General features: G+C 39.5%; 3 protein-coding genes and 1 pseudogene across 3 annotated transcripts in view; 3 read left to right on the top strand and 1 right to left on the bottom strand.

The window, feature by feature from the left end:
- Positions 1-2,878, top strand: part of LOC116112274 — a 4,108-nt gene extending 1,230 nt beyond the window's left edge. Inside the window, exons 3-8 of the mRNA XM_031398435.1 lie at positions 125-215; positions 359-420; positions 1,107-1,417; positions 1,491-1,524; positions 1,608-1,736; positions 2,430-2,878. Coding sequence (XP_031254295.1) covers positions 125-215; positions 359-420; positions 1,107-1,417; positions 1,491-1,524; positions 1,608-1,736; positions 2,430-2,620 — 818 coding nt within the window. The 3' untranslated portion in view covers positions 2,621-2,878. The remainder of the gene's footprint in view (positions 1-124; positions 216-358; positions 421-1,106; positions 1,418-1,490; positions 1,525-1,607; positions 1,737-2,429) is intronic.
- Positions 2,879-4,545: 1,667 nt separating this feature from the next.
- LOC116112250 lies at positions 4,546-7,091 on the top strand (annotated as a pseudogene).
- A 9,057-nt stretch (positions 7,092-16,148) lies between these two features.
- On the top strand, positions 16,149-17,500 carry LOC116112248 (eukaryotic translation initiation factor 3 subunit A-like). The gene is made up of 4 exons (XM_031398403.1): positions 16,149-16,197; positions 16,249-16,410; positions 16,476-16,882; positions 17,042-17,500. Exons 1-4 carry the CDS (start codon positions 16,149-16,151, stop codon positions 17,498-17,500), a joined length of 1,077 nt encoding a protein of 358 aa, XP_031254263.1.
- Positions 17,501-28,443: 10,943 nt separating this feature from the next.
- Positions 28,444-30,546, bottom strand: LOC116112247 (beta-amyrin 28-monooxygenase-like). The gene is made up of 3 exons (XM_031398402.1): positions 29,589-30,546; positions 29,136-29,323; positions 28,444-28,752 (listed from the first exon to the last, which is right to left on the bottom strand). The coding sequence occupies exons 1-3, from the start codon at positions 30,544-30,546 to the stop codon at positions 28,444-28,446; spliced, it is 1,455 nt and encodes a 484-aa protein (XP_031254262.1).
- Between the last annotated feature and the right edge of the window lie 41,543 nt (positions 30,547-72,089).

The raw sequence follows: 72,089 nt of genomic DNA, 5'->3' as shown, positions 1-72,089 counted from the left end.
GTGTTTTTCAAATGTAGTGGTTTTTCTTTTTTATATCTATTTTACCTTGTTCACTAGAATTATAGATCAAATTCAAAATTTAAAAATTCCTCAGTATTTTACTGTTTAATTCATTTCATTGCAGCTGCAGAAGAGTTGATAGAATACTTGAGAAATGATAATGACCAGTTACGTGCTCAAGTTAACAACTTGAGAACTGAAGTGGACACCATCAGGCATGGCTTCTAAAGCTTTCTTTTTTCTTAGTTCTATTTGTGCTGTTCCTTCTTCTTCATTTATTCTTCTCTCATATTGTTTTTCTGTTTTGATAAAGGGGCTTAAATAACAGAACTCTGCAACATATTTACTTTCATTGCAGGTGCACCAACAATGAACAAGTTGTTGAGTACCAAAAACTTTTAATGGAAGAGAACCAAAAGAGTAAGAAAAAATGAGTTAGTTTGATAGATTTCTTTGGTTAACTCTTCATTTAGTGGCAAAATTTTGCACCTTGAGTACCCTCGTCTCATTCCATCTGGACACATTATATTTATATGGAAAACATCTCATGCTTATGAATGAAATAGAATTGATTCTGTGTAAGAAGGTTTGTGTGATGCCCAAGGTTTTTGATAATCATTGTTATAAGATATTGCTTACTATGACATTTCAAGTTGATTAATTTCTGTAAAAGGTTCTGCTTTTAGGAACTTTTTATACTTGCATTTGTATGTGAATCATACAAAAGATGTAGCTGACAGATACCAGCTAGTTATGTTGGTTAAAACATTCAAATTAATAACTACTGAATGTGTTCACTTTTTTAAAGTATTGGATGGATTCTATGTGTACTTCAAATTGCTGCTACATGTTTGAGCTCTTTATTTGGTTTTGCCTTCGAGATTAAATTTTTAGAGACTCATATCTAAACGGCTTTCTTGATACCCAAGCCTTTTTTGATACTTCTATGGTTCATGTCTAAGTATTGTGACTGATTTGCACGAAAGTGATTGATCAAAGTATTCAAAAGCTTACTATTTGTAGTATATGTTTGAATATTATTTGGCAACTTTCTGGCCAAGTAGTCAAATCATGTTCACTGTTGAGGATCTCAAAATTTGTGGCAGATAAAGCTCTGTCTGAAGAAGTTGAGAGGCTCCAAAAGTTTTATCAAGAGAGAATTTCTTCATGCTCAAAGGATGACAAAAATGATAACATGCAGCTGAATACTCCTAAAGGTGCCCAAACTGTATCTGGAAAGTTGCCTACTGGCTCCTCCAAAAGAATGAAAAGAAAGCGTAGCAGTGAAATTAGGACTGAGAGAGAAGGTACAGTTATGCCTAGTTGCAGTGGCCAAGATGATGCCATTGCAGGAGAATCAATGAAGGATTTATCAAAAGAAACTGTGTCCAGTGGAGGTTTTGTATATGATCGGCTGGTATGCTTATAGCCCTATGCCTTTTGCGCTGAAATAATTAGTTCCCTCTCTGACTATTTTATTGTAATTCCAGCCAGAATGTTGCAAAAGAACTATTGACAGATCAGGTAGACTTTAGAAATTTTACTTACACATGAATACATGATGTTATTGCTTGAATTGTTTGTATTAACTTTTTGTCTTTTTTAAGGTGATGTAAATGACAGTGGTTGTCCTAACTGTCTGTTTCAAGCTCTCGTTGAGTACCTAGTCGGCATGAAAGTATCTGCACTTTCTCAAACTGATGGAATATGCATTTCAGCTCTGCATCAATCAAGTGGTAATTCTTAATTCTGGAATTCTTTCTATTTACTTGAGTCTGTTTTTTTTCTTTTCTTTTTTCTCCATTGCACTCCTGCTTGATTGTTTTTCCACCATGTCTAAATGTTATTTGATTTATGTATTTTTGTTTATTATCCAAATTGGTAAAAGATCTAATTGGATTAAAGGAAATATACACGAGTAGGAAGATAGAACTCACTAGAAAATCATGAAGAATTCCAGAAATGTTGAAATTTCACATCAAATCTAAAGTGAATGCTCTCTTACAGCTAATATTTGATCAGAAGGCTATATTTTGATGGTGTGTCGTACTAATTAATAGCATCCAATCCGAGAGATGGAATATGGGATGCATTCTATTTTGAATAAACCAAATCTGCTTTTAGGATACAGATGGAGGAAAAGGATTCTAGTTATTAGACAAAATATCGAGACATTTTCTTTCCTAATGAGAGACCAGCTTCATGCTTACATGGGTTGTCAGATCTTTGTAATTGTAGGTCATGGGATGCATGCACGTACAAATGTATGCTTAATTGATACTTCTGTATTTGACACTAAATCTCAGTCTTCTGCAGGTTTTCTGTGTAGTTGTGTTTCAGTCAAATTTTGACCCAAAAAAATCATGCACTCATTGAGATTACATTACAGGGGTTGAACTGACACTATTGTTTTGTCGTGTCCATAACAGGTTACTCATTCAGTCTAACATGGGTAGAAAATGCAGCCGGGAAGGAATCAGAGCTGCTCTACCGTGTAGTATCTCTCGGAACATTTGAGAGAGTAGCGCCCGAGTGGATGAGGGAGGTCCTAATGTTCAGTATGAGCATGTGTCCGATATTTTTCGAGAGGATAGCACGTGTGATCAAGCTACATAACTAAGAGTTCTCCCTTTCTGACTGTTGTGATCAAGCTAAGATTTCTTGCTGTTTTCTGATTTAAAATTTCTCTTCAAATTGACAACTGCTGAGTTGTGACGAGCTGCTTTTGATAGGCTCTTGTATATCTTGTTTTAGGCAGACATTGAAACCTTCCAATCAATGTCTACTTGCTCGATTAGCGTCTTCACTTGTGAATCTGAAAACACGGTATGTAATTAAATTGTTTAGGGTTTATTGGTATGGTGTTTGATACTTAAACTCCTACAAATTTTAGACTTTAAAATTCTAATTTTATTTTGTTTGTTTATGAATTTTTTGGATAATTTTTGTGGTAGAATTATTTAACTTTGAATATAAGTTTCATATTAGAAAATATTATTTTGATTAATCTATTCTAATAAATACTTTATATATAGTGTTTTACTTTTAATATATATATATATGTGTGTGTGTGTGTGTGACTGTGTATTAATCTAATGGAGTGATCCAAAGTTTTCTATTAAAAAAATAACCTAAATCTATGCCATCCCATTTTTTAGAGTGGATAATAGAGCGGATTTGGATATTCATTAAAAAGGTAGACATGAGCATAGGCATGAATATCTTGTTTCTTGTTTGTTTAACTTTTCAAACTCTACTCTAAAAAAGTGAAAAACGTGATTGTTTTAATATTGATTATTCAATTTAAAATTCAATCTTCTTCTATTCAACTTAAAACATTTAACAATTACTTTTTTTAATAAAAATTTATAAATTAACAAAAATAGTCTTATCTACCCAAGCAATATTTACCCGTTAGTAACCATCGACAGTCATCACCGTTGTCACTGTCGGCTGTTGACATTGGAACAACACACAATTGATCGGATCTAGTCGATCTGACTATTTTCGAACTCAATTTTTCGAGTACCCAAACCAATTTTGCCAGAAAAATCGGGTACTCAATAACTAAACCGCTTTTTAGGATCCTCGATTTTTTGGGTATCCGAATATTCAAGTCAGTTTTCACTTACCCGAATTTGCATAGCCTTCCTTGAATTTTTATTTTTCACATTGCAAATACAATTCCTTCCATATACTACATCAACTTTTAATTTAATACTTTAAATACTTAAGATTTCAAATCTGACTTATGGAAAAGTTAATTAGCATTCTCTTCTTGACATCTATATTATACACAACTTATTATAATTAAAAGTAAAACTGTATATTAGAAGAGGAAAAATCAAATATTAAATAAGCCAACATATATCAATCAACAAGATCTCAAAATTTAACACTATTAAAGAATAAAAATCAACTAAACAACTACGACAAAATTAGAAAATAAACAAAAATCCTCTCCAAGTTTAATCAACCGAACCCAATATATATATATATATATAAACTGGCTCAAATCTTTACATCATAACTAAAAACTTAAAACAACATAAGAATAGTAATGAACAAAACCAAAACTTGAATCAAAGACTGACGAATGAAGAAGCCAAGAAGTGAAGAAGATGTCTGACGTGATGGACAAAAGTGAGAGGCTCTGTTTTAAAAACCGGACCGGACCGGCCGGTCGGACCGGTTGGACCGTGAACCGGTAGCTTCTCCGGTCCGGTTTAGGTCTCAGGGGGGTTTTTGAAATATTTTAAAATTATGAGGGTTACTTTGTAATTTTATAGGGGTATTTTGAAGATATATCAAAAGTTTATGGATTAATTGGTAATTTTATTGGGGTATTTTTGGAATAAATAAAAATTTTAGGGACCAATTTAAACTTTTTTAGGGGAATTTTTGTAATATATTAAAATTTAAGGGGTTAATATGTAATTTTTTAAAAATAAAATATTGCTGACGTCATCGGTCCAACCGGTTGGACCGATTGAACCGTGACCCGGACAGCAAAACGGTTTGTCCTCCGTTTTGGGTTTTAAAACAATGGTGAGAGGAAGATTTGAAGATGAAATCAAGAAGATGCAAATTGCAATTGGAGTGGAGAATTGGAGAGAAATGTGCGGGTTATTGGGTTAGACTTTTACAGCAAATACAATTTGGGGCTTTTGCCTCTTGAAAGTTGAAAGGAATTAAAGGAAAATGAGTTTTTTTTTTTTTTTTTTTTTTAAATTGAATTGAATTATTAGTTATATAAGCTCGAGTCTAATTAAGCTGTAAAATCGATTACCGATCAAAAGGTTATATCACATCAATAATTCAACCCATTTTTAGTATTATTTTAAGAGTTAAAGACATAACTTCTCCCATATACAATACTATAACAAAAAAAAAATTGTTGTTAATGAATTATTAATAGTTGTTAGTATATATTATTAAATTATCCTTTCATCGTTTATTTTAATATTTAAAATTTGACAGCATGCGAGTTTTTATTATTTCCTATACTTTAATAGATTTTTTTTTATTTTATCCTACCTCATGAAAATTAATTCATTAACTCTTACAATCTTATCTTAAAAATAAGATCTCAAATCAGATTGCGAACAAATAAAATAACCATTTTTCCGATTGATAAATATTTTCAAATTCCATCCTATGTGGCAAAGGCGCTCTTTTTAATTTAAGTACCAAACTCAAGAAAGCAAGGTGCGCATGTTAGCGAAAGGCAGGCAACGTAAACATCCATGAAAACTAGCCGTTGCATTACCCAAAGAAAGCACGAATCTACGCCGTCCTTGCAACGTTCATATTATTTTAAAAAACTCCACAAAAACGACGGCGTTTAGCCTCTCCCTCATTGTTTTAAACCAAACCCACAAGCCTCCGCTCCTCACTCCTCTCTCTCTCTCTCTCTAAAAAAAACGTCCCCGTCAGACGAAGAAGAGAAGAAGTAAAAAAACTCCACTTCTTCTTTTCTCGTTTTTTCCCTCTCGAAAGAATAGTTCAAAGCTTTCTCTTGTTGTTTTTCTGGGTTCTTTAGATTTTGCTGTTTGGATAAAGAATTGATCAAACAAAAGAAGAAGGAAACGAAGTTATGGCTACTGTTATGGGTACCAAAGCAACACTCCGTGGCCTCTCCGACCGCCACAACGGCCACTAAGCAATCTGTTAATCGCGTCAAGACCGTTGATAGTCAATCTGTGCTTAAAAGGTTGTTTATTTATTACATTATTTTTTTTTTTTTAATTTTTTAGTGTTTGTTTTTGTGAATTTAATGTGGGTTTGTGAGGTGTTGTTTAATCTCTGTCGGTTTATTTTTTCTTGATTTATGGGGCTTTCTTTTTCTTTTTTACTTCCTTTTCAAAGGTGAATCTTGAGTTCTTGAATTGGGTTTTTAAGTTGATTTGATGCTTATTTCTAGAAGTTTTTTAGGATTTTTGGGATTTTCTAACTGTTCTTTTTCTTTATGTTTGATTGAACAGATTGCAGTCTGAACTGATGGCCTTAATGGTAAGAGACTGATCTATATGTTCTTTTCTTTTTACTTCCTAATTTTCTGTTTGGATGGGAAGAAAATTAAGAACCCAGAAAAGGAAAGTTACCGTTTTCACTAAGAAAAACAACTTTTTAAAATTTTAAGTTTCTTACAAGTGAATTTATGCCCGAATCTGTGATCTATTTCTTGTATTTTACCTAAATTTCTGTTTGCTTTCTGAGAAAATTTATAAACCAAGAAGAGGAAAGTTACTGTTTTCACCAAGAGTAATGATCCTATTTCAAGGCTTAAGGATAAGTTCGAAGTTTCCTATAAGTGAATTCAATATAATTTCAGATGAGTGGAGATTCTGGGATATCTGCATCCCTGAAGAGGGCAACATTTTCCTGGAAAGTACAACCATGGAAGAAAGACACAGTTTTGAAGGCACAGAGTACAGCTATCCCTTTATTTCCCAAACGATTATCCATTCAAGCCTCCCAAGGTGAAGTTTGAAACGGGTGCTTCCATCCAATGTTGATGTTATGGCAATATTTGCTTGGACATTCTCCAGGTAACCTTCCTCATTCTGCACAAGTTTCTCCTCTAAATGCATTATCTCTATATAGTTACATATCATCTGAACTCGGTTTCGTTGGTTTAAAATTTACAGGATAAATGGTCATCTGCTTATGATGTGAGAACAATTCTGATATCTATCCAGAGCTTGCTTGGAGGTATGCAAATAATTTTTCTGAATTTGGGGATTCTGACATCTTGTTTTGTGAATTATTCTTATGGTTTCTACTTTTTTTACGTTATCTTCAGAACCAACATCAGCTCTCCTCTAACACAGTCAAGCAGCTCAGCTATGGTGCAATCAAGAAAGTATGCATAGATCGATGAAAACTACTTAGTTGGGTCACTTTCTTGTTTATTCTGAGCGTTTAATGTTGATTCATCCTACAGGACGGTACACGAAATATTAAACCCATTTGGTTCATGTGAAGTTGGTCTGATTAATTTTCTTGCTGTGAATTTTGCAGAATATAGAAAGATGGTTGAGAAATTGTATAAGCCTCCAAGTGCAAGAATGAAGGAGTGTGAAGTTTGATTGTTACAAAAAAAAAATAAAACAAAAAAAAAAACTCCTTTTTGTTTTCTTGTATTAGGGAGAGAACCAAAAGTGTATCTTTGTTGAGTGTGCTTTGATTATTCTTTCTTTACTTCAGAAGTGTAGCTGTCTCTTTACAGATTAAAGGGATGTTTATCAATGAATGAATTCATTTTTTTTACTTGAAAATAAATTGAGGCTCTTTATTCTTTGCCTTTATATCTCAATTTTGTTGCTTGATTGAGTGGTTTGAAGTAGAGTTTCTCCACCTTTTAAAGACAAGTTTCCGGAACCCAGCAACACTTGTTTTGAGCATCACAAAGGAAATTCTCAAGCGATTTTAGGCCCTCCAGTATGTACAAAAGAAGCAACCTGTTTTGTGCTGTGATTTCCAATAAAGAAAGCACTTATTAACTTGTCAAAAATTTTTAGGAAATTTTTTAGCTCAAGAAATTGTTAAAGAATTTAAATGATGCATTCATAATCTAATATCATTATATTTAGGACCAGTAGAATTGGAATCCTAATGTTCCAAGATAATTCACAAATGTGGTGGCTGGCTCTAAGGTGATTCGAACCCAGAAAAACAGATTTTGGACTATAGTGTTAATTTTCAAACATTCACACTTGAAGGTAGTACCGATTTTGTGTACATAAGAAGCTTAGCGTGTAGTCAAAACGTAAAGTCTTCCCCATCGGAGACCAGAGGTAGCTAGCTCTCTTGTCTTCACTCTTTCTGATATCTATGGCCTCTCTGGTAGCATCCATGGACCGTAAGCTGCCAATAGAGATCATCCGTCTGCTCAAGAAGAAGAGGCTTCACCCTGAATTTTCTGTACTCGACCAGATTAATGAGCTTGATATCTTCAAGCTCGATCCATCTAAGTTGCCTGGTAAGTGGATTCAAGCTATCAATAATCAGTTGGTCAGATATCACAATCAGTTTTTTATGTGAATTTAATTTTCAAAAATTAACTCCGATGAACAAGCGTGGCCCTTTTTCTCTGAAACATATAAGAACGTGAAGGGTAAACAAGCCCACCTAACAAATGGAAGAGTTAACTGGGAAAAACCAGGTAACGATGGTGAAGTCAGGGATAAAAGTACTGGCAAGCGGATTGGTGGCAAAAAGAACTATGTTTACTACAAACGTGGTGCTTCTCCTAAGCAGAAGATCAAGACTGACTGGGTTATGCACGAGTACTATGTCGATGATGACGACTCTCGTTATAAGGTGTATTGCTTTCTGTTTTCATTTCTCGTTTTTTGGAGTTTACTGTACACGGTAAAATTTACTGTTGATTTAGAAAAGACAGATTTTGTAAAAAACGAGTCACTGATCTGATGTACCTACACAAAGAGAATAAAGGAAACATAAAGTCAATGAGGTTGAGGGTATTTAGTGAGGGATAAGAGAGGAAAGTGTTTATTATAATAATGTGGCCAGCTAAGGCTAGACTAATACAAAGTTAGCGGGAACAGCTTTTGCAGTGGCAGAAGGTGGTAAAGTTAGTCGAAACTAAGTTTTACGGCAGGAAAAATAGTGATTCTTGGGAGCAAGAATTTAGGAGTTAAAGCTATAGATGGTTTTTGAATGAATAACGAAAGGATTTGCCCCTATTTATATAGAGAACTAAGAAGGTTGGAATCCTAGTATGACTCCGAGTCCTATTTGATAGAGGAGTTCCAATTAGGAAAGAAGTTTGAGACTTGCTTTTATCAATTAGTATCTTCCAATTATAGTAAGATTCAGGATCCTGATTGAATTAGAAAGCAAATAGGATTCCAGTTTCTATTTATAGACTACTGTAGACTAATGGGTTGGAACCCGATTTAGTTTAATTTGTAGAATAATCCAACACATAAAATAGTTAATTCAGAAGGTGGGTTTAAACATGGGCTCTACCAAAATTGGACTAAGTCATCGGGCCGTAATGTATTTATTTCGGTATTGAACCTCGTGAGGCCCAAATATTTGATACTAAAGCATTCACTTCTATCATTTGTTTTTGCATAAGGATTTTGTTTTTCGCTACGTAGAAAAAAAATCCAATGGGCAAGAGTAATACTTCAACTCCCGTTGATGATCAACCGAGTCCCCGTTTGGCTTCTGATGCTGAAACATATGCTGAGAAAACTTCTACAGAGGTGAGATAGAGCATGCATCTCGGGAAACTTTTCAAAGATCAAGTAAATACATAATGCAGGAGGAAAGTATCAAGATCTAATACTTGTTTATCTATGATTCTTGCTTCAGGTAGAATCTTAGCAATCGTCAACTCACTGTTTGGGCAATGAGTCTTACAAATAGATATCTTCTGTTCACACAATTAATTCTTGTTTCTCTATAATTCTTATTTCAGGTGGAATCTGGGTTACAATAAGATGACAGCTTGGTTCCTGATACAGGAAATTATTTTGCAACAAATATTTCTACCATGGTAAGGAAGATGGTGCAAAATAATACTTCTTCTATGGTAAGGGTGCATGCATACTGTTAATGCTTGATTTTGGGCACCAACTAACTGATACGTGTGCAGCATTGATTGATCAAAAAGCACACGTGAAAGTGAATATAAAAAGCGAAATAAATGCTATGAGAGTTTTTAAAGTGGTTCGGATGCTCAGATAGCAAGTCCTACGTCCACTGATTTGTATTGATATTGATAGTGTGGGTTAGGTCGCGACAGCGGACTGACTTACAAAAGGTTGGGAAATAGATACAAAAGCGAGAGAGAGAGAGAGTTTTTTTGTAAAAATTGTCGAATCCCCTTAATGAAGGGGTCTTCCTCTTCTTATACCCAGTTGTATGTCTGTAATCATCACTAAATCCTTGGGTTGGTGTGATTGTCAGGACCTAATCTGATTTTACGTCCCACTACCCATTTTCCAAGCCGATTTCACGCGATTTAGAGCAGGCTAGCGGACACGTGGGAGCACCAGGGCGTTTGGCAGGCCTGACGTGCGCTTACCGTTCTGACGGGAGCAGGCCACGTTTCGTTACGCAACTCCATGTCAGCCTTTGATTTCTTAGTCATAACAGAAGCCCCCTAGTTTGTAAGGTTTGAGGGTCGAACCTTGGAAACTAAGTCATGCCGCGGTTGGAGGTTTTGGTTGTTCCGACCTGAATAGAAGAAGCTCGGGACATGACCTTCGGCGAACACGACCTCGCACAATTCTTGCCCAAGCGACCTGAGAATCGTCATTTTAACGACCTGGATTCGTCGGGCGTTCCTTTCTATGCTGTGGAGAGATTCAATGAACCTGCATCCGCGCTATCGGGCACTCTCGCGCTGTAATGTGTCTGGTGTATTAAATGTGTGGTGTGCTGACTCGACGTCGTATTGGCAGCTTTTGACTGCTCAACGCATTTGAAACGTCAGCCCTTATTATGGCATTTAATGCGACGTGGGGAGCATTAAATGCGGGGAGGAGAGAGAAGGCTGTCGCTTCGGTTCCGAGGGGCTGCAACCATCGGTTCGTTGCCCATATAAGAACTCACATTTTTCAGATGAGGTCACGAAAATCCCTTTTGCTTCAAGTGACAAGCCTTTGCAAACCAGAAACCATTCTTTTCCAATCGGCGCTTCTCAGGCTACTAAAACGAGTTTCGGCCTCGGTTACTCATCCCAGAAGGTAAGATTCTCTTCTTCCTCTCTTTTTCGCATTGGTTTGGTTGGTGGGCAACGGCATTGAGTCTCTCGGTGTTCCACCAGAGACGCGCCACTATTGTCGGACTCGAGCCGTGGGTGGCGGCTCAAGTTACTATTAGGGTTTTGGGAATTTATCCCCTGCCGCCGCACGAGACAAAACACGAAGGCCTAAATGACCGTGTCTGTCGATGTTGCAGACTCGAATGGATCCGTCAATGTCCAGACCCGAGGAAGGAACCAGCTCGTCCACGCGGGAAGTTCCCGCGGACGCGTCCCTTGAAGTCTTCTCGGTTCTCACCCGAGAAGAATTTGATAGGATTAAAAGACAGTATAACGTCCGAGCTGAGGTGTTCCTCGACCACACCAGGTCGTCGCGACATCCTGCCGACGGTCTTGCTGCGATCTCCTAAGAGATCTTCAAGGGTGGAGGGATGATTCCCTTCCATCCTTTCATCAGGTCGGTCCTGGATCACTTTGGGATCGCACCGATGCAGCTCACACCGAACGCGTATGTCATCACCGTCGCGATGTACATCGCATGCTGCGAGAGCGGCTTGGGCGAGCCAACGGCGGTGGAGCTCGGCGTCGCCTATTATCTCAAAAAGAGTAGGGACAAGGATTCGTATTACTTGTCCCGGTGACCTACCATTGCCGAGGGGATACATAGCTATCCCAGCAACGCGGGAGCCTACGAGACCAAATTCTTCTTTTTCTACTATGATGGCTACTGCCACTTTCAGACGCCAAGTAGGTTCTTCTTCGTTAGGTATATTATATGTTCGCATGCTTTATGATAACGACCTGTTTCTTCTTTTGCAGTCAATAGAACGACCAGCCAAGACTTGCTCGATGACCCGGACAGACTTGTATCTTTTGGAGTGCTGCCCGAGGAAAGCCGAGACGCGAGGAAGCTAGTGACTACCGCGAACCTGCGGAAGTACGGTTTTATCAATAGCAACGCGTCTTTAGAACCCCTTGAAGAAGGTAAGCTATATTAGTTCTTTCTGGTCGCCGAATAGTTTTGTTTACTAACGCACTTTCGTGCAGAAGTTATGCCTCCGAAGGAGTCCGGGCAGTCTCGCCGAACACCGTTCGTCTTCCCTCGATCGAGGAGTGAGAGGGCGACCGAAGCTGCTCTTCCTATCCCCGCACAACCGACGCGAACTGTCGCGCCCTTACGCCCCCAACTCGTGCAAGGAACGACCAGGGCGGAGCAGGTCGCTCAGGCACCACCGACTCGCCCAAAGCGAAAGGCTCCGGCTCAAAAGTCGAAGAAGAGGAAACAGGTTCAGGTCGACGAGTCTGAAACTGAATCTGAGGAGGAGCCCTTGAGGTCGCGACAGGACTCAAGGAGGTCGGGCAAGGAGCCCGTGGGCGAGGCGATCGCAAAGGACGCACCAGTGCTCGACTCACTGGGGAGCCTGCCCGAGTATCTACAACCGGTAGTCTATTCTCTGCTTGAGTGTGGACTATCAGAATCATATGATGAGTTCGCTGACACGGGCGACGACCTGATGACCACGTCGTTCCAGCATCTAAGCAAGGTAAGCGAGCAGCATCTAAGCAGGGTAAGCGAGCTGCTCTTAAAACTTCATCCTGGTTCATTTCTAATCACTTTCTTGCTCGCAGGCTTTGCTTGCGATGAGGATGTCTATGGAGAAGACCCGGCTGGGGGCCGCGAAGGAGTCCAGTGAGTAAGAGGAGATCGCGAAGCTTAAGAAAAGCCTGGAGTCCGCCGAAGCTGAAAGAACAGAGGCATTCGATGCGGCGAACAGGTACCTGGTCCAAAAGGATGCCGCTTTGCGAACTGTAGACTTCCAGAAGGCGGAGCTCGAGCGACGTGCGGAGGAAGTAAAGGAGCTTCAAAGGATAACCGCCAGGCTCTCCAAGGAGGTCGGGGAGAAGGACCAGGAGATCCAGACGACCTCCATATGGGCTCAGAAGGCTGAACAGGAAAGGGAGGCCTCCGAACAGGAGAAGCGAGCTCTTGAGGCCGAACTCCANATCAATAGCAACGCGTCTTTAGAACCCCTTGAAGAAGGTAAGCTACATTAGTTTTCTTTCTGGTCGCCGAATAGTTTTGTTTACTAACGCACTTTCGTGCAGAAGTTATGCCTCCGAAGGAGTCCGGGCAGTCTCGCTGAGCATCGTTCGTCTTCCCTCGATCGAGGAGTGAGAGGGCGGCCGAAGCTGCTCGTCCTATCCCGGCACAACCGGCGTGAACTGCCGCGCCCTCACGGCCCCAACCCGTGCAAGGAACGACCAAGGCGGAGCAGGTCGCTCAGGCACCACCGACTCGCCCAAAAGAAGAGGAAACAGGTTCAGGTCGACGAGTCTGAGACTGAATCCGAGGAGAAGCCCTTGAGGTCGCGACAGGACTCAAGGAGGTCGGGCAAGGAGCCCGTGGGCGAGGCGATCGCAAAGGACGCACTAGTGCTCGACTCACTGGGGAACCTGTCCGAGTATCTGCAACCGGTAGTCTATTCTCTGCTCGAGTGTGGACTATCGGAATCGTATGATGAGTTCGCTAACACGGGCGACGACCTGATGACCACGTCGTTCCAGCATCTAAGCAAGGTAAGCGAGCTGCATCTAAGCAGGGTAAACGAGCTGCTCTTAAAACTTCTGGTTCATTTCTAATCACTTTCTTGCTCGCAGGCTTTGCTTGCGATGAGGATGTTTATGGAAAAGACCCGGCTGGGGGCCGCGAAGGAGTCCAGCGAGCAAGAGGAGATCGCGAAGCTTAAGAAAAGCCTGGAGTCCGTCGAAGCTGGAAAGAACAGAGGCATTCGATGCGGCAAACAAGTACCTGGTCCAAAAGGATGTCGCTTTGCGAACTGTAGACTTCCAGAAGGCGGAGCTCGAGCGACGTGCGGAGAAAGTGAAGGAGCTTCAAAGGTCAACCGCCAGGCTCTCCAAGGAGGTCAGGGAGAAGGACCAGGAGATCCAGACGACCTCCATATGGGCTCAGAAGGCTGAACAGGAAAGAGAGGCCTCCGAACAGGAGAAGCGAGCTCTTGAGGCCGAACTCTAGGAGAGTCGAGAAAAGGTCGCTTCACTGACTGAGGAAATGCGGATTCAGTCAGAGGAGACGGAGGAAAAGGCCGCCGATTGGGCGATCGGGGCTATTTACACGCTGCGATCAAAGAACCCGGATCTCGACGTCTCCGTCCTCCCATCGGGTTGGCAAGAGACTTTGTGGCTCTTGGCAGAGGAAGACGACGAAGCAGCAGCAGCAGCAGCCGCTAGGGGGCCCGACCAGGCAGAGGGTTCGGGTGCTACTTCGAAGGATCCCCCTGACCAGCCGTAGTGTAACGAGCTTTGGCTCCATTGAAAGTGGGTCTAATTTTTACTTGTACATCAATGAAAATACATTTTTTTTTTAATTACAATTCGCTTTTTCATACATGCGTGCTTGTTCGCAATTTTAGTTCAATTACATAGGCAATGCTATTCATGAATTACAAGCGAACAGGATAAACTTGAACCATTAAGCGAACAGGATAATACTTTACATTAAAGAGGGAACTAACAAACAAACTAATTGAGAGCTGAGTTCGGGATTACTGATAATATGGTCGGAGGTGTTCGGCATTCCAAGCTCGGGGTACTTTGGAACCATTCAGCCTTTTGAGGTGGTAAGTCCCTGGTCTGATCACCTTATCGACCCGATATGGACCTTCCCAGTTAGGTCCTAATACCCCTGCACTTGGTTCCCTGGTTCCGAGAACTTCCTTCAACACAAGGTCACTGACCTGGAAGTCTCTTCGCTTGACCCTTGAATCGAAAAACCTCTTTGCTCGCTGCTGGTAGGCTGCTATCCTTAGCGAAGCCTTGCTGCGATGTTCTTCAACGAGGTCCAAACTTGCCCTCATAAGTGCTTCGTTTTCAACCTCATCGTACAAGTCCCTCCGAAGTGAACCGGTTCCCACCTCCACAGGAATCATCGCTTCGCAATCGCACCGCCGTGGGAGGACCAGGGCGTTTCGCAGGCCTGACGTGCGCTTACCGTTCTGACGGGAGCAGGCCACGTTTCGTCACGCAACTCCACGTCAGCCTTTGATTTCTTAGTCATAACAGAAGCCCCCTAGTTTGTAAGGTTTGAGGTTCGAACCTTGGAAACTAAGTTATGCCGCGGTTGGAGGTTTTGGTTGTTCCGACCTGAATAGAAGAAGCTCGGGACACGACCTTCGGCGAACACGACCTCGCACAATTCTCGCCCAAACGACCTGACAATCGTCATTTTAACGACCTGGATTCATCGGGTGCTCTTTTACGTGCCTTAGAGAGATTCAATGAACCCGCATCCACGCTGTCAAGTGCTCTGCACGCGTCGCAGTGTCTGCCAGAAGCATTAAATGCGCTGTGCTGACTCGGCGTCGTTTTGACAGCTTTAACTGCACGACGCATTTGAAACGACGACTCCTATCACGTCATTTAATGCGACGTGGGGCGCATTAAATGCGGGGAGAGAGAGAAGCCCGTCGTTTCAGTTCCGAGAGGTAGTAACCGCCGATTCACAGTCCGTATAAAAACTCACATTGTTCAGATGAGATCACGAAAACCTTTTTCGTTTCCAGTGACAAGCCTTAGCAAACCAGAAACTATTCTTTTCCGATCGGCGCTTCTCAGGCAACTGAAGCGAGTTTCGGCCTCGGTTACGCATCCCAGAAGGTAAGATTCTCTTCTTTTTCTTTTTCGCATTTGTTTGGTTGGTGGGCAACGGCGTTGGACCTCCTAGTGTTCCACCAGAGACGCGCCACTGTTGCCGGACTCGAGCCGTGGGTGGCGGCTCGAGTTACTGTTAGGGTTTTAGGAATTTGTCCCCTGTCGCCGCACAGGACAAAACACGAGGGCCTAAATGACCGTGTCTGTCGGTGTTGCAGACTCTGGAATGGATCCGTCAACGTCCAGACCCGAGGAAGCGGCCAGCTCGTCCTCGCGGGACGTTCCCGAGGACGCATCCTTTGATGTCTTCTCGGTTCTCACCCAAAAAGAGCTTAATAGGATAAAAAAGCAGTTTGACATCCGCACGGAGGTGTTCTTCGACCACACCAGGTCGTCACGGCGCCCTTCCGATGGCCTTGCCGCGATCTCCGAAGAGATCGTCAAGGGTGGAGGGATGATTCCCTTCCATCCTTTCATCAGGTCGGTCCTGGATCACTTCGGGATCGCACCGATGCAACTCACACCCAACGCGTATGTCATCGCCGTCGCGATGTACATCGTGTGCTGCGAAAGCGGCTTGGGCGAGCCAACGATGGTGGAGCTCGGCGTCGCCTATTGAAAAAGAGTAGGGACAAGGATTCATATTACTTGTCCCGGCGACCTACCATCGTCGAGGGGATACATAGCTATCCCAGCAACGCGGGGGCTTACGAGACGAAATTCTTCTTTTTCTGCTATGACGGCTACTGCCGCTTCCAGATACCAAGTAGGTTCTTCTTCGCTAGGTATATAACCTGCTCGCATGCTTTATGATAATGACCTGTATTCTTTTGCAGTTAACAGAACGACTAGCCAGGACTTACTTGACGACCCAGACAGGCTCGTATCTTTTGGAGTACTAGACGAGGAGAGCCGGGACGCAAGGAAGCTCGTGACAACCGTGAACTTGCGAAAGTACGGTTTTATCAGCAACAAAGCATCTTTAGAACCCTTGGAAGGTAAGTTACATTGATTTTCGTCCTGGTCGCGGAGCAGTTTTGTTTACTAACGCACTTGCATGCAGAAACTATACCCCCGAAGGAATCCGAGCAGCCCCGACGAGCACCGTTTGTCTTCCCTCGATCGAGGAGGGAGAGAGCGGCCGAAGCTGCTCGTCCCATTCCTGCACAACTAGTGCGAACTGCCGCACCTTCACAGCCCCCTGTGCATGAAGCGACCAGGGCAGAACAGGTCGTTCAGGCACCACCGGCATGCCCAAGGCATAAGGCTCCGGCCCAAAGGTCGAAGAAGAGGAAACAGGTTCAGGCCGAAGAGTCTGAGACCGAATCCGAGGAGGAGCCCTTGAGGTCGCGAAGGGACTCAAGGAGGTCGGGCAAGGAACCTGCAAGCGAGGCGATCACCTCCGACAAGGCGAAGGACATACCAGTGCTGGACTCGCTGGGGAGCCTGCCTGAGTACCTGCAGCCGATAGTCTATTCTCTGCTCGAGTGTGGACTATCGGAGTCTTACGACGAGTTCGCTGACACGGGCGACGACCTGATGACCACGTCGTTCCAGCATCTAAGCAAGGTAAACGAGCTGTTCTTAAAATTTTGTTCTGGTTCATTTCTAACCATTTTTTGCTCGCAGGCTCTACTTGCGATGAGGATGTCTATGGAGAAGACTCGGCTGGGAGCCGCGAAGGGGTCCAGCGACCTACAGGAGGAGGTCGCGAAGCTCAAGAAAAGCCTGGAGTCCGCCGAAGCTGAAAGAACACAAGCATTCGATGCGGCGAACAGGTATTTGAGCCAAAAGGATGCTGCTTTACGAACGATGGACCTCCAAAAGTCGAAGCTTGAGCGACGTGCGGAGGAAGTGAAGGAACTTCAAAGGACGACCGCCAGGCTCTCCAAGGAGGTCAGAGAGAAAGACCAGGAGATCCAGACGACCTCCATATGGGCCCAGCAAGCTGAACAGGAAATGGAGGCCTCCGAACAGGAGAAGCGAGCTCTTGAGGCTGAACTCCAGGAGAGTCGTGAAAGGATCGCTTTACTGACTGAAGAAATGCGGAATCAGTCAGAGGAGCTGGAGGAAAAGGCCGCCGACTAGGTGATCGGGTCCATTTATTCCCTCCGATTAAGGAACCCAGATATGGACATTTCCGACCTCCCGGAGGGGTGGCGAGAGACTTTGCGGATCATGGCTGAGGAAGACGATCAGGCAGCCGCGGCCACCCAACGACCCGACCAGGCAGGGGGTTCTGGTTCGAAGGATCCCCCCGACCAGCCGTAGTGTAATGAGTCGACTCCATTGTAATTGGGTCTAACTTTTGTTTGTACATAAATGAAGATACATTTTCTTTTCAATTGCAGTTCGCTTTTTCATACATAAGTTCAATTTACAATCCAGTTCACAAGCAATATTACATGCGAATTCTTACACGTGAACAGAACACATACGAACTGTTTCCAGCGAACAAAATTAAGCTTTACATTAGAAATGAAATTAACATAAACTGATTGAGAGCTGAGTTCGGAATTACTGATAGTATGGTCGGAGGTGTTCGGCATTCCAAGCTCGGGGTACTTTGGAACCGTTCAGTCTTTTGAGATGGTAAGTCCCCGGTCTGATCACCTTATCGATCCGATATGGACATTCCCAGTTAGGTCCTAATACCCCTGCACTTGGTTCCCTGGTTCCGAGTAGAACTTCCTTCAACACAGGTCACCGACCTGGAAATCTCTTCGCTTGACCTTTGAATCGAAAAACCTCTTTGCTCGCTGCTGTGAGGCTGTTATCCTTAGCGAAGCCTTGCTGCGATGTTCTTCAACGAGGTCCAAACTTGCCCTCATAGTGCTTCGTTTTCAACCTCATCGTACAAGTCCCTCCGAAGTGAACCGGTTCCCACCTCCAGGAATCACGCTTCGCAGCCATATGCTAGCGAAAAAGGGGTCTCTGAGTGGAAGTTCTTGGAGTTGTCCTGTATGCCTATAAGATCTCGGGGAGGTCGTCAGCTCATCCCCTTGGCTACCCCAAGTTTGGCCTTTAGAGTGTGCTTGATGGTCTTGTTGACTGCTTCAACTTGGCCATTTGCTTGCGGTCTCGCGACTGAAGCGAATTTTTTATGGATGCCCAGCTCGTCGCAACGTTTGAACTCCTCGTTGTCGAACTGCTTTCCTATTGTCTGAGATGAGGGTGTGGGGAATTCCGTAGCGGCACACTATGTTCTTGAAAACGAAGTCTTTAAGCTTTCTGGTCGTGATCGCGGCAGAGGTTCGGCTTCCACCCATTTTGTGAAATAATCGACCGTGACCACGGCATACTTGACCCCTCCCTTTCCAACTGGCATGGGACCGATAAGGTCGATCCCCCACATGGAAAACGGCCAGGGGCTAGACATTGTTGTCAGTTCGTGCGAGGGGGCTCGCGGAATGTTCGCGAACCACTGGCACTTGTCACATTTTTTAACGAAGTTGTGCGTATCTTCCTGGATCCGGGGCCAATAATATCCCTAACAAACAACCTTGTTCGCAAGAGATTGAGCGTTGTGTGGTTACCGCAGATCCCTTCATGGATTTCCCTCATGATGTAATCTGCTTCTTCACTGGTTACACTCGGAGGAGGGGCACTGAATCCTCTTCTGTACAGCTGGTCCCCGATGTTGAAACGAGCAGATCTTACTCGCAGGATCCTTGCCTCGACCTTGTCGCTTGGCAAGGTCCCATCCTTGAGGTACTGGGTAATGGGAGTCATCCAGGAATCCGATTGAGCCATATTTATGGCCTGTTCGGTCGAGCTGATTGTTGGAGCACCGACGAAACGAACAGGATATTGTCTGGAGCCTCTGAATCCATCAGGACTATCTTTGCCAAGGCGTCCGTTATAGAATTGCTCTCTCTGGGGATCTGAGCGATTTCAAATGCTTAAACGACCCCACGCGTTCTTAGCCTCTTCAGGTAGCGGACCATGTTCTCTTCCTTGGCTTATATTCCCTTAGAATTTGGTTGACGACCAGCATAGAGTCGCTGTAAATGCTGATCGTGGTCGCACCCATTTCTTTGGTAAGTCGCAACCCAGCGAGCAGAGCTTTGTACTCGGCCTCATTGTTGGTCGCTTTAAATCCGAACCGAAGAATACCATGAATTCGAGCCCCCTCGGGGCTCACAAGGAGAAGACCCGCACCGGCTCTTTTCCTGTTTGATGACCGTCCGCTAAGAGCCAGTCGACAGGTTTCTGAATACTTTCTTGCACGGCTTCGCTAGGCTGTTGCTCGCTTGGGATAAGAAAATTTCGAGATGAAGTCGGCGACAGCCTGCCCTTTAATGGTCGACCTGGGCTTGTACTTTAGGTCAAACTGGCTCAATTCTATGGCCCATTTGAGCAGTTTACCCGAGGCTTCTCGTTTCTGAAGGACCGCCTGATGGGGTAATTTGTCATCACATTGATTGTATGGGCATGGAAGTAAGGTCGTAGCTTTCTGGACGCGACCAGCAGAGCAAAAGCTAGTCGCTCCATTTCCGGATACCGCATCTCGGCATCCGATAGACGCTTACTTGCATAATATACTAGCCACTGAGTCTTTTCCTCTTCCCGTATTAAAGCTGCACTGACCACGAACTGGGAGACGGACAGGTAGATGAGCAGGATTTCCTGTGGAGAGGTTTAGAGAGGAGAGGTGGCTTCCCAAGTGTTCTTTTATACTGGAATGCCTGCTCGCATTCGGAATTCCATTCGAACTTCTTATTGGCCTTCAGAACATTGAAGAATGGTAACACGGTCTGTTAGCCTTGATATGAAGCGACTAAGTGCCGCTATCCGCCTGTTCAGACTCATGACCTGCTTTTTGCTGGTCGAGCTCTCCATATCGAGCAGAGCTTGAACTTTTTCGGGGTTCATTTCTATCCCCCGCTGATTGACCATATATCCTAGGAACTTTTCCTGATGATACCCCGAATGAACATTTAAGAGGGTTCAGCTTCATTCTGTAGAGTCGGAGTATGTCAAACATCTCTGCGAGATGCGCAATATGTTCTGAGGCGACCTGGGATTTGACCAGCATGTCGTCCACATAGACCTCCATTGTCCTCCCGATCTGTTCGGAGAACATTCGATTGACCAACCTCTGATAGGTCGCACCCGCATTCTTGAGGCCGAAGGGCATGACTTTGTAACAGTATAGCCCTCAGTCCGTAATGAAGGTCGTATGCTCCTCATCTGGTCTATATATCGGGATTTGATTGTATCCCGAGTACGCATCCATGAAGCTTAACAGCTCGTGCCCCGAGGTGGCATCAACGAGCTGGTCGATTCTCGGTAGGGGGAAGCTGTCTTTCGGGCAAGCTTTGTTGAGGTCGCTGAAGTCTACGTAGGTCCGCCACTTGCCATTCGGCTTCTTTACCAGGACCGGGTTGGCAACCCAGGTCGGGTAGAGAGCCTCACGAATGGATCCATTTCGGAGAAGGTTTTCCACTTCTGATTTTAGTGCGGTGTACCGCTCCGGATCCATCGCCCTTCTTTTTTGCCGAACTGGCTTAGCTTCACTACTGACATTCAATGAATGGCAAATAATGTCCAGGCTGATCCCGACCATATCTGCGTGCGACCAGGCAAACACGTCAATGTTCTCCTTTAAGAAGCTTACCAGCTCGGAAGCGAGCTGTGGGTTTAGACAGCTTCCAATCCTTAACACTCGGCTCGGCTCTTTCGGATCGACCGAAACCTCAGACAGATCCTCAACCGGGCCACTGGGGGGGATTTCTTGGATTCGCGGATCTAGGTTATCCTCCGCTGGACCAGGCTGTGGCTCGATCCGGGTGATCGCCATAGCCTGGCAAGGCACACATCGCGAAATGCCCTTATCTGCCATCTGTACCGCTTTTACATAGCATTCGCGAGATGCGCTTTGCGATCTGCTTACTTCTCCGATCCCCGTTGGAGTGGGGAACTTCATCTTGAGGTGATAAATGGAAGTGACTGCCTTGAAGGTTCTCAGCAGAGGTCGCCCCAAGATTCCATTAAAGGCTGACTGGCAGTCCACGACCAAAAATTCAGTAACCCTAGTTACCTGGTCGTAGTCGCCGAGCGTGACTGGTAGCTGGATCGTCCCTTTGGGGATCAGGTGATCCCCTGTAAAATCGTACAGAGGCATCGAGGCTGGCTTTAGGTCGGCCTCGACTAGGTTCATTCTATCGAAAGCGGACTTGAACAGGATGTTCACAGCGCTTCCATTGTCTACAAGCATTCTGCAGACATTATGACACCCTATCAGGGGCGTGATCACCAGAGCATCCTCATAAGGATGGTGCAAGCGAGTTGCCTCCTTCTCGCAGAAGGTGATTGGTTCCTCCTTTCTGGCTTTTTGAGGTCGCTGCGAAGTGTTCATTACCCTGATCGGGTCGTGATGTGCTTCGCGAGCATACCTTTCGTACGCTCCTTGCGTGTTTCCCGCAAGGTGTGGACCTCCGAAAATTATGTTCACATTGTTGTACCCGCTGTGATCACGACGCTTTTTCTTTTGCTCCCCTTGGTTTTCTTTTGGGGAGTCATCAATGTACTCCTTGAAGTGCCCTTTCTTGATGAGCTCTTCGATAGCCTGCTTTAGAGCTCGGCATTCGTCAGTGTGATGCCCGTTATCCCGATGGTAACGACAGTATTTTTTGCTGTTTCTAGCCGTAGCAGGAGTTTTCATTGGTTCGGGCTCACCGAGCAAGCTGGCCTCCTCAGATTTGTCGAGGATTGCAGATATGGACACGTTCAACGGAGTGTATTGAGTCTTGTCGCGGTCGCAACGAGGAACAGGAGCATAGGATTTTTTCTGCTCGTAGCGGGGTTTCTTCCCTTTTCGCTGATCGTCAATGTCTCCTTTGCGATCAGCTCTCCTATTATCTCCTCGACCAGACATACTGCTGGAAGTGCCGTGATCGCGACGGCGGAGTGCCGCCAATAAATTCTCTATTCGGAGAAACTTTTCTGCCATGTTGTAGAATCTGGTGAGGGAAATATCGTCCTCGGCCTGCAGTTCTTTCCACAGGTCGGTTTGCGGGCGAACTCCAGCTATTATAAGTATTTGGATGGATTCTTCTGGAGCGTGGGCCACCTTGTTGAGTTCCTTGTGGAATCGATCAATGTAAGATTGCAGGGATTCGTCTCTTTCTTGCCTTATGTTGCTGAGGTAGCTCAAAGGCATCGAAAACTTCCGATTGGCTTGGAAATGCCGCAGGAACGTCGTGCACATCTGAGGCCACGAACTGATCGATCCTGCCGGGAGTGACCTTAACCACCGCTTGGCGTGAGAAGTCAGTGTCACGGCCAAACAACGGCATTTTGCAAGGTCCGAAACCTGGTGGAGCTCCATCAGGTCGTTGAACTCATATAAGTGATCCTGAGGATCATAGTTCCCATCAAATGGCCGCATATCTGGCATTCTGAACCCTGGTGGAAGTGGAGCAGCTAGCACTTCGGGAGAAAAAAGGGATGCAGAGGCGACTTGCGCCTGTTCGTTTTGCCGCTCCCTCAACTTGTCCAGAGCTCGCTGTAGCTCCTCAATTTGTGGTAACGGAGCCAATTGGGGATTGCTTTCACCCGTGCGAGTCTAGCCTTCTCGATTGCGGTTCAGGAAGGTCCGGAGGTCGGATTCCTCCTCGCCTCGGCCGACATTTCCGACCGTACTCGACGCACGCTGACTAGAGGCGTGTGAAGGCGGTGGATTGTGCGGGGCATTTTCACGACCCTCGCGGTGGTATGAACCGCCCCGCGAGGTGTGGGGGCCACCTGCATGATAACAATCGGGGTCGTTCTGCTGGTGGTGATAGGAATCATCGCGCCCAGCATTTTCGCTTGGGTTTGCCTGCGACGTGGCATGGGACAGCTCGGGATTCACTCTTTCGTCGAGTCTCAGCTTTGCCGAAACCCTGCTTAGGGAACCTTTTGTGTTCGCTGGTCCTTGGGAGCTCGTAGGTTTACTTTTTGCCACTTGCGTACCCTTGCGCCTACGCGCTGCAGTGCTCGCGGCACGGGCTATTGCCTTTTGCCGCGCTTTCGCGCGACCTGCAGGCGTCTTTGACGGTTGTACCACCCTAGCTGTGGTAGATGACATGCCTTGGTCCAGACGGTCCAACCTTTGGTTGACCGTCTGGAAAGTATTGTCGAACCTCTCCAGGTAGTTTCTGATGGCAGGGTCAAGTCGTGGAGCTGTCGGGACATCCCCCGCAGCATTTTGTGAAACTGGAACTTCTTCAGTACGCTGATTAGCTCGTTCTGGCTCAGATTGGCGGGCCATTTGCTGTTGTAGGACCAGTAGGTCAAAGATTCTCCTGATGAAGGGTAGACACTAAATCAGCCCTCCTTCTAGCGCTAAACTGTTGATGCGGGATTTTGGGCACCAACTAACTGATATGTGTGCAACGTTGATTGATCAAAAAGCACACGTGAAAATGAATATATAAAGAGAAATAAATGCTATGAGAGTTTTTAAAGTGGTTCGGATGCTAAGGTAGCAAGTCCTACGTCCACTGATTTGTATTGATAGTGAGTGTGGGTCAGGTCGCAACAGCGGACTGACTTGCAAGAGATTTAGAAAAAGTAAATGTGTTGTTTACAGGAGAGAGAGAGACTGATTTTTGTAAAAATGGTCGAATCCCCTTAATGAAGGGGTCTTCCTCTTCTTATATCAAGCTGAAGCGTGTAATCATCATTAAATCCTTGGGTTGGTGTGATTGTCAGGATATAATCCGGCTTTATGTCCCATCACCTTCTTCCCAAGCTGACTTCGCACGGTTTACAGCAGGGAAATGGACGCGTGGGAGCTCCATATCGTTTGGCAGGCCTGACGTGTGTTTGTTGTTCTGACGGGAGCAGGTCATTCTCCACGTGACCCTCCCACGTCAGCCCTTACTTTCCCAGGCATAACAAAGTCGGGAAGTGGTAGTAACCAATTGAGTTGTGTTGTTCCTTCTATCATACGATATGAATATGAACAATACAAGAGAATCAAGACAAGGTACTGTGCATTATTTCATAGTCCTTTTGTGCACGAGACTGGATGATATTCCCAATGATGATTCTTTGACTTACTATGTGTCATGGGTCTGATTTTCGGAAGACAACTTATGGTGATATGGGAAGATATTCTAATGATGTTGGAGACTATCAATAACAACATGATTAATTTATGCGTCTAGTGAATGAAATAGCCGACGTGGTCTATATTCCTCTAGTATTTTGATGAGAGTGAATTTCAGGTTTTCACCAGAAATACATGATGTGACCATGATATTGTTTGAAAGATAATTGCTACCAACCAAGGGTTAAAGAATACTCTCACTCTTTGTGCCATAAAAAATAAAATATCAATTCAAGATAATTAAATCGACTAAGAGCTTATATGAAGTTAAATGTATTGACGAGTCATATAAATGGTGAGTTCGACCTCTCTCTTTGTGGCTGGATGACAAGCCCTTTAGTCATTGGGGTACACTAACTCAGGGGTTTTGTGTTCGAGTCACAGGAGAGATATCTATCCCATTTGTGCAATTACCTTGGTTTATTGAGCTTGTAGAATGCTTAAGGTTGAGTTTGTCCCATTAACTTGTTGGAGTGTGACTGTTTTGAGTTGTGACCTATGTTGGAAGAGTAGATGTACTCATGATTCCTACCAATAAATTCAGTGTTAAACAAATTCAAGTAATGGTATGAAGATACAGGATATTAATACTGTTATGTCTAAAAAATCAGGGCTGACGTAAGCTTACCTCAGCGAGCACCAATCAGAGTTTAGGAAGGCTTTGTACCGACCAGAATCTACCATGTTGCCCCAAAACAGACAAAATATGGCTGTCACCAACCCAACAGATTTAGGTTTTGTCTACAAGTGAATGGGGACTGCATACCTATCCAAACCCTAGATAATTTGAGGATATTTCCTAAGTTATCAGTCAATGGGAGGCAAGGAAGGACTTGCACAATATCTACCCACTTGCAGACTTATAATCGTCACCTTGAATTCAGTAGCTATAAATAGAGGACTCCCTCTCACAAATTCGAGATCTCTGATTTTCATAACAATCAATAGCAAAGACAACCCATGAGAAAGAGACTGGCTTAATGTTCTCTCTGAATACATAGTCCTTGTACCTCTGTTCGCTATTCGCTATACGTGACCTCTTGTAATACACTTATATAAAAGAAACAGTGGATGTAGGAATTGCTTTAAGCATCCGAACCACTATAAAATTCTCGTTGTCTTATTTATTATTAAGTCTTTGCTTTCTATTATAACCTTGTCCTAAATCACAAATTAATCATGTGTAATTTCTAAGACCTGCTTAGCACTTTGCACTTGCGAGGTCGTTGGTATCAAAATCATGCATCAACAGTTTGGCGCTAGAAGGAGAGCGACATTTCACATCAGCTCTTCATTCGATATTTCTAACTGATCAGTCAGTTGTACCTGTAAGCTCATGGCTCGAGGTCTTGAAATTGAGCGTGCCAACACCAGCAACGAGGAGACCACCCGCATTTAGGAGATTACTCCTCCCGAAGTAACTCCACCTCCTCAAAGTACTGTGGTGGGCAACCCCTCGACCTCTCAGCCCGATCTGGCTATATTGGATTATCTAGAAAGGTTTAACAACACCCTCTAAACGATGAGCCAAAGGTTAAATCATTTGGATCAAGTCGTGCCGCCCAATTCTGATAAGGTGGTGCTTTCTCCGAAAACGCCTGTAGGTCATGCTAAAGTGCGGAAACTAGCAAAAGCTCATGTTGCACGTATTACAATGCGTAAAGATAAGGGAAAACATATGGTTAAGCATGGGCCAAAAGGCTCGAAAGGGCTAGTGAATACTGGTTGCAAGACAGAAAGAATACCCGTAACTTTGCGACTCGGTGGTAGTATGTCGTATCATGAGCCACCTCATGCCACATCGCAAGGGCACTCCCACAAGAGTGTTCGACAGGGAGATTCCTACCATCGTCGAAATGATGGTTTCGACCATTACTGCAAGAGAAATACCCATTGTCCGTAGGTCGGTTCTGACCACCATAGAGGTAGGGAGAACTCCCTAAGCCATTTGGAACCTTTATAGGGCTCCAGCTAGCATGTGTCAAAGTATGCTGAAGGCTCCAACCAAGGTAGGGAAGATTCTGACCTGCGGTCCTTCCTTGATTGCAATCATAAGGAACATACCTATATTGCGGAATGCGATCCCAAGAGGGCTCAACTTTCTCAAATAGAGGAGTTACAGCGAGCTCTGGATTAACTTAGAGCTCAACAGAATGAGCGAGGGCAGGTCGTTGAGGCGTCTCTCTTTTCTCTAGCAGTTTTGACTGCTCCTCTCCTATCAAGATTTAGAATGCCCAACATGAGAGCATTTAATGGGAATTCTAATCCACATGATCACCTTTATGAGTTTAACGACCTCATGGAGCTTCACCAAGTTTCCAACTGGTTGCCCACGCCAAATGTTGGTTCAAATCGCTTCCACCAAGGTTTATCAACTCGTGGCAGCAGATATGTTCGTTATTTTTTAGACACTTCCAAGCCAATCGGAAGTTCTCAATGCCATTGAGCTACCTCAGCAACATAAGAAAGGAGACGAATGAATCTCTTCAGTCCTATATTGATAGGTTTCACACAGGAAGCTAAATAAGGTGGCTAATACACTCAAAGATTCAGTTCGGACTCTAATCATTACTGGAGTTCGCCTGCAAACTGACTTATGGAAGAAACTACAATGTGAGGATGATATTTCCCTCACTCACTTCCACAACCTCACAGAAAAATATCTAAGAATAGAGAATTCAGTGGCGGCTTTAAATCGTTATGACCGCGGGCCTTCGACTAGTGCTCCCAGTCGAAGGGAGGAAAACCAGGGAGAGAGTAGTAGAAAATTTGACCGCAAGTGGGTTAATGACGATCAGAGAAAGGGAAAGAAATAAAGATTTGAGTCCAAGAAATTCTATGTTCAAGTTCCTCATCGCGATCGTGATTGAGATCTGTTTACTCCAGTGTGCATTACTTCATAGTCCTTTTGTGATGTATGGGTCACGAGACTGGATGATATTCCCAATGATGATTCTTTGACTTACTATGATGATGATGTGTCATGGGTCTGATTTTCGGAAGACAACTTATGGTGATATGGGAAGTTATTCTAATGATGTTGGAGACTATCAATAACAACATGATTATATTATGCGTCTAGTGAATCAAATAGCCGACGTGGTCTATATTCCTCTAGTATTTTTGATGAGAGTGAATTTCAGGTTTTCACCAGAAATACATGATGTAAATGATGCTTCCTCTGAAATTAATGTACCAACCATGATATAGTTTGAAAGATAATTGCTACCAACCAAGAGTTAAAGAATACTCTCACTCTTTGTGCCATAAAAAATAAGTATCAATTCAAGATAATTAAATCGCCTAAGAGTTTATATGAAGTTAAATGTATTGACGAGTCATATAAATGGTGAGTTTGACCTCTCCCTTTGTAGCCGGATGACAAACCCTTTAGTCATTGAGGTTAGCTAATTCAAAAGTTTTGTATTCGAGTCACATGAGAGATATCTATTATATTTGTACAATTACCTTAGTTTATTGAGCTTGTAGAATGCTTATGGTTGAGTTTGTCCCATTAACTTGTTGGAGTGTGATTGTTTTGAGTTGTGTCGTATGTTGGAAGAGTTGATGTACTCATGATTCCTACCAAATAAATTCAGTGTTAAACAAATTCAAGTAATGGTACGAAGATACAGGATATTAATACAATTTAAAAATAATAATATTATACAAGTTTATTTGTATATTCTTATTCTTAGACTACTTGGTCAAGGGAACAATTAAAAAATAATAAGATGAGATCGAGTTATGTTAGTCTTATAAGGAAGGCACTTCTTGGATTAGAATTGTTTGTTTTGAGCTTCCTTAATTGTCTCCTCAAGCTCGCTTTACACTTCCCTTGCAGAAACGTATGGAGTTCTAACTCTAGTTTGTTTCAAACACACAAGTATTACTTCACCAACTAAACGTTCATCCATTTCTTAAAATAATATTATATCCATGCTTTGTGAGGACAAAGCCGAACTGGAAGCCCCTTTTCTGGTACCGGCATTGGAAAATCAATTATTATTTTTTCATGGGGAACAACTTTCTCCCACTTGAATCTTTTCACCAAATTGTGAATGAAAACAAGTATCTCCAAACGAGCATATTCTCTTCCAGGGCACATCCTAGGACCTCCACCAAAGGGAACAAATGTGAAAGGAGCGGGTCCTTCTCCTTCGAATCTACTCGGCTCAAATTTCTCCGGTTGGATGAAGTTTTCTGGATTTCTATGCGTTGAGTTAGCACTCCAATATATCTGTATACATGCATGCACAATCAAAACCAAAATTGAATTGACATTCACTCATAGGCTCGAAGCCAGGATTTTGTTTTGGTGGGGGCAAAGAAACAAATTTTAAATATAAAAAGTTATTCATAAAAATCTTCTTTTTAGAACATTAAAAGAAACAAAATTAAGAATATATTTGAGATTTGAGAACAAAATAAAATAAAAGTGGTGATAATAATAGGATTTTAGGTTACTTTAAAAAATAGAATAACCGGGTGAGCATATTTTAATTCGTTTTTCAAAGTTAGTGGGGGCATGACCCCCACTCACCCCTTAGTGGCTCTTTCCCTGTTCATCCATAAACTTAATTTGGAGAATTTGGATTTGAGATTTGAGATTATCTAACTTACTTTCCAGCCTTTGGGAATGGAGAAGCCATTGAAAATAAAGTCACTTATAGCTTCCCTGAATGCACCTTGGATTGGTGGCGCTAGTCTCATCACTTCACAGGCCACATTCCATGAATATTTCATCTTTTGGATGTCATCCCAGTTCAGCAATTCACCTTCACATTTTGACTTGGTAATCTCCATTTGTTCTATATATATATATTGAACATAACTAAGGTTAGCTTAATTTAATAACAATATTAGATTATTATATAGGGCGTCGGATTAAAGAGAAAAACTTATATGGGACAATATAAAGGTATGAATAGTTAATTTCAAAACCATCTCTCATGGTGGTGGTTTTTTATGAATGATAATGAATGGTTATTTATAAATCATGGTGTTGGACCTTATCAGCAAAGTGAGACAGTAAGGTAATCAAAGAGGAAAATAGAAATATTAATGCATATATACCCTCGAAAACTTTGTGATAAACATGAGGGAGCTCGGCGAGAAACTTGACAATGAAAGTACAAGTAGCACTAGCAGTATCATGTCCACCAACTAATAATCCTATAATCTTATCAGCAATATCCATTTCATTCATGAACTCTCCATTCTCATCACTTGTCAACAGCATTTGTGACAATATATCTTGCGTTGGTGATGCCTTTCCCTCTACAAGATCAAATTTTCTTTGTCTTATGATCTTTATCACCTCTGTCCTTATAAAATTCGCCGCCTTTATGGCGCGGTTGAACTTGGTTCCAGGCAAATCAATAGGCATAGAAATGATTCCAGAAGCCACACAATGAAAAGGCCCCAGTAATCTCGCAACATGGTAAGGGTCATCTATACTCAAAAACAGACGACAAGCTAACAAGAAAGTGTATTTTTTTGTAAGAGAGAAGACTAATATTTCAATTTTGTTTTCCCAATCATCGGTGAAGTGTCTTTGAGCCATATGATCCATGATACTAATATATCTCTGTAAGGCTTCGGGTTTTAAAAATTGTGGAAGGATTTTAAAGCGCATTTTTTTAGCTTCATCTTTGGAAGAGGTTTGAAAAGAAGATGGGAAGATTTTGTAAACGGAGTCTGGCCACCATGATATGACATTCTTATTTTCGTTAGAGAACAAGAATTTGTGTGATGCAGCGCCACAAAAGACGGCGATGGGTTCACCTAAAAGGTTGGTTTTGAATACATGCGAAGAGTATTTTGTGATGCGATCGAATATGAATTTTTCAGGGTGGCCTTTCCTTCCTGTGGAGAAGAAGTGGAGGGTTTCGCCGATGAATGGAAGACCAATCTTTCCTGGAGGAAGATTTGGGAGAGAGTATTTGGAGCTGTGGAGGTAGAAGAAGAAGAACAAAGAGAGAGTAAGAAAAGAGGCAAAGAGGAAGGGGAGTGTTAGGAAGAATTGCTCCATATTTTGAGAGTGTTTTCAAGGGAATTTTCGTTGGAATTTGTAAGCATGCATTCTTATAACGTCAGGTAATATGTCATTGATGCGCCATGTTATTTTTGAGGACCGTCCCTGAGGTTGCTACCACTCATTTCGAAATTTCTCAAAACCTCACCTCATATTTCCACTTTTTTCAACTACCTTCCCGGGACACTATTTTCTAACTCTCAAATAAATCTTCAACCACGGAAATTGCATAATTTTATACCAACTTATTTACAGTAAAAAAAAATAGATATGCAATCCTTGAATCTGATTAATTTCATCGTACAGGAGATGGACTTGGAGGCACATCTGATAAGATAGGGTAACTGTGGGTGACCACCAAAAAAATCTGATCATATATTTTTATTAACTAAATTATTGTTTATTAGTATCAAAATGTTAAAAAATTTAAATTCTTTTTGGGAGAACGACATTTTCAAAATTACACTTTTCCCCATTAATCAGGTTCTCATTAATGTTTTATCTTAATATTTGACTGAAAGATGAAAATACTTTTAAATATTTGACTTTATAAATTTTTTATTATTTTTTAATCAGCCAAAAAGTCAAATATTAAAAAGTCTAAAAAGAAAAAATAATTAATCCAAACTAAAAAGTTATGAGTAATATTATGAAATTGTTTAAAGTTAAACAGCCTTAATAATTATTTATTTATAATATCATCAATATTCTAGTACTGTTATTCAATAATCTATAAAATTTATTTTATGGAAAAATGATATTGACAACATAATATAATGTTTTTCATTTTTACTAATTAACATAGAAAATCTTAATAAATTATGAAAGAACAGCCAAGAAGCTCTTTTACTAAGTTTACTATAATGTATTAGCCATTAAATATGACTTAGACCAAGTTGTTTATACATGTTTGTCACCTAATTAGAATCCAATTAATATTCCTAGTTAATTAAATAATTAAAAGAAAAAATGTATCTTTACGCTTGAACTAATAAAAAATCAAATAAAGACTTTGACTTAACTAAATTTTAATATATAATAAACTAATTAAGAAATAAACTATTTAAGGGTATTTTCATATTTTTAGTCAAATATTAATAGAAAACACTAACAGAACCTAAAGTGTCATTTCAAAACTTGACAGGTAGAAAAGTATCATTTCACCAAACCTTGGGTGGGAAAATGTCGTTCTCTCTTTTTCTTTTTACAATTTTCTATGTAAAAAAGTTAAAGTGAAATTTTATATTCTCTTTTTTTTCTTTTTCGAAATTTATATAAATATTTTTTATGTTAGTTTTTGTAGATGCAAAAAATCTACCGTCATGAAAATAGGGTCTGATCCTTTGAGGTTGAGGCCACTGACAATCCGCTAGACCTGCACACATGAAATGGCAAATGTGAAGCTTCCGGAAAACACCGGGATGATGTTTGTCGTAGGCACTCCGACGCTCAAGTCAATAAGGCTGAAAGAGATTATTTAATAAGAATTAAGGAGATGAAGAATTACCAGGAGTCTTGTCGAAAGTTAGGACTACGGCGGAGGCGTCAGGTTCTTAGGAGCAAGAATTTTAGGAGCAAATAGATGGTTTTGAGTTGTGTAGATTGACTATGGGAGATTGCCTGCCTAATGAAAGGGCAATCCTCTATTTTTGTAGTGAACCCAAGGGGTTAGAATCTTAGTAGGACACTAAGTCCTATTTTGGGAGATAATCCCTATCATGAAAGAGATATGATTTNTGTGTGATGCAGCGCCACAAAAGACGGCGATGGGTTCACCTAAAAGGTTGGTTTTGAATACATGCGAAGAGTATTTTGTGATGCGATCGAATATGAATTTTTCAGGGTGGCCTTTCCTTCCTGTGGAGAAGAAGTGGAGGGTTTCGCCGATGAATGGAAGACCAATCTTTCCTGGAGGAAGATTTGGAAGAGAGTATTTGGAGCTGTGGAGGGAGAAGAAGAAGAAGAACAAAGAGAGAGTAAGAAAAGAGGCAAAGAGGAAGAGGAGTGTTAGGAAGAATTGCTCCATATTTTTAGAGTGTTTTCAAGGGAATTTTCGTTGGAATTTATAAGCATGCATTCTTATAACGTCAGGTAATATGCCATTGATGCGCCATGCTATTTTTGAGGACCGTCCCTAAGGTTACCACCACTCATTTCGAAATTTCTCAAAACCTCACCTCATACTTCCACTTTTTTCAACTATCTCCCCGGGACACTATATTCTAACACTCAAATAAATCTTCAACCACGGAAATTGCATAATTTTATACCAACTTATTTCCAGTTAAAAAAAATAGATATGCAATCCTTGAATCTGATTAATTTCATCGTACTGGAGATGGACTTGGAGGCACATCTGATAAGATAGGGTAACTGTGGGTGACCACCAAAAAAATCTGATCATATATTTTTATTATCTAAATTATTGTTTATTAGTATCAAAATGTTAAAAAATTTAAATTCTTTTTGGGAGAACGATATTTTCAAAATTACACTTTTCCCCATTAATCAGGTTCCCATTAATGTTTTATCTTAATATTTGACTGAAAGACGAAAATACTCTTAAATATTTGACTTTATAAATTTTTTATTATTTTTTAATCAGTCAAAAAGTCCAATATTAAAAAGTCTAAAAAGAAAAATAATTAATCCAAACTAAAAAGTTATTAGTAATACTATGAAATTGTTTAAAGTTAAACGACGTTAATAATTATTTATTTATAATGTCATCAATATTCTAGTACTGTTATTTAATAATCTACAAAGTTTATTTTATGGAAAAATGATATTGACAACATAATATAATGTTTTTCATTTTTACTAATTAACATAGAAAATCTTCATAAATTATGAAAGATTAACAGCCAAGAAGCTCTTTTACTAAGTTTACTATAATGTATTAGCCATCAAATATGACTTAGACCAAGTTCTTTATACATGTTTGTCACGTAATTAGAATCCAATTAATATTCCTAGTTAATTAAATAATTAAAGGAAAAAATGTATCTTTACATTTGAACTAATAAAAAATCAAGTAAAGACCTTGATTTAACTAAATTTTAATATATAATAAACTAATTAAGAAATAAACTATTTAAGGGTATTTTCATATTTTTAGTCAAATATTAATAGAAAACACTAACAGAACCTAAAGTGTCATTTCGAAACTTGACAGGTAGAAAAGTATCATTTCGCCAAACCTTGGGTGGGAAAATGTCATTCTTCCTTTTTCTTTTTACAATTTTTTATGTAAAAATGTTAAAGTGAAATTATATATTTCTTTTTTTTTTTCAAAATTTATATAAATATTTTTTATGTTAGTTTTGTAGATGCAAAAAATCTACCGTCATGAAAATAGAGTCTGATCCCGTGAGGTTGAGGCCATTGACAATTCGCTAGACCTGCACACATGAAAGGGTAAGCATAAAGCTTCCGGAAAACACCGGGATGGTGTTTGCTGTAGGCACTCCGACTCTCAAGTCAGCAAGGCTGAAAGAGATTGTTTGATAAGAATTAAGGAAATGAAGAATTACCGAGAGTCTTGTCAGAAGCTAGGACTACAACGGAGGCATCGGGTTCTTGGAAGCTAGAACTTTAGGAGCAAATAGATGATTTTGAGTAGTGTAGATTGACTATAGGAGATTGCCCACCTAATGAGAGGGCAAGCCTCTGTTTTTATAGTGAACCCAAGGGGTTGGAATCTTAGTAGGACACTAAGTCCTATTTTAGGAGATAATTCCTATCATGAAAGAGATATGATTTCTTGACCTTATCAAATTAAGTTTAATAGTTTAAATAAGATTTGGAATCTTAGTAGGATACTAAGTCCTATTTTAGGAGATAATCTCTATCATGAAAGAGATATGATTTATTGACCTTATCAGATCAAGTTTAATAGTTTTAGTAAGATTTGGAATCTTAGTAGAAGAGGAAATAAAATGGGATTCCGATTTCCTATTTATAGACTGTTGCAGGCTAATGGGTTGAAACCCAGTTTAGCTTAACTTATAGAATAGCCCAACTCATAGAGTGGGTAATTCGCAAGGTGATTTTAAGCGTAGGCTCAATCGGGATTGGGTTAAGGCCATGGGTCGTGACATATTTATTTCGTTATTGGGCTTTGTCAAGCCCAAGACGATTTTTGGCCCTAATAGTTTTGTTTTTACTTATCGTAAAGGTGGTTTATAGTTGTGAGATGAGTTCACATGAGTTGATTGTTTATTTTAATGAATGCTATTCCATTATGAATTTTAGAATGTCTTTGGAATCATCGGATTGTGACTTAAAACTATATCAATTTCAATGTAGTTATTTCTTGCCATCAAATTAATTTTGATTGCAAAGGTAGTTGAAGTGTCATTTTATTAATCACTATTTGGTTCTTGAACCTTTTAGATTTCTTTCAATAATGAGTGAAAAGTTTTCTAGAAATCAAGCTGATTCTAAAGCCATTAGATTTGTTTAAGCTCAATTGATAAAATTGTAGACCGAATGTACTTGCAAATCAAATGCAATAAATCTATGCTGGTCATTGAAGTGGTGAATATGTTTGGATCATTGAATTTAATTACAATTTTAGATTTTTTTTTTTTTTTTTGAGATTTTTAGTGCTAGAGTTTAGGTCGATAAGTGGAGTGTTGCATTTCTTTTACGAGAATTATTGTTTTATTAGCAAACTTCAAACTATACTCTTGTTTGTGATATATAAGTAATATACGTTCACACAGTATGAATAACTAATTAAAATAAACAATGTTATGCTTACAATTGAATCATATAACCAGACAAAAATAAAATACAGAGTAATCATTTTACATAAATTTTATGTAATTTTTGTTTGGTTGTATGAATCAATTGTAAGTAAAACATTATTGAATTAAAATTAGTATCATTATTGGAAGAATTGTCTTTCTCTAACACATAACAGCGTTAGTAGAAGGAAACCATGTCTCGTTTGACATTTTCCAAAGCAAAAGCTTGTGCTAGAATATGAAATATATACGGATATCAAGAAATGAATAATATGATAAATGAGATGATTGATTTTTGAAAATTAATTTAAAATTATTTATGATAATAAGTTGAATAAATCAGTGATATAGATAATTAAGGGAAAAGACTAACAAAGAAGAGTGTGAACTAATTAATATTATACCTTGATATCTATTTCTTGCCTAACAACTACTTAATTAATTTAACCAATTTCAAACTCAAGATTTTTCTGTTGCTCACTTATCTAATTTTGATAATGATAATTCCTTTATTACTATTACATGTTCTGTGGATACTATAAATAATGGTTGTTTTTAATTACATAAATAATAAATTTATAACATTCATATTAATTTCCAAGGGCATCTTATAATTAGAATTCATAAATGCATTTTTTTTTTTTTTTACTACAGCTACTTAATTTTCTTATATAATTTATAATTCATAAGTGCATGTCTTTTCCCTTAATTATCTATACTCTATAGTACTAATTTATGCATAAAAGTTTAATGGTATGAATAAAATATTTTTGGCGGGTATTTTCCCACAATTTCCCCTTAATTTCAAATTAATTTAGACTTTTATGTTTCCTTTCGTGGTATATATTTTATGTGTATAAATATATTGTGGAATTGAGAGATTGAAAAATACTATGATCTCGCAACATTATTGTGGCGTGAGGAGATTGCAGGAATTAGGTGATTATAATCTCCCAACACCATTGTGGCGTAGGGACATTTCAATGTTCTAGTGTCATTGTGTCGTTAGTAGTTGCATAAATTTTCCATGTATGGATCAATGGTGAGCATCTAATCGCTCACTTCACAAACCTTACAATCAAAAGCCAACGACTAGACGCATACCTACAAAATTTCTGAACTTTACTTTTTCATTTATTACAAATGCATGCTTACTTAAAAGGAAAGGTGCCCCCATTTTAATTTGTCAACGAAATCCGGTTGTATGTCATAAAGTGGCATTTATAAATTTGGTAATCGGTAAAATATTAATCTTTGTACAACTTATCATAATCAAATTAATGAATGATAATTTCCCTAAAACTAAATTTTGTAGGTGACATTACCCTAACTACTCATGAATACTAGTAATATTCCGAAAATGACAATCACGTAAAATTCGTGTTAATATTTTTTTTCAAACTCATTATTATCACTCATTAATATGATGAAACAAGTTAGGTGCATTGGTTTTAATGTATATACAAATCACAACAGTGTATGTGGGAGATTATGAAGAATAACAAACGATTGGGAAATCCTATCCACTTTATGCATAAAGATATTTGCTCACTCCTTATTGATAAAAAAGAACAACATCTTCTCATTCTATTGAATAAGTATCATTTTTTTCCCCTCAAAGGTTCGATCCTTGAGGGTAAGATTGGTGCTAAAAAATTCTTTGGACAATGACCACCTTTTATCTTTTTTTTTTTTTTTTTTTTAAAGTATTAATTTTTTTATGAATAAATTTATTACATAATTAATTACAAGACTTACAGATTGTGACAATAAGTATCTATAATTAAGATTGGATGGTTAAAAAACTGAAGTTAAAAGAGATAATGATCAAAACTAAACCAAAAGATTAAAATTTAAGGCTCCATTTGGTTGGTTATTTAGAATAGCATTCTATGCTATTTTGCATTTTTGAAAAATAGGATAGGATTCTGAGAAGTTTTTTGTAAATTTCTTAAAAGTATTTTTTGAAAATATTTAGATTATTTTAACCCCCTATGTTTGTTAATTTAACTAAACACCTCTAACAATAAAAGTTTATAAATTAACAAAAACACCCGCACCCACCCACATATTGTCACAGTCAGCCACTACCATCGGAAGGTGGCCAAAATCTGTCGGAATGATACATGACCAACTGGATCTGGTCAATCGTGCGTCGATATGGCATTTTTCGACCAGATGCACCTTGGATCTAGCCCGAAAAGACCAGATCTACAGTCATAGATTTGGCCGTTGACGACCAGATCTGGTTGTCGTCAATGGCTAGATCTGGCTGTCAACAGCCAAATCTTTGGTCATAGATCTGACATTTTTCCACCAAATTCACAGTGGATCTAACTGGAAAAGGCCAGATTGATGCACGATCGGCTAGCTCCAACCGGTCGTGCACAATTATGACAGATTCCTGCCACCTTTTGACGGTGGTGGCCGGAATCTGGCAATATGTGGGTAGGTGGGAGTGTTTTTGTTAATTTATAAACTTTTATTGTTGGGCATGTTTAGTTAAATTAACAAACCTAAGGAGTAAAAATAATCTAAATATTTTAAGTTAAATAGAATTGGATTGAATTTTGAAACTATTAAAACAAATGCATTTTTGAGTTTTTAAGATATGATAGTGGAATAAGATATGATAGGATAGGAAAGGAAAAGTGTGCCAAACGGACCCTAAACTTTTGGCTTAGATGGAACTATGATCTTTTACCAAATATAATATAATAATTCTGATCTAAAACATAGAATCAATTTGTTAAAAAATAATTAATCTATAATCAAAATTACAAATACATTTGTTCAGATTTAAGAAGAAAAAAATATGAAGTTTTAGGGTCCTAATTTAATTTATTACAATAATGATTATCAACCTATTCCTTTACACTCTTTTCTTGTCACAATCATGTTGATTTGAGCGTCGGAATACCTACGGCTGGCACCACACCAATGTCCCCAGGTCTTCGCGTTCACTTTGTTTCTCTGTCTGTAGGTCTACAAGGTTGTTAGTGACTCTTTCCCATATAGGGCCATCCTCATGACATTCCAAGTAGATTTTACCATCTATAAACGTAATGATAAATATGAAAAATTTTATAACTATTGATAATATTTTCATTCAATACAATTACAATTGTCCTTGACTTTAGATGTTTTGAAATCGATCATTGTAAGGGCATAGCTAGGAAATTTCTTAGAGTGGGCTAGATTTTTTCTTTCAACCAAAATAAATAAATAAATAATATATCAAGGAGAAACTTTTGTGAATGTTATAAGAGAATTATTAATAAAAACAATTAGAACTATACACAATAAATCAAATAATGAGAATTTTATTGATATTTAATACAAAATCAACAAATTGTATATAATTTACCAAGAAAATTTAAAGATACAATATAATTCAAAACTAATTTGAATATATAAATAGAAGGCAAATGCATGTAAGTTGGAATTAAAATTATGTAAATAAACAAAATTGCATAATCTTGTACATGGTAAGTGAAATTTAAGAAAAACCAATTGAGGTGAAATAAAATTGTGAACTGGATTTTGGTAAAATGGTCGAATCCCCCTATGAAGGGGTCTTCCTCTTCTTATATCAAGCTGAAGCGTGTAATCATCATTAAATCCTTGGGTTGGTGTGATGTCAGGATATAATCCGGCTTATGTCCCATCACCTTCTCCCAGCTGACTTGCACGGTTTACAGCAGGGAAATGGACGCGTGGAGCTCCATATCGTTTGGCAGGGTGACGTGTGTTTGTTGTTCTGACGGGAGCAGGTCATTCTCCACGTGACCCTCCCACGCAGCACCCTTACTTTCCCAGGCATAACAAAGTCGGGAAGTGGTAGTAACCAATTGAGTTGTGTTGTTCCTTCTATCATACGATATGAATATGAACAATAAAGAGAATCAAGACAAGGTACTGTGCATTATTCATAGGTCCTTTGTGCACGAGAGGATGATATTCCCAATGATGATTCTTTGACTTACTATGTGTCATGGGTCTGATTTTCGGAAGACAACTTATGGTGATATGGGAAGTATCTACTGATGTTGGAGACTATCAATAACAACATGATTAATTTATGCGTCTAGTGAATGAAATAGCCGACGTGGTCTATATTCCTCTAGTATTTTGATGAGAGTGAATTTCAGGTTTTCACCAGAAATACATGATGTGACCATGATATTGTTTGAAAGATAATTGCTACCAACCAAGGGTTAAAGAATACTCTCACTCTTTGTCCATAAAAAATAAAATACAATTCAAGATAATTAAATCGACTAAGAGCTTATATGAAGTTAAATGTATTGACGAGTCATATAAAAGGTGAGTCGACCTCTCTTTGTGGCTGGATGACAGCCCTTTAGTCATGGGGTACACTAACAGGGGTTTTGTGTTCGAGTCACAGGAGGATATCTATCCCATTTGTGCAATTACCTGGTTTATTGAGCTTGTAGAATGCTTAAGGTTGAGTTTGTCCCATAACTTGTTGGAGTGGACTGTTTTGAGTTGTGACCTATGTTGGAAGAGTAGATGTACTCATGATTCCTACCAATAAATTCAGTGTTAAACAAATTCAAGTAATGGTATGAAGATACAGGATATTAATACTGTTATGTCTAAAAAATCAGGGCTGACGTAAGCTTACCTCAGCGAGCACCAATCAGAGTTTAGGAAGGCTTTGTACCGACCAGAATCTACCATGTTGCCCCAAAACAGACAAAATATGGCTGTCACCAACCCAACAGATTTAGGTTTTGTCTACAAGTGAATGGGGACTGACTACCTATCCAAAACCTAGATAATTTGAGGATTTTCCTAAGTTATCAGTCAATGGGAGGCAAGGAAGGACTTGCACAATATCTACCCACTTGCAGACTTATAATCGTCACCTTGAATTCAGTAGCTATAAATAGAGGACCCCTCTCACAAATTCGAGATCTCTGATTTTCATAACAATCAATAGCAAAGACAACCCATGAGAAAGAGACTGGCTTAATGTTCTCTCTGAATACATAGTCCTGTACTCTGTTCGCTATTCGCTATACGTGACCTCTTGTAATACACTTATATAAAAGAAACAGTGGATGTAGGAATGCTTTAAGCATCCGAACCACTATAAATTCTCGTTGTCTTATTATTATTAAGTCTTTGCTTCTATAAACCTTGTCCTAAATCACAAATTAATCATGTGTAATTTCTAAGACCTGCTTAGCACTTTGCACTTGCGAGGTCGTTGGTATCAAAATCATGCATCAACAGTTTGGCGTAGAAGGAGAGCGACATTTCACATCAGCTCTTCATTCGAATTTCTAATGATCAGTCAGTGTACCTGTAAGCTCATGGCTGAGGTCTTGAAATTGAGCGTGCCACACACCAGCAACGAGGAGACCACCCGCATTTAGGAGATTACTCCTCCGAAGTAACTCCACCTCCTCAAAGTACTGTGGGGCAACCCCTCGACCTCTCAGCCGATCTGGCTATATTGGATATCTAGAAAGGTTTAACAACACCCTCTAAACGATGAGCCAAAGGTTAAATCATTTGGATCAAGTCGGCCGCCAATTTGATAAGGTGGGTGCTTTCTCCGAAAACGCCTGTAGGTCATGCTAAGAGTGCGGAAACTAGCAAAAGCTCATGTTGCACGTATTACAAGCGTAAAGATAAGGGAAAACATAGGTTAAGCATGGGCCAAAGGCTCGAAAGGGCTAGTGAATACTGGTTGCAAGACAGAAAGAATACCCGTAAATTTGCGACTCGGTGGTAGTATGTCGTATCATGAGCCACCTCATGCCACAATCGCAAGGGCACTCCCACAAGAGTGTTCGATAGGGAGATTCCCACCATTGTCGACATTAGGTTTCGACCATTACTGCAAGAGAAATACCATTGTCCGTAGGTCGGTTCTGACCACCATAGAGGTAGGGAGAACTCCTAAGCATTTGGAACTTTATAGGCTCCAGCTAGCATGTGTCAAAGTATGCTGAAGGCTCCAACCAAGGTAGGGAAGATTCTGACCTGCGGGTCCTTCCTTGATGCAATCATAAGGAACATACCTATATTGCGGAATGCGATCCAAGAGGGCTCAACTTTCTCAAATAGAGGAGTTACAGCGAGCTCTGGATTAACTTAGAGCTCAACAGAATGAGCAGGGCAGGTCGTTGAGGCGTCTTCTTTTCTCTAGCAGTTTTGACTGCTCTCTCCTATCAAGATTTAGAATGCCCAACATGAGAGCATTTAATGGGAATTCTAATCCACATGAACCTTTTGAGTTTAACACCTCATGGAGCTTCACCAAGTTTCCAACTGGTTGCCCACGCCAAATGGTGGTTCAAATCGCTTCCACCAAGGTTTATCAACTCGTGGCAGCAGATATGTCGTATTTTTTAGACACTTCCAAGCCAATCGGAAGTTCTCAATGCCATTGAGCTACCTCAGCAACATAAGAAAGGAGACGAATGAATTCTCTAGTCCTATATTGATAGGTTTCACACAGGAAGCTAAATAAGGTGGCTAATACACTCAAGATTCAGTCGGACTCTAATCATTACTGGAGTTCATCTGCAAACCGACATATGGAATAAACTGCAGTCTGAGGATGATATTTCCCTCACTCACTTCCACAACCTCACAGAAAAATATCTAAGAATAGAGAATTCAGTGGCGGCTTAAATCGTTATGACCGCGGGCCTTCGACTAGTGCTCCCAGTCGAAGGGAGGAAAACCAGGGAGAGAGTAGTAGAAAATTTGACCGCAAGTGGGTTAATGACGATCAGAGAAAGGGAAAGAAATAAAGATTTGAGTCCAAGAAATTCTATGTTCAGTTCCTCATCGCGATCGTGATTGGATCTGTTTACTCCAGTGTGATTACTTCATAGTCCTTTTGTGTGTATGGGTCACGAGATGGAGATATTCCCAATGATGATTCTTGACTTACTATGATGATGATGTGTCATGGGTCTGATTTTCGGAAGACAACTTATGGTGATATGGGAAGATATTCTAATGATGTTGGAGCTATCAATAAAAAACATGATTTATTATGCGTCTAGTGAATCAAATAGCGACGTGGGTCTATATTCCTCTAGTATTTTGATGAGAGTGAATTTCAGGTTTTCACCAGAAATACATGATGTAAATGATGCTTCCTCTGAAATTAATGTACCAACCATGATATAGTTTGAAAGATAATTGCTAACAACCAAGAGTTAAAGAATACTCTCACTCTTGTGCCATAAAAAATAAGTATCAATTCAAGATAATTAAATCGCTAAGAGTTTATATGAAGTAAATGTATTGACGAGTCATATAAATGGTGAGTTTGACCTCTCCCTTTGTAGCGGATGACAAACCCTTTAGTCATTGAGGGTTGCATTCAAAAGTTTTGTATTCGAGTCACATGGAGAATATTATATTTGTAACATTACCTTAGTTTATTGAGCTTGTAGAATGCTTATGGTTGAGTTGTCCATTAACTTGTTGGAGTGTGATTGTTTTGAGTTGTGTCGTATGTTGGAAGAGTTGATGTACTCATGATTCCTACCAAATAAATTCAGTGTTAAACATTCAAGTAATGGTACGAAGATACAGGATATTAATACAATTTAAAAATAAAATAATTATACAAGTTTATTTGTATATTCATTCTTAGACTACTTGGTCAAGGGAACAATTAAAAAATAATAAGATGAGATCGAGTTATGTTAGTCTTATAAGGAAGGCACTTCTTGGATTAGATTGTTTGTTTGAGCTCCTTAATTGTTCCTCAAGCTCGCTTTACACTTCCCTTGCAGAAACGTATGGAGTTCTAACTCTAGTTGTTTCAACACACAAGTATTACTTCACCAACTAAACGTTCATCCATTTCTTAAAATAATATATATCCATGCTTTGTGAGGACAAAGCCGAATGGAAGCCCTTTTCTGGTACGGCATTGAAAATCAATTATTTTTTTCATGGGGAACAACTTTCTCCCACTGAATCTTTTCACCAAATTGTGAATGAAAACAAGTATCTCCAAACGAGCATATTTTCTTCCAGGGCACACCTAGGACCTCCACCAAAGGGAAACAAATGTGAAAGGAGGGGTCCTTCTCCTTCGAATCTACTCGGCTCAAATTTCTCCGGTTGGATGAAGTTTTCTGGATTTCTATGCGTTGAGTTAGCACTCCAATATATCTGTATACATGCATGCACAATCAAAAACCAAATTGAATTGACATCACTCATAGGCTCGAAGCCAGGATTTTGTTTTGGTGGGGGCAAAGAAACAATTTTAAATATAAAAAGTTATTCATAAAAATCTTCTTTTTAGTACATTAAAAGAAACAAAATTAAGAATATATTTGAGATTTGAGAACAAAATAAAATAAAAGTGGTGATAATAATAGGATTTTAGGTTACTTTAAAAATAGAATAACCGGGTGAGCATATTTTAATTCGTTTTTCAAAGTTGTGGGGGCATGACCCCCACTCACCCCTTAGTGGCTCTTTCTGTTCATCCATAAACTAATTTGGGAGATTTGGATTTGAGATTTGAGATTATTAACTACTTTCCAGCCTTTGGGAATGGAGAAGCCATTGAAAATAAGTCACTTTAGCTTCCCTGAATGCACCTTGGATGGTGGCGCTAGTCTCATCACTTCACAGGCCACATTCCATGAATATTCATCTTTTGGATGTCATCCCAGTCAGCAATTCACTTCACATTTTGACTTGGTAACTCCATTTGTTCTATATATATATTGAACATAACTAAGGTTAGCTAATTTAATAACAATATTAGATTATTATATAGGGCGTCGGATTAAAGAGAAAAACTTATATGGGACAATATAAAGTGATGAATAGTTAATTTCAAAACCATCTCTCATGGTGGTGGTTTTTTATGAATGAAATGAATGGTTATTTATAAATCATGGTGTTGGACCTTATCAGCAAAGTGAGACAGTAAGGTAATCAAAGAGGAAAATAGAATATAATGCATATATACCCTCGAAAACTTGTGATAAACATGAGGGAGCTCGGCGAGAAACTTGACAATGAAAGTACAAGTAGCACTAGCAGTATCATGTCCACCCACTAATAATCTATAATCTTATCAGCAATATCCATTTCATTCATGAACTCCATTCTCATCACTTGTCAACAGCATATGTGACAATATTACTTGCGTTGGTTGCCTTCCCTCTACAAGATCAAATTTCTTTGTCTTATGATCTTATCACCTCTGTCCTTATAAAATTCGCCGCCTTTATGGCGCGGTTGAACTTGGTTCCAGGCAAATCAATAGGCATAGAAATGTTCCAGAAGCCACACAATGAAAAGGCCCCAAATCTCGCAACATGGTAAGGGTCACTATACTCAAAAACAGACGACAAGCTAACAAGAAAGTGTATTTTTTTGAAGAGAGAGACTAATATTTCATTGTTTTCCCAATCATCGGTGAAGTGTCTTTGAGCCATATGATCCATGATACTAATATATCTGCAAGGCTTCGGGTTTTAAAAATTGTGGAAGGATTTTAAAGCGCATTTTTTTAGCTCATCTTTGGAAGAGGTTTGAAAAGAAGATGGGAAGATTTTGTAAACGGAGTCAGGCCACCATGATATGACATTCTTATTTTCGTTAGAGAACAAGAATTTGTGGTGATGCAGCGCCACAAAAGACGGCGATGGGTTCACCTAAAAGGTTGGTTTTGAATACATGCGAAGAGTATTTTGTGATGCGATGAATATGAATTTTTCAGGGTGGCCTTTCCTTCCTGTAGAGAAGAAGTGGAGGGTTTCGCCGATGAATGGAAGACCAATCTTCTGGAGGAAGATTTGGAGAGAGTATTTGGAGTGTGGAGGTAGAAGAAGAAGAACAAAGAGAGAGTAAGAAAAGAGGCAAGAGGAAGGGGAGTGTTAGGAAGAATTGCTCAATTTTTGAGAGTGTTTTCAAGGGAATTTTCGTTGGAATTTGTAAGCATGCATTCTTATAACGTCAGGTAATATGTCATTGATGCGCCATGTTATTTTTGAGGACCGTCCCTGAGGTTGTACCACTCATTTCGAAATTTCTCAAACCTCACTCATATTTCCACTTTTTTCAACTACCTCCGCGGACACTATTTTCTAACTCTCAAATAAATCTTCAACCACGGAAATTGCATAATTTTATACCAACTTATTTACAGTAAAAAAAAATAGATATGCAATCTTGAATCTGATTAATTTCATCGTACAGGAGATGGACTTGGAGGCACATCTGATAGATAGGGTAACTGTGGGGACCACCAAAAAAATCTGATCATATATTTTTATTAACTAAATTATTGTTTATTAGTATCAAAATGTTAAAAAATTTAAATTCTTTTTGGGAGAACGACATTTTCAAAATTACACTTTTCCCCATTAATCAGGTTCTCATAATGTTTTATCTTAATATTGACTGAAAGATGAAAATACTTTAAATATTTGATTTATAAATTTTTATTATTTTTTAATCAGCCAAAAAGTCAAATATTAAAAAGTCTAAAAAGAAAAAATAATTAATCCAAAATAAAAAGTTATGAGTAATATTATGAAATTGTTTAAAGTTAAACAGCCTAATAATTATTTATTTATAATATCATCAATATTCTAGTACTGTTATTCAATAATCTATAAAATTTATTTTATGGAAAAATGATATTGACAACATAATATAATTTTTTCATTTTTACTAATTACATAGAAAATCTAATAAAATTATGAAAGAACAGCCAAGAAGCTCTTTTACAAGTTTACTATAATGTATAGCCATTAAATATGACTTAGACCAAGTTGTTTACTTGTTGTCACCTAATTAGAATCCAATTAATATCCTAGTTAATTAATAATTAAAAGAAAAAAAATGATCTTTACGCTTGAACTAATAAAAAACAAATAAAGACTTTGACTTAACTAAATTTAATATATAATAAACTAATTAAGAAATAAAACTATTAAGGGTATTTTCAATTTTTAGCAAATATTAATAGAAAACACTAACAGAACCTAAAGTGTCATTTCAAAACTTGACAGGTAGAAAAGTATCATTTACCAAACCTTGGGTGGGAAAATGTCGTTCTCTCTTTTCTTTTTACAATTTTCTATGTAAAAAGTTAAAGTGAAATTTTATATTCTCTTTTTTTTCTTTTTCGAAATTTATAAAATATTTTTTATGTTAGTTTTTGTAGATGCAAAAAATCTACCGTCATGAAAATAGGGTCTGATCCTTTGAGGTTGAGGCCACTGACAATCGCTAGACCTGCACACATGAAATGGCAAATGTGAAGCTTCCGGAAAACACCGGGATGATGTTTGTCGTAGGCACTCCGACGCTCAAGTCAATAAGGCTGAAAGAGATTATTTAATAAGAATTAAGGAGATGAAGAATTACCAGGAGTCTTGTCGAAAGTAGGACTACGGCGGAGGCGTCAGGTTCTTAGGAGCAAGAATTTTAGGAGCAATAGATGGTTTTGAGTTGTGTAGATTGCTATGGGAGATTGCCTGCCTAATGAAAGGGCATCCTCTATTTTTGTAGTGAACCCAAGGGGTTAGAATTTAGTAGGACACTAAGTCCTATTTTGGAGATAATCCTATCATGAAAGAGATATGATTTCTTGACCTTATCAAATCAAGTTTAATAGTTTGAGTAAGATATGAAATTTAGTAGAAGAGGAAATAGAATGAGATTCGATTTCCTATTATAGACTGTTGACGGCTAATGGGCTGAAACCCAGTTCAGTTTAATTTATAAGATAGCCCAACTAATAGAGTGGATAGTTCGCAATGTGATTTTAAGCGTAGGCCCAATCGGGATTAGGTGAGGCCTTAGGCCGTGACATGTTTATTTCGTATTTAGGCCTCGTCAAGCCCAAGATGATTTTTGCCCTAACAGTTTTGTTTTTAATTATCGTAAAGGTGGTTTATAGTTGTGAGACGAGTTCACATGAGTTGATTGTTTATTTTAATGAATGCTATTCCATTATGAATTTTAGAGTGTCTTTGGAAACATGGATTGTGACTTAAAACTATATCAATTTCAATGTAGTTATTTCTTGCCATCAAATTAATTTTGATTGCAAGGTAGTTGAAGTGTCATTTTATTAATCACTATTTGGTTCTGACCTTTGATTTCTTTCAATAATGAGTGAAAAGTTTTCTAGAAATCAAGCTGATTCTAAAGCCATTAGATTTGTTTAAGCTCAATTGATAAAATTGTAGAACGAATGTACTTGCAAATCAAATGCAATAAATCTAGCTGGTCATTGAAGTGGTGAATATGTTTGGATCATTGAATTTAATTACAATTTTAGATTTTTTTTTTTTTTTGAGATTTTTAGTGCTAGAGTTTAGGTCGATAAGTGGAGTGTTGCATTTCTTTTACGAGAATTATTGTTTTATTAGCAAACTTCAAACTATACTCTTGTTTGTGATATATAAGTAATATACGTTCACACAGTATGAATAACTAATTAAAATAAACACTGTTATGCTTACAATTGAATCATATACCCAGATAAAAATAAAGTACAGAGTAGTCATTTTACATAATTTATATAATTTTGTTTGGTTGTATGACTCAATTGTAAGTAAAATATTATTGAATTAAAATTGTATCACTATTGGAGAATTGTCTTTCTCTGACACACAAACAGCGGTAGTAGAAAGAAACCATGTCTCGATTGACATTTTCCAAGCAAAAGCTTGTGCTAGAATATGAAATATATACGGATATCAAGAGATGAATAATATGATAAATGAGATGATTGATTTTTGAAAATTAATTTAAAATTATTTATGATAATAAGTTGCATAAATTAGTGATATAGATAATTAAGGGAAAAGACTAACAAAAAGAGTATGAACTAATTAATATTATTGATATCTATTTCTTGCCTAACAACTACTTAATTAATTAACCAATTTCAAACTCAAGATTTTTCTGTTGCTCACTTATCTAATTTTGATAATGATATTCCTTTATTACTATTACATGCTCTGTGATACTATAAATAATGGTTGCTTTTAATTACATAAATAATAATTTATAACATTAATATTAATTTCCAGGGCATCTTATAATTAGAATTCATAAATGCATTTTTTTTTAATACAGCTACTTAATTTTCTTATATAATTTATATTCATAGTGCATGTTTTCCCTAATTATCTATACTCTATAGTACTAATGTTATGCAAAAATATTTTTGGCGGGTATTTCCCACAATTTCCCCTTAATTTCAAATTAATTTAGACTTTTTTGTTTCCTTTCGTGATATATATATTTATGTGCATAAATTATTGTGGAATTGAGAGATTGAAAATATTTGTGATCTCGAACATTATTGTGACGTGAGGAGATTGCAAGAATTAGGTGATTATAATCTCCCAACACCATTGTGGCGTAGGGACATTTCAATGTCCCGTGTCATTGTGTCGTTGGCAGTTGCATAAATTTTCTACTTATGGATCAATGCATCAGGTCGTTGAACTCATATAAGTGATCCTGAGGATCATAGGTCTCATCAAACAGCCGCATATCTGGCATTCTGAACCCTGGTGGAAGTGGAGCAGCTAGCACTTCGGGAGAAAAAGGGGATGCAGAGGCGACCTGCGCCTGTTCGTTTTGCTGCTCCCTCAACCTGTCCAGAGCTCGCTGTAACTCCTCAATTTGTGGTAACGGAGCCAATTGGGGATTGCTTTCACCCGTGCGAGTCCGGCCTTCTCGATTGCGGTTCAGGAAGGTCCGGAGGTCGAATTCCTCCTCGCCTCAGCCAACGTTTCTGGCCGCACTCGACACACGCTGATTAGAGGCGTGTGAAGGTGGTGGATTGTGCGGGGCATTTTCACGACCCTCGCGGTGGTACGAACCGCCCCGCGAAGTGTGAGAGCCACTCGCATGATAACGATCGGGGTCATTCTGCTGGTGGTGATAGGAATCACCGCGCCCAGCATTTTCGCTTAGGTTTGCCTGCGACGTGGCATGGGACAGCTCGGGATTCATTCTTTCGCCGAGTCTCAGCTTTGCCGATACCCTGCTCGGGGCACCTTTTGTGTTCGCTGGTCATTGGGAGCCCGCAGGCTTACTTTTTGCCACTTGCTTACCCTTGCGTCTACGCGCTGCAGTGCTCGAGGCACAGGCTATTGCCCTTTGCCGCGCTTTCGCGCGACCTGCAAGCGTCTTTGGCGGTTGGACCGCCCTAGCTGTGGTAGATGACATGCCTTGGTCCAAACGGTCCAGCCTTTGGTTGACCGTCTGGAGAGTATTGTTAAACCTCTCCAGGTAGTTTCTGACGGCAGGGTCAAGTTGTGGAGCTGCCAGGACATCCCCCGCAGCATTTTGTGAAACTGGAACTTCTTCAGTACGCTGATTAGCTTGCTCTGGTTTAGGTTGGCGGGCCATTTGCTGTTGTAGGACCAGTCGGTCAAAGATTCTCCTAATGAAGGGTAGACACTAAATCAGCCCTTCCTCTAGCGCCAAACTGTTGATGCGAGATTTTGGGCACCAACTAATCAATACGTGTGCAACGTTGATTGATCAAAAAGCACACGTGAAAATGAATATATAAAGGGAAAAAAATGCTATGAGAACTTTTAAAGTGGTTCGGATGCTAAGGTAGCAAGTCCTACGTCCACTGATTTGTATTGATAGTGAGTGTGGGTCAGGTCGCAACAGCGGACTAACTTACAAGGGGTTTAGAAAAAGTAAATGTGTTGTTTATAGGAGAGAGAGAGAGAGANAGTGATCCTAAGGATCATAGTTCCCATCAAACGGCCGCATATCTGGCATTCTGAACCCTGGTGGAAGTGGAGCAGCTAGCACTTTGGGAGGAAAAGGGATGCAGAGGCGACCTGCGCCTGTTCGTTTTGCTGCTCCCTCAACCTGTCCAGAGCTCGCTATAACTCCTCAATTTGTGGTAACGGAGCCAATTGGGGATTGCTTTCACCCGTGCGAGTCCGGCCTTCTCGATTGCGGTTCAGGAAGGTCCGGAGGTCGGATTCCTCCTCTCCTCGGCCGGCGTTTTCGGTCGCACTCGACACACGCTGACTAGAGGAGTGTGAAGGCGGTGGATTGTGCGGGGCATTTTCACGACCCTCGCGGTGGTACGAACCGCCCCGCGAAGTGTGAGAGCCACCCGCATGATAACGATCGGGGTCGTTCTGCTGGTGGTGATAGGAACCACCGCGCCAGCATTTTCACTTGGGTTTGCCTGCGACGTGGCATGGGACAGCTCGGGATTCACTCTTTCGCCGAGTCTCAGCTTTGTCGATACCCTGCTCGGGGCACCTTTTGTGTTCGCTGGTCTTTGGGAGCCCGCAGGCTTACTTTTTGCCACTTGCTTACCCTTGCGTCTACGCGCTGCAGTGCTCGCGGCATGGGCTATTGCCCTTTGCCGCGCTTTCGCGCGACCTGCAGGCGTCTTTGGCGGTTGGACCGCCCTAGCTGTGGTAGATGACATGCCTTGGTCCAAACGATCCAGCCTTTGGTTGACCGTCTGGAGAGTATTGTTGAACCTCTCCAGGTAGTTTCTGACGGCAGGGTCAAGTTGTGGAGCTGCCGGGACATCCCCCGCAGCATTTTGTGAAACTAGAACTTCTTCAGTACGCTGATTAGCTTGCTCTGGCTCAGGTTGGCGGGCCATTTGCTGTTGTAGGACCAGTCGGTCAAAGATTCTCCTGATGAAGGGTAGACACTAAATCAGCCCTCCTTCTAGCGCCAAACTGTTGATGCGAGATTTTGGGCACCAACTAATCAATACTTGTGCAACTTGATTGATTAAAAAGCACACGTGAAAATGAATATATAAAGGGAAATAAATGCTATAAGAACTTTTAAAGTGGTTCGGATGCCAAGGTAGCAAGTCCTACGTCCACTGATTTGTATTGATAGTAAGTGTGGGTCAGGTCGCAACAGCGGACTGACTTACAAGAGGTTTAGAAAAAGTGAATGTGTTGTTTACAGGAGAGAGAGAGAGAGAGAGATTTTTTTGTAAAAATGGTCGAATCCCCTTAATGAAGGAGTCTTCCTCTTCTTATATCAAGCTTAAGCGTGTAATCATCATTAAATCCTTGGGTTGGTGTGATTGTCAGGATATAATCCGGCTTTATGTCCCATCACCTTCTTCCCAAGCTGACTTCGCACAGTTTACAGTAGGGAAATGGACGCGTGGGAGCTCCATGTCGTTTGGCAGGCCTGACGTGTGTTTGTTGTTCTGACGGGAGCAGGTCATTCTCCACGTGACCCCCCCACGTCAGCCCTTACCTTCCCAAGCATAACAAAAGTATNAGAATGCAAAAGAAAGGAAAACGAAATACCAGATTGCCAAAATTGAATGAATACCAACGAAATATCAGATTGCAGAAACTGAACGAATACCCTCTCCAAAAATTTTCGGGGCTCCGCCCCGAACCCCGACAGGGGCGCGCTGCCCCCTGTAGACCCCCAGCCAACTCACCGCGGAGTTGGATCCGCGCAAGCTGTGTTTAAGATTAAGCCTCGTCCCATGAAACTTTGCTCTGATACCATGTTAAACAATCCAAAGAAAATAATAAAAAGAGGAGGCTAGGGTTTCATTGATATTGCACAATTCAATTGAATACAAAAAGTATGATTTAACCTAAATACAAAGATATATATATATAGGCTAAACAAAGGAAATAATAAAAAGACAAATCTACCCTTAATAAACAATAAAACAAAATAACCCATATTTCTTAACAAGATTCACCTATTTGCTTCCACACCAAAGCACGATATATATATATAGGCTAAACAAAGGAAATAATAAAAAGACAAATCTACCCTTAATAAACAATAAAACAAAATAACCTATATTTCTTAACAAGATTCACCTATTTGCTTCCACACCAAAGCACGACTGCAGTAGATTTATTACAATGAGGAATACTGCTAACTACACTACTCCAGCCGAGTCGAGTTGGAGCTTCTCAATACTAGGCTGGGCAGGTTGGGATCAGCTCCATTAATAAGGTTTTGGTTGTGCACAAGGTGGGATCGGCGGCATTAAAGTCTCTCTACTGTGATACAAATGAGGCGGTGCTTGCGGCTCCATAAAGTCTCTCCGCTGTGATACGAACACCGCGGGGCTTTTGGCTCCATTAAAGTCTCTCTGCCGTGCGGTGCTTCTTGTACTGTGCCCAGGTACAAACTTGTTAAGACTGCAAAATACTTATTACAATGTGGCATACTGCTAACTGCACTATTACAGCCGAGCCGAGCTCGAGCTTCTCAATACCTGGTTGGGTGTGGCATCGGCTCCATTGAAATCTTTGTGCCATGATACAAATTGTGCGGTACTTCTTGTACTCTGCCCAGGTAAAAACTTGTTAAGACTTTTTCGCATTCCAAAGATAACTTCAGTAGCTTCAGACCCTAACAAAGGAGATAGAAATTTAGCATCATGCACAGTTTTAGTATATGCTGCGCCAGAAAAAGGTAGCTGGAACGCAAGAAAACTCTCACCCAGCGTAGGGCATAACCTGCGCCGTATATTCCGTTGGTGTCTGGATAGTGGAATTATCATATGTAAATTATTGATATGTATTTATAAACAATTGCAAAAGGGGAAAAGAGATGGACTTACCTCATCCGCTCCCAGTTCCACATCCATCTTTTCAAGTGCATCAATTTCCTCAACGTTGGACCTGTTAAGCAAAGAAAATAAATTTTTAGGAGAAATGGGCATAAACTCCAAATCATTCGTCACCATGAAACTCACAAAACTCTTAACAAATCCTCCTTCAACCAGCCCAGTGTTCTCAAGCGACGGAGGAACATAATACAATGGACCGGTCATTTTCTTGTTGCACGAAGGACAAAGCAAGTTTAGAACATCAGTTATGTTATGATAATGAGAGGGGCAAGAGTATACCATTCGAGTGTGCGAATCATAATCACAAAGCAAAAGAGGGACTCCTGTGGCTGCAGATCTTGGAGCTTTAGGATTTAGTAGTGAATTCTTGGTTTGGTTTGGTTGGAAGAAGGATTCACTGAGATTTTCAATGCTTTTATAGAGGTTACATAGGGAACCCACTGTGCCTTTCCCTTTTAAGAGCCTAGCCACAGTACCCACTGGCAAAGAAAGAAAGTAGACAAGAAAATCTATGAAGTCTTTGCCGGCTTCTGCGAAAATAACCTTCTCAGCCCTTGTGTCAAAAAAAAGCTTCAACTTTACTGTGGTTGCCAGGGCTGATTTGCCGGCTTCTGCGAAAATAACCTTCTCAGCCCTTGTGTCAACAAAAAGCTTCGACTTTACTACGGTTTCCAGGGCTGATTTTAGCGTGTATTAGTAAGAGGTGACTCAAGGGACGCATAGCAAAGCTATTTATAGCCGATCCATTGCGTAGGAAGAGAACAGATGGTGATGAGGAGGAATCAAATATTTGTTGCAAGTGAATGGTAGAAACTTTCCTTGCTCAGGAATTTCGAATTTTGGTACTGGGAATTTAAAAAAGAGCCTATCATGAATTAAATCTTGAGGCACTCGGAATAATCCTTTACTTGGCTTGTAGGCTATGGAAGAAATTGCCTTTATGTAAAGTTTAAGTTCTCTGTACCGGAATAAGGCTTCCATAAACTTCAGAAATGTAAAGGAAACACATAATTCAATTCACAAGCGTGTTAAGCAAACATAATTTGCATCATTTATTCATCAAATAGTTGCAATGCTGAAACAGGACAATACATTTTCTGTTAAACATGCTGCAGATTAGTGACAAGTTACAGATTTCAATCAAACTCCATCAATGATACCTACTGTCACGTCTGACCTAAGCCTAGGTCCATATGAGACCCGATATTCAATTCTAGAAGGCTTGACCCAAACTTGACCCAGAAGCATCGAAGAATATGTCAAAGAATATCCTTAAAATCGTCCAGAATATTCATTCACAAAAAAGGAAACATAATAGGATTGAGATTCTATTTCTTGTCACTTAATCCTAGCCATCCATCCTAATGGATAAATCCCATATAAAGTTAGCTAGTGGTATTCAATTGAGAGTCATACAATAGAGTTTTTCTCTCCATCTTTGTTCTTTGGGTTCTTATTTCTCCTTGAGAGTTTGTGGGTATTCAAGCTTACTTAGTCTGCGATCTTGTAACACTACTCCCCACAAAGGAATTTTAATTAGTCAAATCTGAGTTCTACTAAGAGCTGCCTCAACAACTGCAGGACCTCAAAGGGAAAGAAAATCATTATAAACCTAAAGATAAATTTCCAAACTAAGTTTAAACAGATTAGGATTGTACTATTCCCACCAAAAAACTTTAGACCTACTATTTCATTGACTGCTGAACTATATTAGTAATCAACATACTATCAGTTTGAACTTTGAACCGTTGTTCCTCAAAACTAAGCAGAATTTAAACAATACAAAGAAGCCAGAGATGAACTCCTTACCTCATCACCGCCAAATTCAACAACTCCTTTCTCCAGGGCACCAATATTCTTAACATTTTCCAGTATCAGATCAATGATCATTGACCCAGGTGTCACTCAAGTCATCTGTTGAATCCATCTTCCACAAGCTGCCCACAACGCATCTGCCACATACTAGTGATAGTAACCACAATTGTGAAACTTTTTCTGCTTTGGTTGTGAACTAGCTCCGAGCACCAGCAAGGCAGAAGTTTTCTCTTGGGATTTCAATAACTCAAGTTTGTTTTGATTAGGTCGAGAGCCCACCATCTTATTCTTTGTTAAGAGCTTGATGATGGTTCCAACAGGCAAAGAAAGAAGGTAGAAGAGAAAATCTACGAAATCTTTGCCAGCTTCAGCAAAAAGGACCTTGTTATCCTTCTTGTCAATAATCAGTTTCAAATTTGATTTGGAAATGGAGTGTGCCATGGCTGATTTCAGAATGAATAGGGAAGATGACAATATGGAGATATGATAAAACTATATATAGCCAATAAAAAATGGATATATGCTGCACGCCAACAAGTAAACCTTTGTTAACAACATTTAGATTAGAATCATTCTTCTCTGCTATTCTCCATACATTCCTTCACTTGTCTTTTAGGTTTTGAAATCAATTACCTTGGTTAACAACATTTAATAATCTTTCCAACTGGGAACGAGGCAAGCAGAAATTGACTTGTATCTATCATTAAGTTGCATGCGCAGGATTCAATCTGTCATCTTAACAAGAAGTAAATTATATGTAGATTAGGCAAGCATATTACCCATCATTAACACATCTAAGGGGTTGTTTGTAACACCAGCAGCAATCCAGAAACAGTAAAATACATTACTTATTTAAACACAGAGGGATAAGATAATCTAGAGCCTTGTGTCAAACTATTCCATTTGAATCAGTCACTGCAACATCCAGTTGACTGCAAAGAAGTCTTCAACAGCTCCAGAACCTGATATTTAATAAAACTTTGATGACGAAGAAACCTCAGTTAATCTATACTGCAGCACAGCCTAATTATTAAAGGGTTTAAAATGCTGAAGAAAGTTCATTTATGGTCTTTTTTCATGTAACCATATGCAACACTTATCTTAATGATTAGCTCCAACCCAGTTTAGGCCATCGCTTACACTTTTTTAATTAAAAAGTTTAAAAATTATTTCATGGTACTGAAATCAAAGTTCAAATAATAGAAAGAAGCAAGACAAGAATTTCTTACTTCCTCTCTGCCAAATTCAACAATTCTTTTCTCTAGGGCACCGATATCCTTTACATTCTCCTGTAGCAGGTCGATGCTAGATATCATTGACCAAGGTGTTACAAACAAGTCATCTGTCACCATATAAGTAACCAATTTATTCACAATACCACCCTACCGTGTCTTATGTTCCTCCATCCCCTGCAAACACAGGATTTCCTGTTGACGGAGGATTTATAAAAGGTCCAGTGACTTTCATTATGAAGGATAATTTGGAGATTATGCCTATGTCTACTGAAAATTTATGTCCTTTATAACATCTGAAGCATCCACTGATTTCACAAAACACACTCCTTTAGGACAGTACACTAGAAAATTAATCAGCGGCCTATGTGAATTATCTGTCCAACCATCAGCAATTAAAGTACATCCAACATCCTTCCAAGTTTTCTTGTAACTATCAACAAGTAATTGCAATTGGTCCTTGGTATAAAATCCCACCTTACCATAATTTGCGTGCTAATTTATTGAGAGATGCTAATGGTAACTATCACCAGTATGTGGCAGATGCGGTTTCCTCAATGTGGTCTTTTCATGTCTTGCGAAGTGGGCAGCTTTTTGAAGATGGATTCAACAGATGACTTGAGTGACACCTGGTTCAATGATCATTGATCTGATATTGGAAAATGTTAAGAATACTGGTGCCCTGGAGAAAAGAGTTGTTGAATTTGGCGGTGATGAGGTAAGGAGTTCATTTCTGGCTTCTTTGTATTGTTTAAATTCAGTTTAGTTTTGAGAAAGAATGGTTCAAAGTTCAAACTGATAGTATGTTGATTACTAATATAGTTCTGCAATCAATGAATTAGAACGTCTGAAGTGTTAGGTGGGAATATTTCGGTCCTAACCTGTTTAAACTTTAATTTGAAAATACATCTTTAGGTTTATAATGATTTTCTTTCCATTTCAGGTCCTGCAGCTGTTGAGGTAGCTCTTAGTAGAACTCAGATGTGACTAATTAAAATTCATTTGTGGGGAGTAGTCTTACAAGGTGTAAGCTTGAATAAATCAGCAGAGATGGAGAGAAAAACACTATTGTGTGGCTCTCAATTGAATACCACTAGCTAGCTTTATATATGATTTATCCATTAGGATGGGTGGCTAGGATTAAGTGTCAAGAAATATAATCCTAATGCCATTCTGTTTCTTTTTTAATGAAAGAATTCTGGACGATTCTAGAGATATTCTTTGACATATTCTTTGATGCTTCAGAGTCAAGCCTGGATCAAGCCTTTTAGAATTAAATATTGGACTAGTATGGACTTGGGCTTGGGTCAGACTCTGATAGTAGGCATCATTGATGGAGTTTGATTGAAATCTGTAACTTGTCACTATTCTGCAACATGTTTAACAGAAAATGTATTGTCCTCTTTCAGCATTGCAACTATTTGATGAATAAATGATGCAAATTGTGTTTGCTTAACACGCCTGTGAATTGAATTATGCGTTTCCTTTACATTTCTGAAGTTTATGGAAGCCTCATTCCAGTACAGAGAACTTAAACTTTACATAAAGGCAATTTCTTCCATAGCCTACAAGCCAAGTAGAGGATTATTCCTAGTGTCTCAAGATTTAATTCATGATAGGCTCTTTTTTAAATTCCCAGTACCAAAATTCGAAATACCTGAGCAATGAAAATTTCTACCATTGACCTGCAACAAATATTTGATTTCTCCTCATCACCATCTGTTCTCTTCCTACGCAATGGATCGGCTATAATCAGCCATGGCAACCACAGTAAAGCTGAGGCTTTTTGTTGACACAAGGGCTGAGAAGGTTATTTTCGCAGAAGCCGGCAAAGTTACTATTGTTGTTTGGTAGTATCCTGCAAAAGTTATAATATTGATAAATAAAAGTATATTATTGCCTTCTTAAAATGCTCCTGAAACTAGCTTACAGAATAATATTTGTACTTATATTAACTACAACTTTAAGGACATTTGTGATTTTAAGTCACTTATAAACATTATAAAACAAAAACATGAATCGTTGCTTATTTGGTGGAAGTGTTTTTATCTTAATTATGGGGAAGTCTATTACTACTAAATGGAATTTATGTAAACTTAATGTGATAAATGTAAGGCAAGATCAATGCATATTTACAATAACATAATTTTTTTATTTTTTAATATCAATTTATGATCTTTAGATTAAGCCATTACTAATCAACGTTGGAGATGTTATCACATGATAACCTAGATTTTTAAATATCATTTAATTTTGGGGATATTCATAATTTTTTTTTAAGTGCAGACTTAACTTTCGTATTCAAAAGATTGGTTAATGGTAATTATTATTTCAAATAAATATTACAAGACAAAATTTTAGATAAATTACTATTTATGTATAATATGCCAAAAAAATTATCTTTCAATGTGAATATGTGCCAGTAAACTAGGATTTTAACATATGCCATATGATATCAAAATTCAGACCTAAACTCTCACAAACAACATCATATGAGTGTGAAATTCGTCTTTTCACAGTAATCAGTGTAAAGTATTTTTTTTTTTTTTTTAACCCCCAAGTGGTTGGCCTAGTGGTCAAGAAAGTTTGCTCCCTTCATTGACTTACTGAGTTCAAACCACCTTGGAGCCACGTACCACATTTAAGGCTTACTTGAAATATTGAGTTTCTAGAGTGTTCGATAAACCTTAGGGATTAATTGAGGTACACGTAAGCTCACCTGAACACTCTGGTTATAAAAAATAAAAAAAATTGTCTTTTTAGTGGTAAAAAGACAAAATTCTACGAACTTTCACATATAATATATAGGAGTTTCTTGTTTGTGAGAGTTGATAAGAGCTTGTAATAGTGATCATGGATGGAGTTTGACATGAAAGCTATAAAATCACTACCTCTTTTGATTAACAGAACAAGTATATATATATATATATAGACGAAGTCACCTGTTGAGTGCCTTCCTCCCAATTTTTATTACAAGGCCTCACTTGTGGTTGAGGAAAACCGTGGAACAAACCGGAAAAAACCTAGGATTAACAGAAAATCAAAACAATCCTAACAACCAAAATAAAAGGAAAAAACCGTCTTGAACCAAACCCACAAATTCAAGTTATCCGCCTCAGCTGAGGCAAATCCGCCTTGTCCAACCGAATAATGCCTTTCAACTTTCTAGGTAACGACATAAAATCCAGAAATGTATTAGTATTACCCTCCTCTCCCCGTCTAGCGAGGAAGTCTGCTGCGCTATTCCCTTCGCGGAATTGATGAGTTATGGTGAACTGAACGTCTCTTAACAGAATCAAAAGCTCATCCCAATAGTCCCATAAGTACCAAACCGTGCACTTATGACTACTCAACCAAGAGACAATCAAAGTGGAGTCACTCTCAATATTTAACTGATTAAAACCCAGCTCTTTACACAGTGAAACACCCGCAATTAATGCTCTCAATTTAGCTTCATTATTAGTTCCGTGCCCAAAAGAAGAAGAGAAAGCCCCTTTTAAATTACCTTGCTCATCTTGAATGACACCTCCTCCCCCACAGCTGCCCGGGTTGCCCTGGCAACAGCCATCAATGTTCAGTTTCATCCACCCTTTAGCCGGTTTCCTCCAATAAATCAGTTTCGAAATAGTCCGTAGTCTCTCCACATAAGGCACTTCAAGATCCTGTAGAATAACCTCACCCCTAGTAGATATCTGCCACTGTTTCACTATAAGAGAGGAGATTTTACGTATCCAAACTTTCACTACCAACCAGACATTTACCGCTGATTCAGTTGAATTCTCCATGCGAGCTTTGCAACGACGCCTCCAGAGTCGCCAGGTAATGATAGACGGGATGAGACTGAGAAGGACCCCTCTGTGACTCGACTTCCTTGCAGAATTAAACCACAGCATTACCGTCGACCACCAAGAAAGATCATGAACATGGTTAATACCCAGCGTGATGGCTGCCGTCTTCCATACCTCCGCAGCAATACTCCCATTACAAAGCACATGACTTAAGCTTTCTGTGTGTCCCTGAGCACAACAATTGCACCGAGATGCCAATGGAATTCCAAGCATTTGCACCCGAGAGTCTAGCGCTAGCCCATTAAACCGGGCTTTCCACATACACACAGAGATTTTCTACGGAAGTATGTGATGCCAAATCCAGCCCATGCCTAGATGTTCAGTTCCTTTCACACGTATAAGGTCCCATGCAGAAGCCGACGTGAAAACTCCCTTAACATCTGGTTTCCAAATGGTAATATCCGTTCCCACCTTACCAGCCACCACTTCGTTCATTATTTCCTCTGTTTTGTCAAGACCGACAAGATCCACCAGAACATTCTCATCCCATGAACCATGAATCCATACATCTTTAATCTTGAGCTGAGAGTGCCCTAAATCTCGACTAGCACATAAAGGCCCACTTGCCAACCACCTATCAAACCAAAATGAAGAGCTGCCCTCACTTACCTTTACAAGCATATTTTCGGCCAAATCAGGAACCACCTTCATAATAGACTTCCAGAAACGGGAAGCATTTCTGTTGGTCTCAACTAAGAAAATGTGGCCGTGTTTCACATATTTCGCCCAGAAGAACTTGGTCCAAAGGTTATCAACAGTAACCAATCTCCAAGCAAATTTCATGTGTAGTGACCGCTGCACCTCATGGAAATTTTTGATGCCAAGGCCCCCTTCCTTGTACGGTTTGCATATCCTATCCCAAGCACACCACTTCATTTTTTGTTTCCCTTTCACATCACCCCAGAAAAATGTCGCCATCAAAGAGTTTAGTCGACTAAAAATCTTCATCGGCACATTTAAAACTGCCAAGAGATGTGTTGACATACATGCTAACACATGTTTCATGAGTGTAAGCCTACCCCCTTGAGAAAGAAGTTTTGATTTCCAACCAGCGATTTTTCTCCTAACTTTCTCCACGAGAGGTTCCAAATGCCTAGATGTGAGTTGACCAGAAACCATAAGGACACCCAAATATGTAAACGAAAACTTTCCTTCCACAAAACCTGTCGATCGCATGAGATTACGTCTCTGGGCAATTGTTATGGATTTTGAGAAAAAGAAAGCATATTTTTCCTTATTGATAAGTTGCCCTGACCACTTTTCATAAACCTCCAAAGTATTTAGAAGTCGTTGAACAGATCGTTTACCCCCATTCACAAACACTAAGAGGTCATCAGCATAAAGAAGGTGTGATACCAAAGGCGCACCCACTGGATGTGAATAACATCTAATACGACCCTCTTCAAAATTCTTACAAAGTAATCTAGACAGATCTCTTACATAATAATAAATAAATATGGAGAAAGTGGATCACCTTGTCTTAGACCCCGAGCTGGCTGAAAGAAACCCTTGGACGTCCCGTTCATCATAATAGAGAACCAGGGGCATGTAACACATTCCCTGACAAGATTACAAACCTGAGAAGAAAAACCAAAGGATGTTAACACATTTAACAGAAATTTCCAGTCGACGCGATCATAGGCTTTGGCCATATAAATCTTCACCATAATGTTCCCGCCCTTGGTTTTCTTATTTAGAGAATGAACCAATTCCTGTGCCAGGGTAATATTCTCAAAAATGCTGCGGCCAGGAATAAAAGCGCCTTGTTCATGAGAAATCAACTGTGATAAAAAAGGGGTCATCCTATGCACTATCACTTTTGAGAAAATCTTGTATGCAACAGAACAAAGGCTAATCAGGCGAAACTTGTCAAAATTCTTAGGCTCCTCTACCTTCGGAATCAACACCAAGTAAGATGCTGTATAAAATCTAGGTAATGTAATACCCGAAAAGAAATCCTTTACAACATCAATTACACCCTCCTTGATGAGATCCCAACAGCTTAGGTAGAAACCCAAACCAAAACCGTTCGGCCCAGGTGAGCTCTGTTTTGGAATAGATTTTAGAGCAGCCAAAACCTCTGTCTCCGTCGGGGCTAAAGCAAGAGCCAAATTATTTTCCTTAGATACAGACTTTTGAAAAAGGGAAGTAAAATCCACATGTTCCGCCAAAGGAGGATTTGATAGATAATCTTGGAAATATTCTAAAGCTCCTTGATGCACCTGCTCCGGTGAATTCAGACTCGTACAATTCTTTAGCCGCATGTGAGAAATGACATTGCATTTCCTCCGTTCATTAACAACAACATGAAAGAATTTAGAATTTTGATCACCTTCTGAAAGCCATTTCTTTTTCGCCAATTGAGAAAGCCGAAGTTCTTCACGTTGTTCCCAAATATCCAGTTCAAGCTTTGTAACCAAGTAATCACATTCTACTTCTTTATCATATCCCCCTTGTAAATGGCTTTCTAAAACCTCAAATCTCTCATCCAATTCTTTAATATTCTGCCAAACATGCCCAAACACTTTTTTATTCCAAGCTCGTAATGCAAGTTTCGTTTTCTTTAATTTTTCTACCAACCGACGTAAACCCACAAAAATAGTAGGTTCCTTCCAAACTTCTTCAACACATCTCCTAAAATCAGCATGGTAACCCACATATTTTGAAAGTGAAAAGAATGAGGGCCATAGCCTACCTCTTGTTTTTGGAGATGAATGAGCATAGGACAATGATCCGAAGTCTTCCGATTAAGGTACTCGAAGAAAGCTGAAGGAAATCTGTTGGCACAATGAATATTAATCAGAGCTCTATCAAGACGTGCCCAGCTACGAGTATGCCCCTCGTGGCCATTACACCATGAGAGGTGTCTTCCCATAACCGTCAAAAGCCGCATTACTACAATGGTTCGGTAACCCCAATAAATAGGCCAGACGATTCATCTTATCATCCGCAGCAAAAGGTTCTAGAATCCTAACAATAGACACACCAAACTTCTTAACTAAACTTTTTAACTGATTACGGGAACTACACTCGCAAATTCCACACCAAAATTTTATCAATCATAAATTGAGTTTAGAAGGTCGGGATAAAACCCGTTGGGATTGTCTCACTGTATGTTTTTTTTTTTTTATTCCATCTTGCGACTAGGTTGATTACTCTCTGGCTCCGAATTGTACTGTTTTTGTCTAGCCAGTGCGCTCGGCCCATCTTCGTCCTTCAGATCTGAAAGTGTCCCATGTTTGTCCTCCCTTACGGCAGCATCATTTCTAATTTCGCTTCCAGTCCTACATTCCAATTCTAGAATTTTAGAAATCAGATCTGTGTTGCCCCCCTTGTACGAACCTTGGTTCGGGTCATCTTCTTTAACCATCAAACCCACCGTTGGACTACCAACATCAAACTTCACTTCCCTACGCTCGCCTTCTTTTCCCTACAAAGAAACTGCCTCTTTTCTGATCACTAGTTCCACAACAACTTCATCCACCAGTTGTACCTCTGCGGCAGAGTTGCTTTGTGCCATATCCATATACTCTGAGATCCGTAGCGTAGGCATGTCCTTTCCATGATTATCTGCAATACCACCCTCTACCAGAGCCGACATATGGTCAATCACTGGTACCTCGTTCTGCCTCGCTTCGTCTGACTGCACCAGATTTCCTGTATTAATATTGTCCACAACACGCTCTGTCTCCCCCTTCTTCTCACTAGTTTTTCCTTCCTCACTTGCTTTTTCTTTCCAAACTTGCTGGTGCTTGATAAGAGATCTGTTGTTTTTTTCCTCTCCTGCCTTCCATCTAGCCTCCCCTATCTGACAAACAACATTCGTATGCCCTTGTCTACAACACTTGGTGCAGTAAAAACCAGGTTTTTCATACCTGACTTCTTGCCAAATAGTTCTATTTGCTGACACGATAATAGGGAACCCTTTGATAGGCTCCTCCTTAAGATTCATTTCTATACACAATCTTGCACCCATAGCTCTCGTTTTATTCAATGTAGCATTGTCAGTGCCAAGGAAACGGCCAAACCGAGTTGCTAGAATTTGAAGACAATCCTTTCCATACAAGTGCATCGGCAATCCTGGTAAGAATATCCACTGAGGAGCCAAAGGAGACTCCTTCTTAATATCAAAATCTCTGGTCCATTTGAATAGCCGAAATGAGTTCCCCTCCACAGATCTTCCTTCCCGTGTGCAACCATGGACAAAGTCACGTTCATTTTTCATGTGTATCAAAATATGATAGTCATCCATGAAACTGATCTGTGGGATCTTTATAAGACCCCATTTTTTCACCACATGTAGACATAACTTATCTATGGAAGGCCTAACTCTCATGAATTTCATCACCAAGGCCAACTTCAAGTCTTCCGCAGCCTTCACCATCTCTAGTTTCGAAAACACAAAGCCCGACTCTTCATCAATATCCACCGGAAAACGCATTGGTAACTTGAATGATGTATTGTCTGCATGTTTAGAAACCTTGTCTGCATGTTTAGAAACCGCCTGGGCATACGATGTATTCAAAGAATCACTAAAAACGCTGTTCCCCACCGATGGCAAGGCCATTAGAGGGGCAACGCATGCCTTGAAAAGGCAACCCTAGGAGTGTACGCACCCAGATTAGGAAATCTGAGATCCTCGGACTTTCCCGAACCAGTGAAATGTTTTTTCCAAAACAGAGAACAAGTAGATATATGTTTGATGGTTTCTGCATTGCACCTGATATTACAAACAACTCTTTGAGGTATTAAGGATGGAAATTATACTTGCTTAATCTACAATTAATTTACTTGTTGAAATGATGATAGAATAAACTGACTTCTATATATGAAAGTTAGTTAATATGAGCTAGAAGTAAACGAGAGAAATTTCGCTGCCAAGATTTAACTTGGCTATTCCAGGCGTCATTCCCAGCAGGAAGAGTTTAAATATTCTAAAGCAAGGTAATTAATCCCATAGCCCACAAGCCAAGTAAAGGAATGAATTATGAATTGGGAACAATTCACAGTACTATGATTCTAAAAGTCCTAATTAAACAAAGAAAAAGTAGTACCAAACTTGAAGAAATTTAAAGAGAGTATTTCATTTTATATTAATAAAAAACATATGGACTATGTCACTTCATATAAAAAAATACTAATGGCATGCAAGAAGGGGAACCAAACTTTGTGTGCTACAAATCTTTTTTTCCCTATTTGCCCACTGTTTCTCTTCTCTGTGTGGACAATTATCAATCATGGCAACAATCACCACACCCCCAAACAAGTTAACATTGAAGTTAATGATAGACAAAGGAGCTAAGAAAGTCCTCTTTGCAAAAGCCGGAAAAGATTTCGTGGATGTTCTATTTAATCTCCTCTCTTCGAATATAAGAACTGTCATCAAGCTTCTCCGTGATGCAAACATGGTTGGCTGCATCGGAAACCTGTACCCGAGCCTTGAAAACTTGAATAAAGATTACTTGCAACCTAATCAATACAAACTTGAGTTATTGAAAACCCTAGAGAAAACCTCTGGCTTGCTACTGGTGCCCGGAGCTAGTTCACAACAGCAGAAAAAAATTTACAATTGTCTTAACCATTGCCGGTATGTGGCAGATGAAACTAGCAAACGTTGTCCTCAATGTGGTTCTTCTATGTCTTACAAAGTGGTCAACTTGTTGAAGATGGATTCAGTTTGTGAGGGTGGTATTGTGAATAAATTGGTTACTTATATGGTGACAGATGACTTGTTAGTGACACCTGGGTCAATGATATCTAGCATTGATTTGATACAGGAACATGTTAAGGATATTGGTGCCCTAGAGAAAAGAGTTGTTGAATTTGGCGCTGATGAGGTAATGAGTTCATCTCTGGCTTCTTTGTATTATTTAAATTTTGTTTAGTCTTGAGAAACAATGGTTCAAACTGATAGTATGTTGATTAATAATATGGTTCTGCAATTAATGAAATAGGAGGTCTGAAGTGTTTTGGTGGGAATATTACGGTTCTAATCCATTAAAACTTCAGTTTAAAAATATATCTTTAGGTTTATATTGCTTTTCTTTCCATTTCAAGTCCTGGATTGTTGGGGACTTCCTTGCAATTAGATGCAGCTCTTACTTCTGTCTTCCTCTAGAAGAAAGAACCCAAGGACATTGATGTGTCTAATTAAAATACATTCCATGTGGGGAGTAGGAATCATTGATGGAGTTTGATAATTGAAATCTATAACTTGTCACTACACTGTAGCATGTTTAACAGAAAATGTATTATTCAGTTTCAGCATTGCAACTATTTGATGAATAAATTATGCAAATTACGTTTGCTTAACACACCTGTGAATTGAATTATGTGTTTTCCTTTACATTTTTGAAGTTTATGCAAAAAATAAATGAAGTTTGGAGTAGTGTCTTAAGATTTAATTTACTGTTACTGTCATTCCCGTACAGAGAACTCAACTTTCTGCATAATGGCAATTTCTTCCATAGCCTATAGGCCATATCAGGGATTATTCTTAGTGCCTCTAGATTTAATTCATGATGAGCTCTTTCTATATTTCCAGTACCATGATTCGAAATGTCCTGAGCAAGGAAAATTTCTACCATTGACCTGCAACAAATATTTGGTTCCTCATTACCAACTGTTCTCTTCCTATGCAATGGATCGGCTATTAATAGCTTCGCTATGTGTCCATTGAGTCACCTCTTACTCATACACACTAAAATGGGTCATGGCAACCACAGTAAAGTTGAAGCTATTAAACAAAAACATGAATAGTTACTTATAGATAATAAAACTTGATCCCACAGAAACCCACCGCCGCGGCCCCCAGGGGGAAATCGAACCCAAGATTACGGCCTCCCAACGGGGAATCGAACCTAGGATTGCGGCCTCCCAGCTGGGAATCAAATCTAAGATTGTGGGTTGAAACCATACATAGCCTCCTTGGTTCACCCTTACCGTTGGACTTGATGTAGGGAAAATAGTGTTAAATTAGGATTTAATTTTGTTTCCATTTCTTTATTTGATTTTCTAATTTATTTAGGGTTTCATATTAGGAATTCAAGTAGTTTTCAATTTTAATTAGGAGTGTAGTTGATTTAGGAAGTTTTAATTTAATTAAATTTTACTTTCTTATTTTATAATTAGTCAACCGTTGTGATTTCTTTTTTTTAATTAGTTTTCGTGTTTAAGTAGGATTTTATTTTCTTGTTAATTAGAGTCTTGTTAGGGTTGGCCGTAACCACCCTATGTAAACATATTATATTTTTCTTCTAAAGATATGGAATATTCAATAAATTATTCATATTTTACTTTAGATTTTAAGGTTTAAGTTTCTGGATTGAGACTTTTGTTCTCATTTCTAAAGGTGTAGTCGAGTGCTAGCCTTGTTTTATCATGCTAACTCGCTGTGTTAGTTGGTATCAGAGAAAGCAAAATTCATCTAATCTAATGGCAGGTGATGAAGTTGTAGGTGGCGATGGTTCTCATGACGAAGATCAGGGAGCTAAGACCTCGCAAGGGGTGGCGTATTGAGAGCTTTGAAGCAACGACTAGATCTCAGATTCTACCGTTTGGAATGATGCTTTGAAGAAATTGCAAATTGACTTGATGCTTTTAGCATAGATGCCAACAAAAATAGGAATGACGAAAGGCGACGTGCTGAGGATGATGTCGCTCATGGACAGCTTATTGGCAAACCTGTTTTTACAAATAGACATAGACAACTAGTTTACATGGAAGAGTCAGACGAAGAAGATGGTTGTTATGAAGAACCTAAAAGGAACATGGGGTATGGCAGAAATCAATATGGTGACAGAGAATCCAATGAATTTAGATTAAAGGTAGATATCCCTTGCTTTAGAGGAAATTTAGATATTGAGGAATTTTTTGATTAGATGGCAGAGGTAGATAGGTTTTTTGATATATGGAGATCCCAGAGGGGAGAACAGTGAAACTAGTCGCATATAGGTTGAAGGGAGGAGCTTTTGCATGGTGGGAAAGATTATAGGCTAGAAGATTTCGTGAGGGGAAAGCACCGGTTAGAACCTGGTACAAGATGAAGCAGCTGTCACAAGGGGATTTTCTTCCTCCTGATTACGAGCAGATCTTGTTCCAGTAGTACTAGAGATGCCATTAGAGCCAGAGATCTGTCCGAAAATATATTGTTGAATATTGACGATTGTTACTCCACCTTGACTATAATGAACATCCATATAGAGTAGCTTTAGAATTCTTTAATGGGCTGAATGTAAACATACGAACTCAAATTGATTGACAACCTAATCAGACATTGCTTGATGTTCTTTAATTAGCCTTTGATGTAGAATCACAATTAAGAATTTAAAAAAAAAAAAAAAAAGAATTCTTCATCAAAGAATGCATGCCTCACTAGTTATGAAAGAAGACAAGAATCATCAAGCACTTTCTAAAGAAATTCTTAAAGCCAATGAAGATCGTGAGATGTTACAAATTGAGGATCACATGTCAAAGGAGATTGAGCATAAAGTAGACATTGAAGCTGAACGAGTTCTCCAAGAAGAGAAGATTGAACAAGAGAAAAAGCAAACCTTCCTAAAGGAGAAGCTTGAGCAAAAGCAAGTTGTTCTAAAGGAGAAGCTTGAGCAAGAAGAAAACATACAAGTTAAAGATCAAAAGGATGAAACATCGACGACACCCGATTTCAACTTGAAGACTATAGTGCGTGACAACTCTCCTAGGAAGATCAATGACAAAGGATATTTATTTGCTCCAAAGGAGGAATTATTACTCTACTTCAAGTATCACCCACCAGATTGAAACTCAGAGGACAACACAACAGAGTAATGAAAGGGGTTTGTAATCAAGGCAAACTAAAGTAAAACAAAGAAGTCTCTAATGGAAGAAAAAATCAGATTACAAACAATCAGTTCTCGGTTCAAGATCCCTCTAAACATGCATTGGACACGAACTAACCGTAACACTATTCTATCTTGTTATTATGGAACTACTGACCCTAGGAAACAACAAGCTCTGTTACCCGAATTCTCCCTTAATCGTACTACTGAAATAAGCTCTTCAAGTAGATCGTAACCCTCGAACAACCTAGAATAAGCTCTCTAAGTTTAATTCAATGGCAGCCTTAAGAATTAGGAAAATAGATCAATCTAAGCAACAATCACACAAGCTCGGATTATTTTATGTTATTCAAGATGATAGAATGAAAACTTGTCCATAATCATCTATCATCATGTGTTACCCATTGAATAGAAAAAGGATAATTACGGATCACAATTCCTAATTCTAATAGATAAAATTCCGATAAAATAATTCTGCAGGCCATTACTAAATCACCCAAACAGAAAATTATAAACAATTAAAACAGAATAACATAAACAATTCCAATAAAAACGAGATTAAGAATAATGTTACTGAAGTTAGGTTACACCAATGACATGAATTTAGGCTTCGAAATCCCCTTGAACTGAAGAAGAAAGATCAGCCTCACATCTTGACGTAAAAAGTAAAAGAAAAGAAAATTCTTTCCTAGATGTTTCCTAAAAGATAGACTTCCAGATTTGTCAAAATCTTATAAGATATGGAAAACAAAATTCGTCTCCAGCTTGCACCAAGATTCTCACAATGTAAAAGATCTTTTCTGGGCTCGGTCACTTCATAAAAATTATAGTCCTGGATGTGTAGATGAATCTGGGCTTTTGAATCACCACTTTCGATATCTGACGCTCTAGTTAGGCCCATTCGAAGATTCAATACTCGGCCAGGAATTCCTTCCATGACTAGGATTCTAGGTCCGGTTTTGCAACAACTAATGAAGACCCAAACGAACTCGGATTCTCGCCCATAATACCTTCCTGGAAAGATTGATTCGTCAAATTTACTTTTTCTGAAGAACACTTTTGCAATCGAGAAATCTGACTCCATGAAAAACCTGAAAAACGCAGCACTGGTCAGAATAACAAAAATCTGGAATTTCCTAATCTTTTATCACTTATTTCCTAAAGTCCATCCAACTATGTGAAACTCACAAAATAAACTCTAATCAACTCAAATAGGCATAAAACATAACAAAAAACATAATATGGAAGGAATAAAAATATGTAAATTACACTCTTATCAGCAACCATCAATTGGCGGTATGCGGTACATGGTGACATTCATTGATGACTTTTCAAGGTATGTGTGGGTTTTCTTTATGAAAGAAAAATCTGACACATTCTCAAAGTTTAAAGAGTTCAGAGAGTCAACTGAAGGAGAAGTGGGAAAGAAGATTCGTTGCTTGTGCACAGACAATGGGGGAGAATATAGCTTAGCGAGTTCTCTCAATACCTAAGGAATGCCGAATATGTCATCAGTACACTTGTGCCAACACGCCACAACAGAATGGTGTAGTGGAGAGAAGGAATCGGTATCTTGCAGAAATTATTTGGAGTATGCTACATGAAAAGAATGTACCTGGAAGGTTTTGGGCTGAAGCAATGAGGACTGCAGCCTTTGTGATCAACAGACTTCCTCAACCGAGGTTAGGATTTGTTTCACGCTTTCAGAAACTGTGGAACATGAAACCTACGGTTAGCTACTTTTGAGTATTTGGCTGTGTATGTTATGTATTTGTTCCTGATCATTTATGGAGCAAGTTTGACAAGAAAGCTGTTAGATGTATCTTTGTGGGATACGACAACCAGAGAAAGGGGTGGAAATGTCGCGATCCAACAAGTGGAAGATGCTACACTTCACGAGATGTGATGTTCGATCAAGCCTCTTCTTGGTGGTCCTTAGAGAAGGAGGTGCTACTAGACTCAAGAGAATTTGAAGACAAGCTACAACAAAAGATGGGGGAGCATACTGTTCAACTTCAACCAAGTTCAAATGAATCAGAAGATCCAAATGGCAATGATGTCGAACAAAGAGTGACTCATAATCCTTGGCAAACTGGCGTATATCAACAACTAAACGAAGAAGGTGGGCCTAGTGAAACGGAAGAATCAACTCCACAATCTTAACTCTAAAGGTCAACAAGAACACAAAGGCCAAATCTCAAATACGCCAATGCAGCCATAGTTGAAGAAGCAACTATAATAGAACCTGAGATGTTCGAAGAAGCATTGCAAAGTTCTGAGTGGGTGACAGCTATGAAAGAAGAGATCGATGCACTTCAGTAAAATCAAGCTTGGGATTTGGTGCCAAAACCAAGAGATGTGAAACCCATATCCTGTAAGTGGGTTTATAAGATAAAACGTTGTCCAAATGGGTCAATTGAGAGGTACAAGGCACGATTGGTAGCTCGTAGTTTCTCTCAACAATACGGACTAGACTATGATGAAACGTTTAGTCCAGTGGTGAAACTTACAACTGTACGAGTCCTACTTGCACTTGCAGCCAACAAAGACTGGAATTTGTGGTAGATGGATGTGAAGAATGCTTTTCTTCATGGAAAGCTAGATTGGGAGATCTACATGATCCAATCAATGGGTTTTTAGAGCCAAGATCATCCTGAATATGTGTGTAAGCTGTGGAAAGCACTTTACGGGTTGAAACAAGCACCCAGGGCGTGGTATGGTAAGATTACTGAATTTCTAACACAAAGTGGTTATTCAGTAACACCTGCAGATTCCAGCTTGTTTGTCAAAGCCAATGAAGGAAAGCTAGCTATCGTGCTAGTGTACGTAGATGATTTAATCATAACCGGTGATGATGAGGCAGAAATTCTTCAGACGAAGGAGAATTTATCAATTCGTTTCCAGATGAAGGAACTTGGACAGCTCAAGCACTTCCTTGGTCTAGAGGTAGATCGCACACAAGGAGGAATATTTCTTTGTCAGCAGAAATATTCCAAAGATTTGTTGAAGAGGTTCAGAATGCTTGAATGCAAGCCGATTTCGATGTCGATGGAACCAAATTCCAAAATGTGTGCACATGAAGGAAAAGATTTAGAAGATGCGATAATGTATCGAAAATTGGTAGGCAGTCTAATCTATTTAACCTTGACTCACCTTGACATTTCTTATGCAGTTAATGTGATGAGCCAGTACATGCAAAATCCAAAGAAGCCTCATCTGGAAGCAGTTCGACGAATACTGAGATATGTGAAGAGTACAATTGAATATGGTCTTTTGTTCAAAAAGGTGAAGACTGCAAGTTAGTTGGTTACTGCGATGCTGACTATGCAAGAGATCATGACACCAGGAGATCAACAACTGGTTATGTGTTTAAGCTTGGTTCTGGAAAAATTTCTTGGTGTAGCAAGAGATAGGCTACAGTATCATTATCAACTACTGAAGCTGAGTATCGA

This window comes from Pistacia vera, unplaced genomic scaffold, assembly GCF_008641045.1.
Source record: "Pistacia vera cultivar Batoury unplaced genomic scaffold, PisVer_v2 Contig658, whole genome shotgun sequence".
NCBI classification, from domain to species: domain Eukaryota; kingdom Viridiplantae; phylum Streptophyta; class Magnoliopsida; order Sapindales; family Anacardiaceae; genus Pistacia; species Pistacia vera.
Note: the sequence above shows the minus strand (reverse complement) of the source record. Positions and strands in the feature narration are given on the sequence as shown.

Coding starts and splice junctions, on each gene's coding strand:
- LOC116112248 (XM_031398403.1), top strand. CDS start 16,149: ATGACGGCTACTGCCGCTTCCAGATACCAAGTAGGTTCTTCTTCGCTA. Junction 16,411..16,475: donor ATCTTTAGAACCCTTGGAAG/GTAAGTTACATT, acceptor ACTTGCATGCAG/AAACTATACCCCCGAAGGAA. Junction 16,883..17,041: donor CTGAGTACCTGCAGCCGATA/GTCTATTCTCTG, acceptor TTTTGCTCGCAG/GCTCTACTTGCGATGAGGAT.
- LOC116112247 (XM_031398402.1), bottom strand. CDS start 30,546: ATGGAGCAATTCTTCCTAACACTCCCCTTCCTCTTTGCCTCTTTTCTT. Junction 29,324..29,588: donor TTATCACAAAGTTTTCGAGG/GTATATATGCAT, acceptor ATATATATATAG/AACAAATGGAGATTACCAAG. Junction 28,753..29,135: donor CCATTCCCAAAGGCTGGAAA/GTAAGTTAGATA, acceptor GCATGTATACAG/ATATATTGGAGTGCTAACTC.